Source organism: Melanotaenia boesemani, chromosome 11 (assembly GCF_017639745.1).
Source record: "Melanotaenia boesemani isolate fMelBoe1 chromosome 11, fMelBoe1.pri, whole genome shotgun sequence".
Taxonomy (NCBI): Eukaryota; Metazoa; Chordata; class Actinopteri; order Atheriniformes; family Melanotaeniidae; genus Melanotaenia; species Melanotaenia boesemani.
The window spans coordinates 11,222,081-11,294,169 of NC_055692.1; the positions used below are offsets into that span (position 1 = coordinate 11,222,081).

A 72,089-nucleotide genomic window follows, 5' to 3' on the forward strand; every position below is an offset into this window, starting at 1 on the left:
CCATAATATAGAATAGAATAGAATAGAATAGAAGTACTTTATTCATCCCAAGCTGGGAAATTTAGGTGTTGCAGCGGTACAGTCATTTAGCAGTTGTGCTTCTTAAGGTAGCAAAAAAAAATGAAAAACAGTATAAAAATTTCAATATTTACAAGACTTATACAATTAGGTATTTAGCTATACACAGTAATATAAAGTATCTTCACAACTACAAGGGCTATATGTATAATCTTGGTATCAAATGGAAACAGAGACGAGAGATTGCTACAGAAGTATTAGAATTAAGATATGTTACTTCAGATTTAAATAGTTATCTCCTTCTAAAAGAAAACCACATTACTTTCAGTGAAAACCCACAGGATAGCAGACCAGTTCAAATCAAATCAAACTTTATTTATAAAGCACTTTTTATACAAAAAGAGCACAAAGTGCTTTACATAAAACAAAGTTCAATAACATACACCTAATCATACTCTATCAGACACACATCATCACATTCAGACCTACACGGCACACATATAGAACCCCCAACCCCTCCCCCCACCCCTCTTCGCATAAACATAAACTCGGACTTTTAGTTTCTGTCTCCTTAACGGACACATCAGTATGAAAACATACGATAAACATCTGGAAAGAAAAATCTACTCTGACACTGAGGTTAGGAAACAATATCTTGGGGATCTGCCCACACCAGAAGCCGCCTCACCAAGGACCACAGATGGCATCACCATAAGAAACAGCCAAGATCAGTGCAGATGGGGGCCTCACAGCACAGTCAGGGCTGCAGTGCAGGACCCCACTAACCACCCCGATCTCCACAGCAACGACCTGAAGACCAAGTAGGCATTGCCCCCGATTCAGAGGAAAACACTGTTAAAAAGTAAAAAAAGTAAAATGAACAAGATTACAATAAATCTAACAACAATAACAACAAATAGATGAAAATGGACAAAATAAAACATATAAATATATATATATATATATATATATATATATGTGTGTGTGTGTGTGTGTGTGTGTGTGTGTGTGTGTGGTGCATGTGCATCACTATCTGCCCCACATTAGATGGGTTTAAGGCCTCTTTACCAAAATGACCCAGATAGCTCAGCAAAACTGTTTCTTGATGGGGGCTGCCGGTGTAAAAATTAAACAGCTTTCCTGCACTGACCACACTCCAGGTTGAAACACTGTCATGTTTTACTGTATCAGCTTGAAAAGGGAATATGCAAAATAGATGTTCACTTGCAATCAAGAAACACAGAGTTCATGTAAATAGACTGCGCTACATGTGGCAGCCAGTAATGGCAGCAGGGAACTCATTTTCACTAGGTGTGAGAATAGATGAGATTAGTTTTTGTGTGAGTGACAGAAGAGGGAGAGGAAAGGGGACAACAGCATAATAGCTGGAAGGATTAGAGAAAACGTTGTGTACTTTTATGCGAGACTGAGTTAAGAGGGAAACATTGGAATAGGTGAGGTGTTGCCTGTGTGTGTGTGCATGTGGTTGCTTGTCAAATAGAAGGGGGAGAAGGCCCTTTGCTGAGCTGGACAGGCAAACAGCTTTCTATATCTTCCTATAACACAACCTCAAGGTCAGCAGTGCTTTGGGCTGCTGAGACTGGAATCTGTGTCAACTGCTGCCCAACTAATATCTCTTGCTTTGTTATTATTGTCTACCAGCACTGTGTCCCACAATCCTCTGCAGTGATTAAACAGCTGAAAGGGAGCGTGAATTGGGTTGATAGGATTGAGAATGACATGAATTTATATGTGAGCCTGCGTGTCGGAGAATATTTTGGGGCTATATGAGTGGAAAAAGACAGCAAAGCAGATTTGCAAACAAAGACGGATGAGACTCAATGGTCGTGAGTGCCTCTGTTTACTTTTAGAAATAGTCGGGTACACCTCAACCACACCTCATTGCATCTTCCTACTTAGACTGCACCAGTGTCAGGAGAAATTTTCAGCTCAAGTTCTTTGTCAAGGAGAGCTAAAAAAAGGGGGATGGGGAGGGCAATCAGAAAGGTGTTTAAGCTTATTCCATCAAGGGTTGTTTCTATATGTCATTGTCAAGTGAACTGAGATACCACTGCTGCTTTATTTGCTCTGCCCTTACCACAGCACGGCAGTTCAGCACTAAAAAAAAACCTAAGAATGCTTTTGTTTTACATTATTTTGTTTTCCTGTATTGAATTTGAGAGCAGGAACAGCGCCAAGAAAGTATCCCCTGGAGTGTGTGCCTCTATGCTGATGTTACCAAACGGCTGATTGAAGTTCATCCATCAGATTCAGAGCAGTGGAGCATAAGGGAAGTCTAAAAGTTTCATCGGCTGTGGGCCAAGCTATAAAATGTGCATGTTAAACAGCTCAAATTCTCACTGAACTATCATGAAAGCACATGAGAATAATTTGCAGGGTTTTCTTGACTTGCTTATGTGAACTGATGAGCATTTTCTTGGAAAGCTGTAAAATAATCTGAACATCGTTGGATGAAATTCTCCACAGCCCAACACTTTTCCTAAGTCAACGATAAAGTGTAGGCGAAATGTGATTGATGTCAGTTGTGAATAATAATACAGTTGTACTTTTAAAGACCATATTTCAGCTTGCAATGAGCAGTGGATGACATCTTTCAGCTTTTCAAGATTACTTTTTGATGGATAGTCAAAAAGAGAAGGAAAAGGAATTTTCACTTTGGTTAGACAAAAATCTTACTTTGCTACTCTGTGGCATTCACAATTTCATGATAGTCTTTCTCTACTATATTTCACCTGCAACTTATCAATCTCAAACTGAAGACTGCAGCTTTATTATACTTAAAATTAACTCTTTTTGGATTGGTGTCTTCACTGTAACACACTACAGAAAGGCAAATACTAACACAGTAGAAGAATTAATAACACTAAGTGCATTTGGACAATTCTTCTGTTTACTATTGGTGATTCAATTAATTTGAAATCAAGAGAACCTATTTAAATTAATTGTTTCCATTCGTAACATAATTGAATCGAGTTCATCCAAGTTAATTTATTATGTTAGTTCAACTCAAGCATCAGACTTACTCAAATAATTGAATACCAATTGTGCAAAGACCGTAAAGATTCAATTCATGGGAAATGCATATTCAGTTGGAATTTAACTGTTTGTGATGGCCACTCTGTAAAACCGAGTTATGACATATGCTTTACTGCCATTTAAACTATGTTGTTGGAATGTTTTGTTGCGTTTGAACATTAAGTTGGGACCACGAGTGTTAAGGAATCACAGCAAGAGACACTAATTACTATCTAGCACTTGTGTTTGAGGAATTCCAGCAGCAGAATTAAAGCTGTTGTCTGACATCTGATGTTGTTAATCTCAATATTTTTTGCTGCGGTAAAACTTTCACTTTAGAAACTAAATTATGATGTGAAACTATACCATTATAATTACCTCTTATCATGCTTCATTATTAAGTGTAATGTTCATATCAAGTTACTTTGGGATAACCAAAAATATATTTTATAACAGCTTAAGTCTTTTAAGTTGACTTTTGTTTTGGATTATTAATTGAAAAAACTAAATGGTTTGAGTGTATCTTGACTTTAAAATGTCAAGTTGAACAAACTTCACTGAACGTGGATAAACATAATTCAATCCTTTGTTAAAAATTGAAACAATTAATTTAAGTTGCTACAACTGTGCCTTTTTTAGAGTGTACAATTAAGAGCTGAGCAGTTTCAAAGAGTGAAAAATAGAAAACACTCACAGTCTCCTTGACTCTAGAGTCTGGAATACAGAATAACCAAAGAGCTCTTATGCAAAGACCTCAGAAACCCACTGGTGGCATGAGGTTACTGTGGTCTCTAATATAAAAAGGTGCATGACTAGAAAGGAATTGCTTAACTGAATTCTGAATTCAATAGGGAGAAGTGTATAATGGGATGGTGGGTGGGTTAGTAAGGTGACCTTTGAACTAAATCTGGAATTAGTGATCGGCTTCTTGCAGGTAAACTACTATGAGAATGTATGCCGCACACTCACTGTTCCTGGAATCCCACCACATTAGTCTGTGTATAGAGATTAAAGGCAGATAGATTTGGCTGTACTGGCTGTCATTTATTATCAAATAATGTGGAAAATTTGTCTAATCCACATATGAGGAAAGGGGCCACAGCTGGTGATGCAAGAATAATCGTATGTTATATCATAGCACAGAATCTAATCTATTACAGCAGAATGTGTCATAACTACGATGGTGCAAAGCAAAAAATGTAGATTCACATGCAAAAAATTAAATTTTCTACACTCTGTTGGAGACTAAATATTAATATGGCAACATTTACCCTTTGCATTATGTGAAACTGTTACTAATGGGATGCTATACAATTATTAGATGATCAAAAACACTTAAAAGAAGACAGCAGAAGGTGAACGGTGGTGTCATATTACTAGGTGTTTGACTATTTTCTGCTTTGCTGGCATTTACAAGGTTAAACCTAAACAAAGACCTAGTTAGAATATTATTAAAAATGTGGCTAGTTTTGGGGGATAAAGAAACATAGTTATGATTTAATATGAATAAATATAAGCTTGCACATTTGCAGCACATCACCTAAATCACTAAACAAAACAATAGAAAATGAAAAATGTTACCATCTCACAGTTTCTTAGAATTTATTATGATGCTGCTACCTTTGGACCGTTGGATGTGAACAAACAAAGCTATTACCCATTTTCTTGTGAGACCGGGCTGAATATTTCTGCCACTAGAAAGACTGACAGTGATGTGACACTCAGAGGTTCTCAGGAGCCTGATGATAAAACCACAGCAGGGTCACTCAACGACTAAAAATCCTTAGGAAGTCCTCATGTAAATCTCCAACCACAAACCAGTTCAATCTTGGGTTTTAGATTTATCAGATGCTTTTGATAAGGTATCAAGAGCCAGAAGGAAAATACTGAGAAGGTGAATGATAGAGCATTATGCTTGGTGTGATAAAATAAAAAAAAATGGGATGTCTAACCATTAGATAATTCTATAATTTTGGTGTTTAAAGAAGTATAAGTTTTTGCTTTGTAACCATGAGCTATGAGCTCTAAATAGATACAACAGAGAGACATTCCTACAGCACAACAAATTTATCCCCCCTTCCTGAGTTTTGTAATCATTGCTTCTGTTCTGTGGCAAAGAAACTGGCCGTACACAGCGGTGCAATGAACCGGGTAAATCTAGGGATTTCTCAGCTGAACAGGTTTTCCTCCCATGGAAAGACTCCAGTCTTGCCAAAATGACTGGGGATGAGACGACACTGTGCTAGCTTGACATGGAGGCTTATGAGCTGCTTCAGGACACAGAGTGAGGCTTTGATTTCAGTTTTGATTCAATTTGTCTTCTTCTGGGATTGTTGGTGCTTTAGCAGAAGCAGCATCTGGTGTTACATAAGCAATTGCATCTTCAAATAAAGATAATCTTAAAACATTTTTCAGATTAGAGCAGTGGGAGGCAATGTTGCCTGTGAGCAAGAATATCCCTGTATTAAATCTTCAGCATACATGTTCCCCCCTACACCTGCGTGGGTTTTCCCCAGGTACTCTGGCTTCCTCACAGTCTATAAAGAGTCATCCAGAAAGATTGTGTGCACCAGCTCTCCTCACCTGATGTTGCTTGGATGGGCTCCAGCAACCCTGCACAGGATGAAGTAGCTATAGAAAATGCATGGATGGATTATCAGATTTAGACACTTAATACACCGACATTAAGCAAAACAAAATTGGCGTCTTTCTGAGTCAAATGGAAAAGCAAGCATTTTTTCATACACAATGTGCAATTCAAACTGCATAAAGTAAGAGAGAATATAAAATTAACTAAACAATATAATAAACCAAGACCTAATGCACTGAAGAGTATAAAATGTTATCAGTGGAGCAGAAATGTGGCTTAGGATGGTAAAGCTCAGTTCATACAAGCAAAGTAAAGAATCCAGAATAAAGATACTGGTTTAAAAAAAAACAACAAACAACAACAACCTTTACAATAATGATAATTCATATCATAACATCTGTGTAATGCAGCATCGTGATCACTGAATTGATGCAACATTGCATTTGTGGTGCTGCAACACACATAATGTCCTCTGCCTCTCAACCTTTTAGGAGCAGATGGAATATTTTCATCACAATCTTTGCTTAGAGTGGGATAAAACAACAATAATATTGATAATAATAATAATACAGCTGAGCTGTTGTTGCAATTATTAATATACACAGGGCAGTGAATCTAGTATCCAGCTTCAATCAAGTAGCAATGAATCTGATGCAGAGTTTAAGGATCAAGGGGTGAGCTGGCTGTAATGCCCTCTTGGGACACAGAAGACTGAGAACAATGGGTGTGAGAGAGATCTGTGAAAAAGAAATTTGTTTTCCAGAGACAGATTTGTAAACCACTGGAGCAGCTTGTAAGCAGCTTTCACTCAGATAAAAACAACACCGACAAGACCAACAGTGGCGCACATCTGCCGGCTTCTGGGCGCTTTGAGAGGAAGAATTTCTTGAATTTACAAGTAGTATTTAATGTTATCTTAACCATTTTTTCCTGATAGAAGCAAAGCAGTCCCTCTAGACAGACTCATTTTATATACAGTATGTGCCCTTTGCGGCTCACCGGAGCTTACGTTGTGTCTCAGAGCACCGCGGGTATTAGCAGTGAGTTACTAGAGGGGAAGGGGAGCCATGTGGTGCAGGCAAGTCTGTAATGATGATCTTCACCATGAGTGATAATGAGTGCTAAGGTAATCCCTGCCTGGGACAACAAGCAAACACACAAACTAACAAACATATGGCTTTGGTGCACAGAAAAAGAGCAAAATGCCACCAAGATACCTCACAAACACATATCTGGAAGCCTCGTGCACTTTGCCTGTGTCTTATCAGTCTGGCTGCTGAGCATGCAGGGAAATCAGAGGTGCACAATCTTGCCGCCAGAGGCCAAACTTATGGTGCTCTAAAGGCTGTTATGATGATACTCCCCTTTTTCCTCCTCCTTTTCCTCTTCTAGCAGCTTTATTCTTTTATCACGCAGGCAATCGGATAGATAGCAGTGTTCTGAAAACCTTCCTCCAGCTCAGTAATGGGAACCGCAGACCGTGGGCCTCGCTAATGCAACCCCCGAGCCCCGGCCTTGTTAGCCGGAAACATCTCTGAAAGGAAAGAGTGGGGGACATAGCAGAAAAGTAGGGAAGTGAGGAAAGATGAGCACCGAAGGTTTGTGTGTACACAGTGAGAGGAGACAGTGGAGGTGGATGTGTTTTTACAATCATCTGAATGCATGTGCATGCGTGTGTTTCATGTGTAAAAGAGATGCCGTAGTACTTCCGTAGATAAAAGGAAGGAAAAGCAAATCACTTTCCCATGTGTCATAAGTCTGTCTCTTTGAATGAGAGTTAAATCCATCAAGTCAAAGGAGAAGAGCTCTTGCTCTCACACTCCTCCCCACATCCACCCCCCCTTTGCTCATTCCCTCACTCTAACTTCCTCTCGCTCTTTCATCTGATTGTTTCTCTCTCTCGTTGGACCAAATCAATCTGCCACCCACACACACATCATGCCATCACAGAGGGAAGACAAGGACACGTGTGTCTGAGCCGGCTTGCATGACACTTAATGGCTATTTGCACTTGTCCATGTGTGGATATGTGTGTAGCCTTAGCGCCCCTTTACAAGTGCAACAGCAGTCTTCCTGCTATGCTTATGAATAAAGATGATATTAATCCTAAAAACATGGAGGAGGGGATTACTGTGTTTACTATGGTGAATGTCTGCAGAAACGGAGAGCTCTCACCCAGAGATGATGGGATGTTTGGACATTCGAGAAGCTTTTTAAAAAGGCATTTAAAAAAAAGAAGAAAATAACAAGGTAGAATAAAGCCCCCTTTTTTTCTCTGTGGATGCATGCTGGCAGTGTCTGTGCATAGTGGCCATATGTCCTTTAGATTATTTTAATAAAATAAGAGACATGCTGGGTATTAGTGTTCTATTTTTAGCACAGGCTGTGTTCAGTCATTGCCAGTGCTTCCATGTATTTAAAACTGCCTCAGCAACTTGCCAAAACTGTATCCATCTCCTCAAAATCCTCACCACGATAAGAGAGAATATGGGAGAGAAAAAATAAGGAAGAAAATTTCAGAAAAGCAACCAATGTCCCAAAATAGGTCAGTTTGAAAGCGCAATGAATTTTCATACAGCCATTTAAAAAGCCTTTTTAGGACTAGGGATTGTGGAGAAGAAGATGCTGCTGAGGGTCTTTTTCCTCACACAAATACTCAGCTGGGTCGAGGTTCATGGGAGGGCCTTGAAGACTGCTACTGCCCCCTGCTGTTTGCCTCTGGGACATTTTTTTTTCTTCCTTTCAACATCAAGAGGCTCACCTCTACAGAGCATTTCGAGAGGCAAAAACGTGGGCTCAGCCGCCTCACATAGGCACCCTGATCACGGCTTCAAGGAAGATGTGGGTGTCAAATGCTGAACGAGAACGGATGAGATGTCCTTTTTTTTTTTTTTTTTTTTTTTCCCCTTCACGAGCCATCCTCTGTGGTGTAGCCTACACAAACACAAGAGGGAGGGAGAAATCAATGAGGATGTGCCAGACTTGGCTCTCTTATACACAAAAATCAGAGCTCTCACAGGCTGCCACCTCACGTTCAGTCCGAGGTTGTATAACAATACAGAGGCAATCTCTGACTCATCGCCCTGAAATAAAAAGAGCAATCATATCCTGTTTGGAGAAGAAGTGAATAAGTTAATACTGCTGATGAGACTCCTTGGATTTTCTTTCCACTTTTTTAATTTCCATATAATGCTTCTACTGTAAATTCTATATTGCATATGCTGAAGCATATTCACTGTGTAATACTGGACAGTTCTGTGTCAGAATTCTATACATTTCTGACATTATGTTGAACTGCTGAGTTAAAGTTTATGGGCTCTATTAGCAGAAATATAACTAGGTTATTACAGGTTTGAGACAGTTGACCCCAGGAAACAGCTACAGGGGTCTGTGTTTCTGAAGGAGAAGAAAGGTAAATTAAGTTAGGTTGGTTGATCTTCAAAAAATGCAAGATATTTGTCCAAAAGTATATTTGGTGAGATGATGTGGTTCCCGTGGAATGGTTGATGATGAGACAGAGGTTAGTATTCTGTAGGAGAACAAGTTACTCAAGGAAAAACCATACCATAAGAGGAAAAACCTGATGGAGAATGGATTCATAACTTGATAGCAACTTGAAGATGAAGCTGACAAGGAACAGTTGTGACAGCAGGAGAGCCAGAGCCCATATTCCAACCCCGGAGGAGGATCCACAGCCTGCCCCTCCCACCGAGGGATATGGGCGTATCAATACTCTGGAGTCGATATCTTCCAGTCAAAATATTGGATTTTATACTTTTTAAAATATCACAATCCCTCTGAGCTAAAACAAAACATGGAATTTGTTTTCACTTCCTAGAGTTTTAGGCAATAAAATTACCTGCAAAAACCAGCCCTGGTGTCTTCCCTCCACATCTCCCATCTCACATGGTTTTGGTAGTCTATCAGATGGCATGATTAAAAAATGACGATGCTGCTGATGATGATGTTGTTTTTTAATAATTTAATCGGTTGATGCCAGTTCTTGAGCACTATGTTCTTTCTATTTAAATGTTGGTTAATTTAATATCAATTTTATATTTTTTATCATTTTAAAAATATTTATTTTCATTTTATTGTTTACTTAATTTATTGTCACACACACACACACACACACACACACACACACACACACACACATATATATATATATATAGATATATATATTTATATATATATCTATATATATCATTATTTCGATAACTAAGTATTTATTTTCAAGTATTTTTATTCATGACTCTAATTCATATTAATCTTGCCTTTGTAATAGAGATACACTGTACAATCCTTTGTGTTTCCTTTAATGGGCAAAAATAATTGATAATAGTGTTAAAATTTACAGAGAAGCACCATAAATTCATGATAATGCATCAAAAGGAAAAACTTTGGTATTGCCCATCTGTACTCCCAACCTAGATGAGCCTAGGGAGGAAAAGCACCAACAAATAGACCTTCAGTTCAGGACTCCAGATTTTGTACTTGGCTTATGTGGAAACAACTCTGCAGACATACTGGACTCTCTTCACTCCAAATCAGACCCATTGTGTTCTATATAAGGTAGGACCTGCGTCTGAACAGAAGCAGCATCATAAACAATGTTAAAAGAGCATTATTTGAGGTGTTGTTTAGTTCGACTGGTAGAGCAGTTGTTATATGGAGACTACAGCTCCTTGACACAGCTGGCCCACGTTCAAATCTCAGACTGGGACCTTTATCTGCATGTCATTCCAAACTCTCTCAGACCCTCTTTGCTGTCCAGCTATTGTGAAATAAAGGTCACAAAAGCCCCCCAATTTTTTTTTCTATTTTTTTTTTGTTTTGTTTTTTTATGAGCATTATATGGAATGTCATAAGTTACCTTTGCTACTACAATGAAGCACTTTCAAAAGTTACTAGTTTCTTCACCATTAATTTGTCTCCCCAAGAGTCACAAAATCACTGCTTTTGTTAGAAAATAAAAGCTCCTCTCAACCAGAAGCGAATGGGCATCTTATTGTCCTGCTGCTGTTTTCAGGTAACATTGAGCCTCCTCAACCACATTTTGTTGCATATGCCAAGAAGTGACTGGCATGCACTGAGGAAAATATGCTGCATGGATGCAATATACAGTATGTCCAGACTGACTTTCAGTTTTAAAGCTGTTGGGCAATCGAAGCCGACAAGATTTTGACATAATATTGTTTTGTCCATTGTTTACATTCCATCTTGCCACATTCTGTCTCCCCCGAGTCAAGTAATTTATTTATTGTCCCTAATGGGTAACCGGGTTTATAGACAGGTCCTCCAGGAAAACATTACACATCAGGCACTGACATTTCCACTTACATATCCCAAGCATGACTATCCAATAATGTTGCCTAATAAAAAATAAATAAATAAATAAAATAAAGTAGAAATAGAAATAGAAATTAAATAAAAACAGTGCTCAAAATAACATAAACTAAAATGGACAAAAAATAGCAATGATCAATAAAATCACACACAAAAAAACCCAATTCTGCACCTAACTGTTTAAAAACAATGGGGAACAAAAGAGTTTTATTATTATTATTATTATTATTATTATTATTATTATTATTTTACGCTTCACTTATATGGTTCTGTATCTCCGGCCTGAGACCAGCGGTTCAAAACCTTTATGTAGAGGAGGTTCTGGTTTCCCGTAACTACTTTGGCTTTCTGGTTGGCTCAGAATCGTGACGTCTGTCTCACTTGAATGGTGTAAAAGTTGGTTGAAATGCAACACAACGGTTCAGATTGAGGTTGCTTTTAAAAAGATAGAATATGTATGAAAGTGGCATGGGTTGGATTTGAAGAAAGTTGTTTTTTTAAGAAAGTTATAAAAAGATCAGATTCAGGTCACAGATGGGCAAAAAAGTTAGATTTCTGCCTACAGCAAGAATGTAGCTAAAGAAGACAAGAGTAACAACTACGTGCTAAAAAGCCAGAGAATAAAACAGCACCGTAAAATATGAGATAAAAGAGATATACAGTATCACAATATCTCTGGGAATATATAGAAAAAGCTTTTTTCAAATATTTTTATTACATTGGTTGATTCCACATGTGTTGTTTGAAGGCAGTGTCTAAACAACTAAAAACTATTATCATATAAATTTCTGTTAAATATGTTGTGAGCAGTGAAAGAATCCTGCCAGTAACAAACTGATATGTCACCAATTTTACAATTTATTGCAGTGTGACCTTGTGATCACTGTGTGATAGTGACCTTATAATAATTTAATAATAACAAATCTAGCTCCTTTCATAATGTTACCTAAGTAGTTGTGTCCTTTCCCTGGCCATGATGTATAAAATCCACCCTTTCTTCCAACAGAGTGGGTAAAATTCACCCAAATTTGCTATGATTCATCTCACACTGATAGAAAACAGCATAGCCAATCCCGTTGTCAGTTCACTGATGAAGCAACTGTCTCATGGGAGACTCAAAGGTGAAACAAAGAGAAAAACAACTTGTCCTTAAAATGAAAGCATTAACTTATGACATCTCCATATTGTTACTATTGAGTTGTTGATGATGGATAAGGATCACATCTTGAAAAATAGCAACATGAGAAGATAGGTCGACACACACAGGTCGAGCCGTGATTTTTACAAACATAAAAGGGCAAGATTTTACTCTTGCAGCTTGCTTGCCCAGACAAAACTGAAGCATGGATCAGAAAATGTTGTTATGGTTGACTCATCCAGACAAGAACTTTGATGTTTTCCCATTAATCGATTTTTTCAGAGGACAAAGTGTCAAAAGCTGACTTGCAGTATTTTGCTAGGGCTCACAAAGTGATTTCACATGCAGCTCCATGAGTATGTCTTTAAAAAGCTGAAAATGCTGAATATAGAGGATTAGAAATCCTTTTAACGATGAAGTTGACAGGAATTCCAAATGAACTGGACAAGTCATTGACTGATATAGTAGGGCAGGTAAAAAGAAAGAACACCATATTAAAGCATCATTTCACCCATATTGATAGACTGTCTATGATCCTTACAATTTTAAGATGAAGCTATTGCAGGATATCCTTGATAAACCATTACAAAATATAACCAGCTATGTGGATAAATATATCCTGAAGCTGAGGAAAGAATATCTGTGCTTTAAGATATGACAAAAACCAAACTTTTGAAGGCACTGAAAAGCATAATAATACCATTTTGAAGCAAAATTAAACACCAATAAAATTTAAAAGGACATTCAAATTTGCACAATCTGGAAATTAGTCAGATCCATCAGGTTTTGTTAATGTTGTATGTTTTGGGATACCTGTGGTGCCTCAACAAAAGGGACAACCTCAGTATTATTTTCAACAAATCCAAACACCATCCTGGTCGATCGTTGTTTTTTTGCTCACAGCTGCACAGCACGGAAAACCAGCCCAGCTGCTCCCCTCTTCTGCTTTTATCTCAGCTTCTTTGGCTGTATAAATGATCCCCCTACTGGTCTAGCATGACAATTGGATCCCCAAACCAAAGCACACCACGCTGCGTTTACCTGGTAATATGTGACTTTCTACAGTCCTTCACAAGCATAGCTAATAAAACACATGCAAAGAAGCAAACAAAAAGCCACAGACACACCTGCAGTTTACAAATAGAACAAATCTGTTATTCAAGAAAGATATAATTGAAAAAACATTAAAATCTTTATGCCTCCATGACTTGTCATCTCTGTTGTTAGCCATGCAGGAAATCAATAAACATCAAAATGCATTTGCCCTCACACTGCAAAAAGGTCATGTTTCACAAACCACATGACATCTCTTGTCAGGAAAACATAAACATCTGAAAAAAACCAAAGGATTTTGTTTTTCTGCAAAGGACAGTCTAAACAAAGCAATTTTCCAATTTCATAGATAATTTATTTATAGAAGTTGTGTAGTAATTTAACCAAGAGCAAAGCTTGCAGCTCTTGCCCCAATTCACTCCATCAAACAGCAAACTAACACACTTAATTGACACAGTTATATCCAAACTGTCTTTAATGTTACAGCTTATAATCAACACTGAGCAGGGATGCAAAATTAAAGGAAAGCAAGCCTAATTACAAAAAATAAATAAATAAGCTACCTCAGCTGTAATTGAGAAATGAAAGCCGGGAAGATACATGGGGAAAATCTTCCACATTGTTAACTAATGCAGAGACACCAAGCTGCTGTCAACCCAGACCCTGCATGGTTTTATTAGCTACCATAATCGTGGTATCCATCTACACATAGCCTTACTTTTTTATGTTGTATCATGTGCACTGTGGCAGTTCTCAGTCATGTTTCATGCAGGAAAAATCAAGTTTACCAGAATAGACATGAACTGCTCCACTACCATAGCACCACTAGCTCACTTACCTTACTGAACCACACAGTACATGAACTGGATGCACAAATCACTGAGGTGTAGCCTACCAAGAAGCTGTTTTTATTTTTGTCAAAGGCCATGTCTTTTATATTATTGTATAGCAGATTTTGATGACAGATTTTGGGACCCCGGTTTAACGATTTTAGGATTCCAAAATGCCAGCTCCATGTAAATGAAACTTCCATATACTGATGCTTACCTTCTACAAATAAAGATACGTCTTAAATAAGGATGCAAAGATAAGGCAACAATCACACAGACTCTGTAAAGGTACAGCCTTGTGGACCCCATGTGGTCTTTGGGAAACCCCTTGGGGGGTTAGGGACACTAGGTTGGGGTCCACTGGTCTAGAAAACCATGGATAATTACATTGTTTCTCATGTGCCATTTTTCATGTTGTGAAACAAAAGCATAAAATCCAAATGCTCTGGCTGTATGTACACAACTGCTCCGGTCTCCTGTGTTCTGGCCAGGAAAAGATTGTGGTTTGGCATAAAAGAGCCTTTTTAGAAGCCTGAGGGATATTTGCAAAGGATCATAACTTTGGTGATTCACCAAGCTCGTAGGGATAAGATTATACAGAAAAAAATTCAGGCTACTAGCTGATAAATGTTGGCATTATACATCTCTGTTGCTACTAAAAAGTCAAAATAGCAATATTAAATACTACTGTGACTAATCTTTGTACCCTGCAACCATTTGCTCTGTTGTTGATATTGTATACTATATAGGCAAAACTAAATTCAGATGAATCCAGGCAGAAATAAACACCCCAACCACAGGCACAAAAAACCATGTTTGTCTCCCCAGGTATCAGGTCCAATCCATCCTGTGATTAGAAATTGTTCTTTTTCCTATTAAAAGAACAGGTGGCCAGGAGACAGTGGTCTCATCTCTCACTGCTGCTGCACACCATGGGTCCAAACTAATGATCAAAACACTGAGCTGCTCAAAATCATCTCTCACCCCTCACCAATAGATATAGGAACTAATAGGAGAAGAAAAAGGTGTGTGCGTGTGTGCCAGCAGGTGTATTTGTGTGAACTCACTGTCAGTAAATGGCAGTATAGTGCTGTGAAAAGGAAAGTACATCCTCTTTCAGTTCATAGCTTTAATGCATTTGTTTGTAATAAATATCTAGCACTGATCAGTTCTTAAAATGAGGTAAACACAACTTCATATGAACAACGTGACAGTCAACACTGTCGTTATTTAACAAAAACTAAGACACATAATGCAGAAAAACTTCTGCAAACGTAACTCCTTCCAGGGAATTTAAAAGCTGCTGATCAACTGCACTTAATTCGTTTATGATCTACTCAATAAAGCAAAACATATTCTGGACCATAAATCACTCTAAATTCTTAAAGAATAATTCACAGCACTGGTTATAGGGATCACACAAATCCACTATTCTTAAATTTAAAATATTGAAATACAATGATCTAGTTAACTTTAAAACAGCACAAATCATGTGTAAAGCATTTCTGTTGTACAGCGCTATAAACTGCTAGAAAAGAACGGAACTTGCCGTTCTTCAGTAACTAACTAACTTTGCTAAATCTACAGGTTCAGTTCGTTGATCATTCATTCGTAAATGATAAAACAGCCAAGCTGAGCAACTATGCTGAGATGGTAAAGTTAAATTAAACAAAACTGTTGCAATGACACATTTATTTTTATCATTAGCCTATATTACTATCGCATTTCCAAAACACATTACAAACCAACGCAAAGGATCAAACTGATTTCGCATAGCCTACATAGTTTCATAAGTTATCTATTTCCACAACTGACTTCAGATTAATCTGTGCAAACATATGCATTTTTTGTTGTAAACCTGGGTGGTTGGTACAAAATTTGCACAGGCATTAGGAGATGGACCGCTGAGGAAACGACTACTGTACCTATGAATTCCAGATCCACCGGCTTAATGTGGTCTTTAACAATTAAAATTTACTACAACTGTGACTTTTTATTACAATAATTACTTTTATTAAGAAATCAAGGTTATTTCCTGGTTAATAACACCAATCAGACTCACCTGGAAGATTCATCAGCTACACCACTCGCTTCGTAGGTGAACTGTATCTTAAAATGATGCCACAGCAGGTGAAAATTAGCTTTACAAACTCTATAAGGTACAGTAGGATATGTAATAAAATTTTATTTTAGTGTACAGCTTTTCTCTTTAGCCACGACACTGCAAGTATGTGCATCTTCACACGCTCATGGGACCAAACTGCAGGCTGCTGTCCAAGTTTAGGAGTAATTAATAATCTGTTTTTATATTATTTGTAGCTCACCATGTGATTATTGTTTATGATCAAGTAAACACTTTAAAACTGAGGAAAATCAGACTTCATTGCACATATTCATTTTTTTTTTTTTGTTTTCATTCATCATTTTGTCATTCTGTTTATTTTTCCTCACCTGTTCCTCCTCTGTGTCTGTTTGTGCCTGCAAGTCATGACTTTTTATGGGCATTTTCTGGGTGTTTAAAGTATGTCCATCCTTTCAGCTGAGGAGAGATTGGTATTCACCAATCTAAGAGAAAAGATATGAACAATTCTGCAGTCTACGAACGTGTTCATGAATATGATAGAGGGTTTTAACAAAAAACTTCCCAAGTGCAACTTAAGAACAAATTTAAGAAGATTTGTAAGAAGATATTGGTGAATGAGGCCCACTGTCCTTAAATTCAGACCAAACTGTTGGAACCAAGTGGTCAAAAAACAGGCAGGGAGAGGTTTCCACAGTGATATTCTGCCCGAGTCCTTCTGCTCAAGTCTGCACTTTTGACTCTGAACTTGTTTGGTGTGTTTTGATAGATTGCTTCAGCATGCAAAAAGAATTACTTTTTAAAGTTACACCATCATCTTATAATGTTTCCTAAATCAAAGTAACCTAAAAGCCTCTTTTCATCGTTTATATTAAACAGTTATTTTAACAACAGTGCATGTTTTTATTAAACACTGATTCAAAGATGAGATCCATGAAGCCCTATAGCGCTTTCTCTCAAATGCATCACACATGCACAGTCAACAGATGTCATTCTTTCACTGGATCTAATGCTTCAAAACAGTAAACTGATTTAATGGCAGATGTGTCAAAATCATGCCATGCTGCACAAGTCTTCGGTTTCACCATCTCTAGGTATCCATAGGGCTAAAGCAGAGGGCAAATTACTGCAAGGCAAGTAGGGTCAAAACTATGAAGAAAAGGGAGCCAATAGTGGAACAACAGCCACTCACAAGGAACACAGGTGAACTGGCAGGTAAGGGGTGAAAGAAAAAGGAGTGTATATGACAGGAAGCCAATAGCTGCATTTCCATTACCCCCCCAAATTGTGCAAAACCTAAATATCGCAATAAAAAACTGGTAATGGAAACACCTACATTTAGAAAAAACTCTCTTACATCGCTAAGAAGTTTTTATGCTCTCATGAAGTTGTTTTTCAGACATGTCGACATATAAGTATATTGCATTTACACGTCACCGGATGGGAATTAGGGGTCATGTGACCAGTTCATTTCAAGTAAAGAAGGCACAGTATTATGGACGGAGGAGGAGACATAAATCTTTGGACAAATAATTAAACAGAAAAATATAACTTCGTCGTCCTCGATAGCAAACAACAGCAAAATGCAGAGTTTTACAAGGAATTAGAAATCCTCAAAGTGGAGTTTGAACCCTAATCTGTGCATATGCATTGGATCAATCATGCTACACTATGTTTAGCCCTTTTTGATGAAAACCAGCATGCATCCCATACAGAGAGAACCAAAGGAAGCAATGAAGACTGCAGTCATGGTCCCTGTTTCTTTTTTTTCTTTTAATTCAAACTGGGCTGCTTTACTCACCTCCAAGTAAGATTACTAAAAATACAAACCAGTCAATGGTGACAGACTGAGTGAAACAAACAAATTCAGGGATTGTATGAGGCATGTAATGTGTTTTCCCTTTTTTGAGCCTTTTTTGTCACAAAAACTGTGATAAATGTCAATACTTTGCCACAAAAATCCACTCAGGAGTTCCGGCCGTGTTCTCTGACACACAGCGATGACGCTGATGGAGATGCCACAATATGACGCTTTGGTGTGTGAAATAAAAGTGTTTCGCATCAGGCAAACTTGACACACAGCATGACAAAAAACAAACTTTCTTTCTCTATCTTCTCTCCTGCTCTTTTGATCATCTGTGCCTCTGCCACTCTATATAGGCCGATGAGATTAGTCATCACAGATCCCATCTGTTATCTGTATGGCTCATTTGTTTACTCACTGGTTCACATCAGGGCATTACAGAAGCCAGGGGGATTCCTTCAGCGTGGGACTGGGTCTGGGCTGTGAGGTTAACACAGCCCAATGACTCATCACATTTCCTCGCTGAATAACCGACGAAGAACACAGATTCCTGTCGTCACTGACTATAATAAAAAAGGCAAATTAATGGAGAAATGTCTCAAAAGAGCCAAAAGTACAGCTGCAGACAAAATATAGGAATCATATTTTATCAGGTCAAACAACAATTTCTCTGCCTGTGGATTTACTGTGCTTTTAAGCAAAATTGTGTTAATTTACTCAACACTGTTGACAAGAGAGCTTGCTTGTGTTTGCTTTCCATAGGGAGATGTAGGACTTTTGACTGTTACTGTATATAACCACGTCTTGAAAAGGCAGGGATGTGAGGCACACCAGAATTAGTTTTATATGATGAAGCTGAACAGTTCAGACCCAGTTGGAGTTATTCGCTGTAAATAAAACTCTGCATTCATTCATTCTCACCTACAGCAGTTCTGGTTCACAGGAAACCCTAACTTTAAATATATATATAAATGTTAGGAGAGTTCTTTTAAAATCTATTTTCTTGAATATCTACCGTGATCTGGATGATGATGTTGATAATAATGATAATGTTGATACTAATGATGTATTTCCTGTTGACATTGACATCTGTTTATAAGTAACTCACTGTATGTATTATCTTGTCATTTCTTTTGATTATGCACAGTACATTGCCTTACGTTTGAAAAAGTGCTATATAAATAAATTAGTCTTGCCTTGTGGATTATATATTGACCAATTAGGACAAACTCAAGCTGTTTCTGCTTTGTTTAGTTTTTCTTTAGTAATTTCTTTGTGTGCCTTCTTGTTAAGTAACACCTATTATTTTCTGGAAAATGTCAGTGTCCTGCAGAAAGTTAACAACCCTTCTTCCTTGTTTGACATTTAAGCTATGTTCGCCTCTGATGTTGTTATAAAATATTGACAGGATGTCATGTAGTATTTTCTCTGAATTCCACTGTGCTTGTCATTCTGGCTGACCATGTAGAAATGATTTTGTGATTATGATGCAATGTCAAGAAACACATTCTGTCAATTCATTAAAGTCCCCTGTCTTTACTTTGCTATCTATTTATATTTGCACAGATGAACTGAAGAATTAAACCTGTTGAATACTCCCTGTAACCAATGCTTTAAAATAACATCAAACCAGATTTTCTTGTTCTGGTTGCAGAACAAACAGCACGCAGCTTAAAGTGCTGAAGTGAGACAATAAAAACATTTAGGTGTGGCTAAATAAAAAACACTGGAGTAGAAATGGTGACACAAATGCAGCTGTTGAACTGAATATGGATGGGCACGGTTTTCTTACAATCTTTGTTTGCTGTCAACAGATAAAACACATGATTCTCTTGGGCGGCTCAAATCCGGCATATTCGTGACAGTCAGTTCTTGTGTTGGCACACAATCCCTGATTCAGGCTCAAGGGGAGACTGGAATGAAGCCGCTAGCAATCCATCGCTGCACAGAAAAACTAAATTTTTTTAAAAAAAATAATGCTTTGTATTTAGATCAGGGCTTGTCAGCATATCACATGCAGCCATGTGGAAAAAGGAAAAAGAAAAATAACCTTTGTGAATTTTAAGGTTTTAAGTTTCAGGGTAAAAGATGAGAATCTTCTGTATGTTATTAGATCTTATTAAGGTAAACAACCTCAGATGAGCAACATCAAATATTATACATACCTTTATTCATTTAGCAAAAACTAAGACAAAATGAGTTTAATTGGAAAACTAAGAACACCCCATGATTCAGGAGCTTCTAGAACAATTATTTAAGCAACAGTAATTTGAAGTATTTATTTTCCATAGGACATTATCAGTCTGTCAAATGGCTGTGGAAGAATGTTGACTTAATATAATCACTTTGCTTTAATCTATTGAGGTTTGCAAATAAATCAGGAGCTTTCTAAAGGTCCCACCACAGAATTTCAATCAGGATGAGGTCTGGACTTGTCCTGTAGCATAAGCTAATTTCTAATTGTGCCATCATGTCTAACATTTAACACAATACTAGCCTGTTGAGTCTAAGATGTGGCTTTTGGTTTTTATACAGCTTTTATGAGCAGTGCATGGGGTGATGCTTCTGGGACGGGAGATTTGCAATTGTTTTTAATGTTTGCCACTTGTGTATAATATTTCTCACTGTAGAATTATAGAATCCAATTTCCAATCCTAAGACTTTACAACACTTCCTAAATTGGTGGTACAGGAGTAAATCATAAGATTATTCATGATACAATATTGATTCAATGGATAATTATATTAATTTGATTCAGGAGCCATCAGTGGATTTTAGATGATTTAAATGAAAAACAATCTGTTCTTTTAACAATAATATAATGTGCCACATTCTGTTTATTAAACTTTAAAATGTACATTTCTATTTGTAGAAATTCAAGCAGAATATTGGGTTAACCTTACTCCTATTTAGGGTTTCAAACAAAGTATTTATCATAGTTATACATCACACGTTTGGATAATTGATGGGCAACAACCACTTTTCTAATATCATTGCAGAAATATTTCTTCCTTAGTACAGTCTTAACACATACCTAAATGCTTCAAACAAGCAAAACTGTAGAAACATCTGCTTTTAAAGAGGCACTCGCTGATAAAGATCAGTTAATGCAGTGCATCTGATTATCAGCACCTCAGTACTTACTTTTTAAATGTATCTGCATTCAATAGGGGGGCACAAACTATGCCATGTTTTTTAAACCATACCCTTCATAATAAATTGTAAAATGTCAAAGATGATGTTTTCTTTTTCACAACTATAGCTGTGCTTAAGCCCGACATTCATGCTAACATTGAAATAACAAGGACACACCCAAACAGCAAGAAGCACAGAACAATGAGCATACTTTCCCCATCTTTCACAGTGCAGCGTCGACATTCCTTATCCAAGTCACCTTATGCTGACTTTAACATAACCCAATGTGCTTTAATGTAGGGAGAAGTGTTGGTGATAATATGCTGAGCCCATGCTGGGTTTCGACTGACTTAGAACTTGTGCTGAATTTTTCCATCTATGTCTCCTCTAAATCAACTGAAGCCAACTAGAACAACTCCAGCTCCCTGCAAGAAGGGAGTTGTTAGTGAATGTATACCCAAAGGTACATCTTAAATCAAGTCGACTTGATTCTTAATTAAACCGATCGAATGGAGCAGCAGTGACAGCTCTGTGGTGCTTTGCCTCAGTAATACTCAACAGCCACTAAAGTTTCTTTTGAGTAATGATTAATGCATCCAATTTCTGTGATCTGTATTGAGTTTAGCATCACGGGTAATTAAATGATGGTCTACAGAGCGCTCACTTGCTCTCATAAAAATGACAGGGCTGTAATTATCATGAAACTTGGTTACCTCCCTGACTCAAATAGTAATTGTGTATCAATAACTGAGCAGAATGTGTTTCTCATTAAAACCAAAAATACCTCAAACTGTGCAAACTGTTCTCAGCTGCAATATTTCACACAATAACACTGTACTAAAATCTATTTATAAGATGTATGCTTCTGTTATTTGTTCAGAATAAAACCCAGAATTTTTACAAAAAGTGACAGATGTGAAACCAACAAATTCAATCACCTTCCTCGAGCACATTTACATCAGTGTTAATTTATCAAAGCATAATAAGAACAAAAGGCAGTCCTCTACCTTACTACTGCTTTGCAAAGTATTAATGTAATGAGGAAAAAAAAAACAACCTCTCCAGGCTTGCAGGGCCCTCAATTAAAAGGAGATTTGCTCACTGAATATTGAACACCATACTTTCAACTGTAACACCTCACTGACCAAGAATATAACTTTCTCCTGCAAGCACATTAACAAAACCCTTCCACTATTAGAAGACGGATGTGCAGTGAGGTTTGTACGTTCTCACTCATTCATAAACAGGCTTTGTTTTAAAACAAGGCAATACAACCCCAAACACACAAAAAAACAATATGGAGATATATTCAGGTAGCACATGGTTTACAAAGAGTAAAAAACAAACAACCCAGTCAAATATAGAATTTTTGCTTTGCCACAATTTCAATCAAACCTGTAACTTTTATTATTGTTCTGCCTCACCAAGATAAATAGGCTAATAAAGACAGATGCCCAGCCCAGTCTCGTTGACATTTTAGGCGGTCCTTCTGGAGCAGTAAAGATGTCCACTTGATGGATACCAGAGCTCTACAGACAACAGGATGACAAAAATGAAGAATGCTTATGGATGCAGTGGTGGATGAAGGAAGAAATACAGAGCGGTGAAGGGATGGTGTGAAAGTGGGTAACATCAGTATAGTGCAGAGCTGAGGAAAAACAAAAGTGGTCAGACAGAAAAAGGGAGTAACATGCAGTCCATTACGAAGAAAACTCCAGGACAGGGCAAAACAAGACAGAGGTGGAACAGACAACTGCAGGAGCCATCAAGCTGAGAGAAGAAAAAAATATATATATATCAACACATGGACACACTTCTCTGAGTCTCTTCCTCTGTGTTTTCAGTATGCTGGTCTGTAGAGAATCTCCCCAGAGAGAAGCCTGCGTTTCAGCTCCTTCCACAGCAGCTCTCTCTCCTTCTGGACACCCTTCATGAAGCCCCGGTTCTCCTGCGCTCGCCGAGACAGGTAGGGCATCACCTCGCTCACCGGCCCGTAGGGAACGTACTTATAGACAGGGAAACCTGCCTGGCCTGGGGATGCAGAAGATGGGAGACAAATATAAGTAAGAGCTTAAGATAAAGACCATTTTTGGATCTTTTTGTTGTTTTGTTGTTATTTTTTTTCTTTTGTTAATGTAATCAGAAACGTGGGATTTTAAGTTTGAAAAAGTCAGTCACATACATCTAATCCACAATAAAACAAAGACATGGCAAGAGCATCCTGGGTCTATCTAAAAAACTATATCATTCAAACTAGATAGGGCACACTCTGTGTACTAAAAGACTGACAAATAATATAGATCTCAAGTCAGCTTTGTTGTTTTGGGATTCAAAGACTCTACTCTGACCGTTGTATCCCTTGAGACATCCAACAGAGAAACATGTGTGTGTGTCCGCTTGCATCAATGCCGCTCAAGGCCATTTCAGCTTGAGCTCTGCACTGACAGACAACTGCCAGCCACCACCGCGTCTGTCTTTGACTGACAAATAAAGCGGTGAGAGGCAACAGCAACGCTTTGTTAAGGCGGCTGGTCAATAATGAGGTGTCTCGGTTCATATGTCACATCGCAGGCTGCAGACGGGTGCCTACGTGTGTGCTGCTTGCAGTCTGAGTTATCTGTGAGGGTACATGTTTGTAATTCAACGGTCTCATAAGACACAGCTCAGTGTTACAGGGAGGACAGAGAATATACATCCTGCAGAGGCTGGATTGCAACTGTCAAATCATCCTTATATAGGACAGGAAAGATGGAAAGAATGGTGCCTTATCATAGTGTGATTGAGTTACAGAGTGTGTTTTTGTGTTTTTCTCACCCAGTGGGAAACTGATCTGATCGCACATGCCAAGTAGTTGACCAAAGAACACCTTGTTCTCTGTTGGTAAGAGACCCAGCGCATTCATTCTGAAGACAGACACACATTATTTACTTTAGTTTTTTTGGTCTTTTTAACAGCATTTTTCTAAAGAATTAAAATCTTACCTTCTCAAGGTGTGTTTTACTGTGTCCTCATTATGGGAAGCAACCATTACATTGGCCTTTCTGTTGAGTGCAATCTCATCCAGCACATAGTCCAAGCACCTTACACATATATGCAACACACACAAAGGAGAGGATTGAAGTGGAAATGATAAATTACATATTACAAATATTCTGATAAATACATTTCCTTGGAAAATGGAATTAGCTGTGAGTTGCAGGGATAGCTCTATATTTACCATACAGTAAAAATATGTCACTGGTCATATTTACCAAAAAACAACATCTAAATACTGTCTTCATGGAGGGCCTCTGCATCCTGCTTTTTGTTAGTTATTGCATATGCCAGATTTATTTCCTGCTGTGCTGTGACTCATCATATGAACTTTCCTCATGCTTTGTTGATGTTTAGCTCCAAATATTGCTGTCTATAATTTGAGATGGCCTTTCATCTTTTAGTGAAAAACATATTCATCTCCATGGAATGGTTTCTTAGAGCTTGCTTTAATCTTACCTGACAGGCCAGATGGTTTGAAACACAGGATTGCCTGGGAGGCTGTCATTAGAAAGTATTTGGAAAAGATGTGGCATTTCAAAAATTACTTAGCATATGATCGGTTGAACTGTATTTCTGTCACAGTTTTTTATCACAGTCCAGCCTCTACAAATCAGATAAACCGAGTGGAGCCAGTTGACAGAGAAGCATCTACATCTTTTTCATTATTGACTGATGCTGCTGCACCCAAAACCATCATAGCTGCCAATATAGGATGCTCTAACCGAAATGATGATTGGTCTGGCCCCATGTGCTTTGGCCACACACAGATATCTGACCAGATGGATTCTCTTCGGGTTTTGATCGTGAAAATCTCAAAAATAAAACCCGCTGCTATCAAAGGCTGCTGAAATTATTACCACACATCCCAGAAGCAGACTGGAGTTTCTAACTTGCAGACATTCAGCTCAAGACGATGGAACAAAATGTTGAACCTGGAAATTTTAGATGAAAGAGCATTTCCCTGAAAATCGAATCCCTACTCCGCCTATTGCAGCACATTTGTGCCCTGAGGACAGCCGGTTAAATTGAGTGACCCTTTTAAAAAACCTGTTTATCTCAGGTGTCTAGAGTGCAAGACAACCAACTCTAATCTGGTGTCTAACCAATGGCAAAATGCTGTGGTAAAAGCAGAAAGCTTTTCTAAAAATAAGAAAAAAAAGAGAGCTTGTTTTGGGTAAAATAAATTAATCTCTGCAGGTCCAGATTTAGCCTGTGGATAATAACACATAATAACATAATGCTTGGCTCCTACCTGTGGTACATTCTGTTGGTCGACTCATAGTCAGGGTTAATAGGGTCCTCATATCCAATCTCTTTGGCCCTTTCTCGCTCCTGATACATGTACGCCCCACGCACCAGCTTGGCGGCAAAATGCCAGCCCTCACGTTTAGACAACTCTACATCCATCGTTACATTATCAAAGGCTTGCTGAAGGACAAAAATTAAAAAAAAAAAAAAAAAGAAGTAGAAGAAGCACGTATTTGTTAAAATCAAGTTGGAATATACAGTTTTTTTCATGATTAATGAGCCAGTAAGTTAACAATTACCAATCTTTCTGGCATAACCAGGACTGCCTGCAAGCAAAAATGATGAGTTTGATATGACATTAGTATGTATGGCCCCCTGTTTCTACATAAATCCTAGTTGCAGGGAGAAAAAGTAACATTATGATGAGAAACTGCCTCATTATGTTTTTAACAACATCAGTTACGTGTAAAAACTAACTGTGATGAAAAAGGACCGGCTGTAATATATGTAGCTTTATTTTATCCAACAGGCATTATGTCCATTATATATTAATTTAAGCCTATGTACTTTTGATATGATAATACTTGTTGAAACAAGATGTCAATCATATCAAGTAATACCTACTTCTCACTTGACATTTAGAAAATTAAAGCACCACATCTGATATTTGGACAGTGTGAGAACATTCTACAAAAAAAAAAAAAAAAACATGACAGCTGTAGCAACTCTCTCCATTTTCATCAACTGGTGTCTTTGCCAGCTGTAGGTTCTGACCTTCAGGTAGCACTGGTAGGTGTTGAAAATAACAGGTTTCTCTCGGTTGTAGATCCTCTGCATCTCCAGTGTCAGTCTGCTGATAGCTGGCTGGAAGTAGGTCTGCTCTGCATCCACCATCAAGCAGACATTGTTTTCCAAGGCATGCTGGAATATGAAAGTTCTCATTATGCGCGTAATATGTAGTTTCACTAAAGATGGTCCTAATAATAGAATTACTAAAACTCTATTTAACTATATACACTAAATCAGATAGCCCATTATTTGAACCCTATAATGAATCACATCATATTTGATTCATACAGTTTTTGGGACCTTTTGCATCACTTTATGGTAAAAACTTGGTTCCAAACCCTGTTGTACATAATCTGATACTTTTCTTCTGTCTTCTTGTCTTCTGGATACCAGGAGCCAGAAGAATATACTACAATAATTTTGACATATCACATGGTAATAAATGGTAAATATACCAAAAATATTTTTTGTTAAATATTTTTTTTTTATGTTTTGTTAAAGAGACAAATAAAGACTTCAGATTAAAAAAAAATTAGACCTTTTTTCCCATTTTTTCTTGGGCTGGGCTTCAAAGTATTATAAAGTATTTATTTTATTTAACAAATAATACCCTAGTTGCAGTGGTTGCCACTATAAGAAGCTGTAGTCATTTAAAAGATAATGTTAGACATTGAACATTTTTTAGATTAAAACACCTATAAAAGCATTTATTAAGGTCGAAAATGTGTATTTATGTTAAACTATTTGTAGTGCAAAAATATTACAAATATGAAAACTTCAAAGATAAGTGTTACAAATTAGCACCACACTGCTATTGATCAAAAATGCCACGTTTGGTTGAGCTTCAAGTGATGGTTAATTGCAGATCAATGACAAATAACTGTAACAAAGTGTGTGTGTGTTTGCGTTCAGTGATGAGTCTGCTGCTGCTGATTTGAAATTACCTTTGCCAAGATGTCTAAACGCTGTAATATCCTTTGCAGTTGTTTCTCCTCTTCTATTGTGAACCTCTGCATCAGAGGCTCCAGTTTACCTAGCTGAAGTAACAAGGAGAGACTGAAAACAAATACTAAAAATCAAAAGAACATCACCTCAGACCCACCCAGAAGAAGAACTACATCTTGTAGATTGGCAAAAAAAATTAAAATGACCTGCCAAAAATGAGCTACAGAAACAGCTTTGACTGTTTGAGGAACAGACACACAACACCTTAGCGTTGTCCCATCATATCTGTTATTTGGATGCTAGGATGGGATCCTATTAAGTGCTGTGGAGTGGAGCCCCCACAGGTATTGCCTCAATCATGAAAATGGTAAACATTCTTCGTCTCAGCATCTTTAGCTATGTTTCTAAGCTGTTATTGGTCAATTGTACTCAACTTATTATCCATATTAATGCCAGGGTTAAAGGTTTTCCAGCAGAGTGGGCAAACAACATTTAAGTCATCTTTAATTAGAGTTGAGCAATTCACATAAAATCCCAGGCATCCCACTTTCAAAAAAGATGATCTGATTCAAATGTACAAAAGATTTGTTGCAACCTTAAATATTTAAAGTCAGTAGCTGATTTATTACAGTTAAAATAGAGTTTTTCTCCCCTTTTGTAGCAAAGTACTTGTTATTCAAATGGATTTTTTTTTCATTGCTGAGATTCTTTCATAAACCTTGAGCTGAATTTTTTTGCTGTAAACTGGCACTAAAAGAGGAAAGCTGAATTTAACTGAATTTTCTATAGAGCTCTGATATTACTTTCTTTTTTGCATTTAATTCTGAAATGTCCTTGAAATGGCTGTATCAGAAACGTGCCTGTTCATAGCAGCAGCACATTTTAGTCAATGTTTTCAGGTGCAGGAGATACTACAAATATCCTTCCTGATGTAAACAGTATACTTGGCCATTTTGGAATAACAAATAGCAAATTATTCTCTCCACTGAGTTAACAGTTGATGTATTTCCAATCAATCTTATTAAGCAATGTTCTACTGACCTCTACATTTGGAACAACAAGCAGATCCGATATCTTTGCTCTGTCATCTATGAGGCTGTTCCAGTCAAGCATGTCAATGTACCTGTCAAACAGGAGGAAATGTATTATAGGAACATCATATATGTTGGGCTAAAATATTGTTTTTTGATTTGAATTGTGCTGCCAGTGAGTATGCAAAAAAAGTAAAAAAAAAAACAAAACAATTAAGTCTTCCTGAAAACAAAAACTGTCTTTAAACAGGATATAATCCAATATAATGTCAAATAAGAATATTCTAAAAATGTGTGCATGAATATGATAGTAGTTCTTTTTTACTTCATGTGATGAAATTATTCTGTCATTACAAAGTAGATTACTGATGCCATTTTTCTTTACTTTCTATTTAGTAAATTTCCCAAAAGCGTACCCTATGGCAGTAGTTCCCAACGTTTTTTACTCGCGGACTCCCTTCATGCATATTCTATAATGCCATGGACCCCCTGCTCCACCCTGTGCTGAAACCATGCTTGGTTTTATGGTTTCAAAAGTGAGATTCTCCCCATAAATAAAGTGTTCTGGTTGAGTCCAGTCCTTTGATAAAGCCAAAGTTAAATGAACAACAAACAGTTTTACTTTTATTCATTAAAATAGGGACAATTTGTGGACATTAATCACAATGGCTTTAATGTTCAAAGCTTTAGGGACCCCTTGTGCTCTTTGGGGGACCCCCTTGGGGGGTATCAGACCCCAGGTTGGGAACCACTGCCCTATGGAATTAAATGTCCTACCCTTGCTGTATATTTACACAGATTTTTTCTGTGTTCTTGCTTACCCTGTAGATTCTGCTTTTTTTGCAGCAAACCAGCCGTAAAAGTCCCCTTTTGTGCCGAGTTTGGTCAAGAATTCCTGTAATTATATGAAGATCTAAAATCAAAGTGCATTAACTGTAAAACATAAGTAGGGATTTACACAAAAAATATACATTTGCACAAATGTTGAGAAACAGATTTCTGAACATGTGCACATATTCATCTTCAATTAAATTTCCTCTACAAATCCCAATCCAGGTGGAAATGCATGCATGTGGATTAGGCTCTTATTCTGAACTCTGCATGCCTACATTTAACCATTAATGATCACTGTAAATCACCTCATGAATGTTCATGGAGAGGAATGTGCCTGCTGATTGGGGGTTTCTGTAAGTGAACTATGTAGATGAAGGCCAGGAAAACAAGCACAATGACAGGGAGGCCAAGAAAAAGAAATTTTCTGTGACACAAACATCAAAATGCTTACGGGTCAGTAAACAATTGCGGCTCGTCCCTTCCCAATTAAGTTATTCATGTTGTGTTCTAGCAGTACCAGTGCATCCCTTACACAGCATTTCACTGCATAACAGATACACTGGTGTTGTGCAATATTTATATGTTTATAAGCCAATTTACACAGTTGGTACAGGTGTGACATGTAAGATAAACATATAATGTAGTGTTTAGCAGTGCCTCCAGTGTACTCTGAGTGAGTCTTGGTGCACAGAGTGCTTCTCTGTTCAACTTATGAAACATAAAAACTAAAACCATCCTTGCTAACTTGTGCACAGTATTGGGAGATATTATTACAAACTATTTAATGTCTATTGTGTTCAGTAGTTCTTTAATGTTATTTCATGTTTTGTTTAATTTTTCAACATTTAGCATCACAACATGGGAGGAGCAATGATGAGACTAGTGACACATTATGTAAGCCTTATATGAGCCTTATATTATTTTATATATGAGCACTGATTAAGTAATGAGAAGAATTTGTTTTGTGATTTAAGTCAGCATCTATATTTTACAACTGAAAGTTGTTATATGACTTGAGTGCAAACACATACAACATCCATGAAGTGGATCAGTAATTTGTCACATGAAAAAAAATAAATCTATAAAAGGCTTAAAGTGTCAGGTGCAGACATTCTCCCATCAACTTTGTTTCTAGAGATCCCAACTTTTGCAGCAGATGACACGTGTCCTTTTTCAGTCCCCATTTTGTTGGTACACATCAGTTATAAATGAGGCCCCTGAACTGCACATACAAGTGTAGCAAAATACTCTTGCTGTGCATGCAATATTTACTACAGATTTGGGCACACATGCTATACAATTAAGCATCATTACAACAAAAGTGGAAGAGGAGAAAATCACTACCTGCAGCTGTGCCAGCTCCAGTCTCTGCTCTAAGGCCTCCATGCCATCTTTCCCCTGCTGTGATGCCAGGAATGTGAAAAATCGCTGCCATTTCATCAGGACTTCTGAGAATTGGAGCTTTCAGAGAAAAAAAAGAAAAAAATAGAGGTAGGATCTTAGTCTACACCATCCCTGCTGCTTAAGAATGAGATTAATTGTCACACTGAGGTTTTAATCACTGTTTAGAGCCTACCAGAAACTGTGGTCGTCCCAGTGCAGTCATTTTGATGGCAGAAAAACCATCCGTTGAACTCCCACCTATAAGCAGAACTTTACTTGATTATGATGCAAATCACAATATTAAGACTACTAATATTAAGTATTAAGAGATTAAGTATTACTAACAATGACAGCAAGTTGGGGTCAAATAATGTCAACATGTGGTATCATAACATCTAACATACAGTTATGGCTTCAATAACAAGACTAAAAATAAAGTCAAGTCATATTGCAGATTTGGCTAAGGTTCTGTTTACCCACCAGATGCTTTGATGCATTTTATAAACGTTTCCATATGCTGGTCACATTTGACCTCGTCGGCATAGGAATACGTGCGGGCTCCGTTCAGTCCCCCCTGACTGTCACTGAATACTTTCTGCGCTTCATGTTTTGTCTCCTCTCTGTGGTCCCCGCCTGGGGATGAAAACAAATTTGCATGCCTATTACTTCTAATTGCATCATAAGCTGTGTCCACAAATGAGAACAAAACAAGGCAGCTTACCTATGCTTTCATTCCCTGCAGCGGTCGCACATGAGCTAAAACAGAGGCAGTACAAGAGGATACCGTTAATTTGCTCTGTACTGGGGCAACATTTGCAAAGTTAGTTGCGTCAGAGTTCAGTTTAGGAACAGGCACTTTTCCTGTGAATACATTTGGCTTTGTGCCGACAGCATGTCAGAAACTGACATTGTGTTTAGTGACCCTAGATGGAGCATGCTGAACTGCCCTGCTGTCTGCTGCTGACCCTCTGGAGAGACTTGAAGCATCACTCTACACTTGACCTATTCCCCCTCTCATCATAAGGCACCAGAGAGCTCATGTAACCAAACAGATGACTCACAGTTAGACATTCGATGTTCAGTAGAACTGATGGGACATGTTCTTTCAATACTCCATCCTTTTGACTTGGCGTTAACCTCCAAAGTTTTGGATCTTTCTGCAATGCAGTCCTTTAGTGCTTTTTTGTGTGTCATTCAGATGATCCGCTTCATACTGTATTATTTATTTGCCAGCAGCTTTTAATTTAAAGATTATGTTTCACGGTTTTGTGGCACAGTTTGGGTTAAATAATTGAAAAAAAAATCTAAATAATTCTTATTTATGCAGTTAAATTAAAAACCAAAAGATAAACAACTGAAAAGCTATTTTACAAAAATTACATAAAACCACAAACAATAACACAACTTATGGGTTATTGTAGGCATCATGCACATCACGTCAATACTGGATTCATCTAGGTTTCTTATATTTTCTTTTGCAGATGTAAACTGACAAATGCTGCTGATGCTATTTCGACAAATCACTCAGCTAAAGTAGGATTAATATGTTTTGTCCTCCAGACTTACAATTTTGAGGGTCTGTCCAGGGTAAACAATAATTTTCTGATGCCTTGTTTGATGTTTCCAAGCAGGCATTCTCAAGACAAATCTTGTCTGCCATGATAATCTTGTCACTCGTGAGAGTTTATCAAAAAAAAAACACAAAGTTAAAATACATCAGGGATCATAGAAAAAAGCTTGCCTGGAAGCCTTGTCAGCTTGCAGAAAGTGATAACACAATAAAAAAAGACATTCTGCCTACCAAAAGATGACAGTGTAGTCTGTCTTCACGCTACATCAACTTTAAATAATACTGCCTAAATATGTGATTGCTTATTCACCACTTATTCACCTTCAAAATCGACAGAAGTGTGGATTCTAAAAGGTCAGGTTTTGGTTCAGTACACTTCTCTTAAACAAATCTGACAGTTTCTCTGCTTTACTCCTGAAAAATGCTTATCAAAAAAATTATTTTATTCATTCATTTCACTGCCAAAATATCTAAAATGAATGAGATGGTAAGATGTCCTAATTACTTTAAATGCATGAACACCCCGAGCTGCATGTCTAGTGACACCGCTGCTGCCTGGAGAGACTGTTTGCATAACGTTTGTACTGTCATCCAAGTTTACATCAGAGGGAGATCAGATTGCCACTGCCTTGCGCTGCCCATGTGACAGGATGCCTAACAAGTAAGACAAGCACTCCTTCCAGCTAATCCAGAGGGCAGCACCAGAAATGTGATGAAAAATCGTGTTCATCTTTTTAATATTTGCCATCTGCTGCAGATAATTAGAGATAATTAAATTTGATTTAACTTAACTTTGATAGTAATTATTGAAAAATACACCCAAACTACCAACCAAACAGAAATTTTGACATCTATTCCAAGATGTTTCAAGTAGTACTAAAATTTTCATACGCCATCTCGTTCTGCTCCGTTTCGTTCTGACTGATGTCTTCTTCAACACTGTAGTCCAGGACAGAGCCAACACCAAAAGCCTGGTTCTTTTGGATGAGAGGCTTGATGGCTCTGTGGTCTTCGCCAGCAACAAACTGCCCATAAAAAGTCATCTTCATAATCTGGTGAAAGGCTTTCTCACCAAGCACCTTCTTTCCAAGATCCATGATCTAAACAGAGAAGGAGAGGTCAGTATAACTAGTTAAAGAGGTTTTACAGGTAACTAATGAACCTATAATTTCTCATTAATAATCCTGTGTTATTTAAAGTCGGTTCTTCATGATTCATATGAAAGCAGGTAGTGTAACACCATGTTTGGGTTTACAAAAGACAAAGCAACAAGCTGATCTTGGATTAAGAAAAGGCATTTAAAACGTGCAATTCCTCCCAAACTGAATCTGACATACTAAGTCTTAAATAGGTAGAAAGAATTAACTATTGAGGCAACCGTGATGGTCAGAAATGCCAGATTAGGCAATCACTTAACATTTTGTGTTGACATCTGCTTTCATAACCACAGCCCTACCTTCTAATCTTTGAAATTAGTGGTGTTATAAGTGTGGAAAGAATAAAGAATAATCCTGTTATCCAGGAAGTCGACTCTGTATCCCTATGCACACAAAGCTTAAAGACATAATTTTTCATGAATGGAAAATGTGAACTGAACTGTCTCCATTTACTGTGTATTGTATCTATTAATATCACTGTATAAATATATAAACGACATCTGGCTTAGGTCACACAACACAGACTGTCTGGTGGTTGTACAAGGCTGAAAGATCTGGTTGTAATTTGAGATGTAGGCGTACTGCAAGCCATGGAGGGAAACTATATATTATTTTCAGGCTGTAGTTTACGCTTCAAACTTGAACTATGCAGTGGCAAACTGGCGTTTTGTTTACCTTAAAAATAACTGGCTGCCAAAGGTGGAATATCTATGAAAGCAGTGCAGTTATCAGCATCACTGGCTACGTTACAGACGTTATTTACTGTAGGCTAATTAATCGTCCCAGCATATTCCTCTGATGCAGTCAGCATAGATTCTGCTAAATCTATTTCATTCTAAATTCACAGAAACAGAGATGATGCTTAATTTCAATTCTACACGGTGAGAGTACACCTCATTACCTCTTGATTCTTATCAACCAGGAAGTCATATGAACAAAGTTTGAAAACCACCAAACTTCTGAGAAGCTCTAATGAGTCTTTGCTCTTATAAGCCTCCCGTGTCTGCTCAAAGTCTACGGACATATTATTAGCGGCAGAGACGGTCCCGTCTGTCCTTGCTCCCCCGGGGATCTGTGACGGTCTCGGGGCACGGTGAGCACCACCACGGCTTCCGTCATGGTCCGCGCGCTCCGACTGGGTCGTCGTCGAGGTGGAGGTGACTGTGGACCGGAGTCTTCGGTTGGAGAGTAGCCGTTTCAGGTGAATGTCCGCACTTGCCCAGGTCAGGGCTGACACGGTTTTGGTGCAAAACATTAAGGTGCAGGGATGAGGCAGATGTAAACACTACAGCACAGTTAGCAAACCCCTTTCTTAGCTCATAGTGCGCGCGACGGTGTAGCACTGAACAGCAGGTCAAGCTGTCAGAATGGCGTCATCTGGTTGGCGAAAAGCTCGTGACGCAGGGCATCACACCGCAACTTATTTACGCCAAGCGCAGCCTCAACTGGAGCGTGTTTTACTGAGCAGTCTGCGCTGGTACAATTACGAGCCCAAAAGGCCTAAATAAGAACAGTTCGTTTGTTTGACCCACTTTTTTGAATAACATTTTGTTGGCAGACAAAACTGTAGAGGTAATCAAATATCAGCAGGCAAATGTTTAAGCTACCCAGATGAACTCTTGAGAGGCTTTTTGTCTGTATGTGACCTTATGACGCCTCCTTTAAAATGTGTTTTGGTAAACCTTTGTTCTGATGATTAATCAGATAATCCCTTTTACACCACTGATAGTTTAGATAATCATTAAAAAAATAAATAAATAAAAAAAAAAAAACACTTCTCCACAGGAGCACATCAACTTTGAAAATAATTAAACATTTTTGTGACTGAATGCCAGAATCTATTTATAACTTGATATTTTTTAAACTATTATTTAAAGGAGCTTGCTTTAAAATAGTTAATCCTGTTTGTTATTTCTTATGGATTTTACATATATATATATATATCTGAAAATGGTAAAATATCAGGATTTGATCTTTCACCTCTGGTGAAAAATCTATTTGTCTATCTGTGTTTGATAGCGGGTCATGTACTTGCATTTATGGCATAGCTCCTTATGTGAGGATCAATTCATCCCTGATAACAGAGGGGGGAGCTGTTGTCTTATATGTTTTACACTGCTGCCCCCTCCAGAGCTTCAAATTAGTGCACACACATTTCCCACCCATCAATTATAACGTATAGGCTTATTAGAAATTGAGTTGGAAAACATTTTACACATATGATACTATTCTACAAATCATATCCAAAGTAAATAAACTTTTTTTGTTTTTATATTATATATCTTTTGTCAGCTATAATAGCTGGGCCTATGTGAACTCAAATATAAGAAAAATAATAATAATGGCAATTATCAGACAGTTATTAAAGTTATTATTTTCTGTAATTTGGTCTTTGTTGTATTATAGCGGAAACTGTTCTTTTTTTTTTTTTTTTTTTTTTTTTTTTGAGGCCATTAAGGCAGACCATGTTGCACACACACAGGCCTATGTAAATTTGGTGGCGGAGCCATGGCGCACAAAGCCAAAGATAGAGTAACAAATCAGGAATTTCCCTCCTGCCACTCCTGAGAGCGCAAGACAGGACCAAAGTTTCAGGATTAAGCTCTTCTCTTCAGGAAGGAAGAAGACTATCGTTGATCATCTGCACGAGTTTTTCCGTCAAGATCATCAAAAGAGAAATTTGCACCTTTCCAGACGTATGGAGGAAACTACGAATGTTTTGTTTGCGTTATGGCTTCTTACAGAACTCTTAATGGATTAAACAAGGCGATTGCATCAGCATCAAGAAAACTGATTAATTTGGAAGTTTGGGCTTTATAACTCTTTTTAACTGTGGTTGGGAGTCCTGTCGCTGGTCCGTTTTCCCCCTTTTCCCCCTCTGAGTTTCTCTCTGGCTTTACTTTAAGTGGTGACAAGACTTGCAAAAAAAAAAAAAAAAACATCCCAAAGAACAAGGATTTAATAGCTTATTCCCAGTTAAAGTAGCATCCATCTGGATTATGCACGAAAGGAACTGGAGTGTAAAAAGTACAGCGAACTCCCACCAGCGTTAACTTTTGGGGAAGGGAAATGCGGAGTAAAAACGGCGTCTAGAAGGATGCTGCTGCTTGTATAATGGAAGTAAAGAACTCTTTTGCTTTTGCTGCGGTGGTTTGCCTTTTCTTTTGCTCCGTTTTTAGCCAAGAACTAAACCCAAAAGGCAGGAATGTGTGCAGAGCACCTGGGTAAGAACAAATAAAAATGAAAACTTTTTGCCCCCTTGTGCGAAGCTCGTGCACGTGAGATTTCGAATTGCTGTTTAAGTTCATTTCCTTCCAACTTTTTATTAAAAGTTAGGGCAAGACGCCTTCTAAAAGTAGTATTTTTATACACCGTTTCCGCAAAAGTGCGTTTTAAAACAAAAAAACTAATCAAAACGGTTCTTTATCGCATTGCCGGTGGTTCTCACTCAAGTGAAAAAGTCGCCATTGACGACTTTTGAAACCATCCATTGAATTCAGTCAACTTTATTTGTCTTTAAGCGACTTCGTCTGATCAGCAGACTTTTTCCATTCTATCCATATTGACCTATTTTTCATAACGTCTCTGTCCCGTGTAGCTAACGCAGGAGGAGGAGTCCATTGAAAAGAGCAGCTGTTACAGATGTGCAGCCTGCATCTGGCGCAGTGTTTTTGTTGTCCTGTAGGGGGATCTGTGATGATTGCTGACAGTATTTGTGGCATTTTTGTAAAGTTTTAGATGATGAACTTTTTAAAGAGCTGGGGTTATATTTAAACTGCTTGGGTTTAGTTAAACAAAAGGATTAATTAACAGATTTTCATCAAATATACTGCAAACTAATGAGCCATGCTAAAAGAATTATATTAAAACAAATCAGACAGATTCTTATCAGTGTTTAAAACATCAAAAAGGAGAAAAAAAAATTCTTAAAGATCTCTTGTTGAGTCTGTGTGTCTTTTCTGTTACTCGTGTAGAAGAAAACCACAATTACCGACTGCCGGTTCCAAGCTTCTTGAGCTTGTATGAATTCTGAAACTGTGGTTGACCAGAGAAAGAAAACACAATCCAGGGCTCGTTGATTATTCTAAAAATATGCCACATGTGTTTATATTTTGGTCATTATTTTTTAAAATGCTTCTTTTTTTAAAATCGTATAGCCTTCTTTGCAGACTGTCACCTAAATAGAAAAGTGAATATTTGCTCTGCTGTAAATCTGCCTAACTGAAAACAGCTTATCTAAAAGGCCACATAAAGCTTTTCCCTGAATGCATTTGGGAGCTCCTCTGGCAAAAAGTTTATATTGTAACATCTTATTGACTTTTCTTTGCTTCAGCAATAAATAGTAATTGAATTTATGTATACTTTACAGTATTTTTATGCTTTGTGCCACTTACATTGTGATATATTTATTGTAATTCACTGCTCTAAAAGTTTGACATTTTGCCCTCCTTTTTTGTATCAACATTCATTCCAATGACCTCTCCACTCACCACTCCTTTGTTTTTTTTATTTTTTATTTATTTATTTTTTTCTCTTTTGTTATGCCCATAATGGTTGTATTTTTTTCTTTTTTTCTTTAGTGAATCAGATGAATAGCCGGAAGTAGTTCATTATTTATCATTTCTGGTCAGCATTTCCAATGTGTCCTCACATCACAAAATCAGTTGCTGAATCTTGCAGGAATATAATATAGTTCAACTGGATTGTGATGATACCTTCTAACACTTGTCCTGTTTTTTTTACCCGTGAGTGTTTTAAATAATGTTTTGGAACTAAAAACAAAACTGAAAGATATGATGGTTTCAGAAAACAAGCGCCTTTGAATCAGAGAAAGAACAGTCAGAAAATTACTTAAGTGTAGCTGCTGCACTCTTTATGTAATACAGAAAGAGGGGTTTTATTCATTAGGCAAGGCAAGGCAGTTTATTTTTATAGCACATTTCATGTACAGGACAATTCAAAGTGCTTTACATAAAACAAAGACATTACAGATATTTAGAATAGTAAAAGGCATCAACACATAATCACAATAAAATAATAAATTACATTAAAATGATTAAAAGCAAGATAAGTTAAAAAAGTTAACATGCAGATTTCATGCAAAGGCGCATGAGAAAATAAATGTTTTTAACCTGGATTTAAAAATGTCTACATTTGGGGAAAGTTTAATCTCCACTGGCAGTTTGTTCCATTTGTTTGCAGCATAACAGCTAAATGCTGCTTCTCCATGTTTAGTCTGGACTCTGGTCTGGACTAGTTGACCAGAGTCTTTGGACCTAAGAGCTCTGCTAGGTTTATATTCTCTGAACATATCACAGATGTATTCTGGGCCTAAACCAATTACTTTGATTGCAGAAAACAGTGAATTTAGCTTCTCATCATTAATGTATCTTTATGGTAAAGGTCAACACAGATTATTAGGCAAATAATCCAAAACCTCTGTCATATCACGTCAATTAAATTATAAAGTTCTCTTTAAAATCATTGTACTTCCGTAAAATAGTCTAAGAATACAGATGATAGATGCAAGATCCTAAACACGTGCCTATTTTGGCATGATAAAACACACTGGTTCTCCCAGCTGAAAGCAAACCACCATCTTCAAAGACTTTAGGGGGAAGCTAATGTGTCGAGGGGGCCTAAAGAGGTCACAGACGTGGGAGGAAGAGAAGACACATCCGTCCTTTCCTGTCAGGCTGAACACTGTCTGCAAAAAATTACCCTTGAATATTCATTCTCTTTCCCAACTGGCTGAGGGGGACTTTAGAAAATGATAAACTGTACAGATTCAGAGGTTAAGAGCTTTGGAGTGCACTGTACACACTGGATTTACCCATGCTGAGATAATTATACAACAATGTGCAAAGCATTTGCACCGTGCACAATGCTCAGCATGCGTTTGCAGAATTTGGTCTTGGCCACATCAGTAAGAACTGAGAGATCAAAGACGCTAGCTGGGTGTGGATATCCCCTCTCTGATATTTGTTTGTTTTACTTCATTTTAGTGTGGTGCTCCATCTTCCCCACCTCTAATTCTGTGTCTCATAACTTCTTTTCCAGGTCATCGGGATTGGTGTGCTGCAGTGGATGGGGGCAGCTAGGGGATGAATGCCTGACACGTACGTACATGAGTGCTAACATTAATCAGAACAGGTCTGATGGCTCGTGATGAAAGCCAGTTGACTAACACAATCTGACGGTTTTCACCCTAGCTCTCTGCCAAGGCAACTTCACCTGCAAGGAAAATGAGGTGTGTGTCAGGCCAAATGAATGTCGCTGTCGTCATGGATACTTTGGAGCCAGCTGTGATACGAGTAAGGCATTTGTTTTGCTTCACTTTTTATTTAGATACAGCTTTCCTATGTTTTGTTTCTCTATAAAAGTTCCAATAAATAAAAACTGTTTCATGTAACAGGACAGTTAGTTGCTACTTTTTGGCCACCAAAGACTCAGGGATGGTTGTGTTTTACAGCTAGTTGGCTCAACTGAAGTATTGTACAATTAAACAGTTATTGAAACATGCTCTGACATTCATGCTGCTCAAAAATTTAGTCGTATTTCACTCGTAGGTAGTTTTAAGTTCAATTTTTCATCAAAGTTTTGAAATAAAATTTGATTCATGTTCCTTTGTGTCAAAATATTTCTTAAAACCATCAGATTAGCATTATCAAAGTAAAGATAAATCCAGCAAAGCCTGTAATCTAATGAAAATACACTACCCGTCCAAAAGAAAACAAAGTCACCACCTGGATTTAACTAAGCAAATAGGATTGGACAATTACTGCATGGATGATGATGTTTCGGCTGGCAACAGGTTTTTTTTAACCCTAAATAATGCAGTGAGCAACTTCTCATTTCTTAAACAAACATGTTGGAAGACATCCTGCAATCATGGAAAAGATGTTTATCTGTTTTAGAAAGGTCAATTTATTGGCATTAAGTTAAGAAAACATCTAATTGGATGCATAAACTATTAAGATTTATGAACTATCCAACACATTAACAAAAAGCTGGAAGGATAGTGGGGAACCATGGAGGAAATATGGTCTTGAGTGATCATGATTGGTGATCATTTAAATAAATATTGGTGAAATAAAATCATTAGAAAACAGTAGAACTTACGACTATGTTTATAGTAAAAATAAGAACATTTCTACATGCATTATGCTAAGAGAACTCAAGGGATTGGTACCAAACAGCTGTGTAGCCCTGAGAAAACTACATATCGGTGAGGTTAATGGGGAAAAAGGCTTCAATTTGCAAGAGATAAACATAAAGATTGGACTCTGGAGCAATGAAGAAAGTCATGTGGGCTGATGAGTCCAGATTTACCCTGTACCAGAGTGATGGGAGCATCGGGGTAAGAACAAAGGCAGATGAAGTGATGCAGCCATCATGCCTGGTGTCTACTGTACAAGCCTTTGGGGGCAGTTAATGATTTGGGGTTGCTGCAGGTGGTCAGGTTGAGGTTCATCAACATTATGTGCCCAATGAATGAGGTCAGCTGATACCTGAATATACTGAATAAGCTGGTTATTGCACTAGTGGATTTTTTCTCCCTGATGGAACAGCCATATTCCAAGATGACAATACCAGGATTCATCAGGCTCAAACTGTGGTTCTAGGAGCATGAGACATCATGATTGGCCACCACAGAGTCCAGACTTGAACCTCATTGAGAATCTTTGGCATGTGTTGGAGAAGACTCTCCCATCCTTCAAGACCTTGGCGAAAAATAAATGCAGCTCTGGACAGAAATAAATGTAAAAGCTTATCTAAACGATGCTACAGCAAAAATGTGCTGTAATGAAAGCACAAGGCGAGCCAATAAAATATTAGTGCGTGACATTTTAGGATGGGCAGTTTATGCAAAGTTTTGCCTCTTTAGCATGGCATATAGTCAGTTTGTTGTGGTGAACATCTTTCTATGTAGAGCACATAAGGATTCTTTATCTCTAGTTTGGAAGTTTGAAAATCAATAAAATCTGAGTTTGAGGCAATTTTGTGTTTGGTAAGATTTAAGCACCAAAACTACTTGGTTACGTGAAGGAAAACATACTATTTAGGCAGCCCACTATTACCTGGTAGAAGAACTTAAATGTTGCTTTCTACTGCATGAATGAATACCCAGGGTGGTAACCTAGTGGGGGGATTTATCATTTATGTGCCACCATGCAATGTCATGTTAAGAAGTCATGCTAATGTCACATATTTCTGAGACAAGCCTGTGAAAATCACTGTGTTAGCATTGACATTGTTAGTGCAACTGTGCCTGAGTTCAGTCTGACTGAATCTGCTAGCGTGATTTATGCTTCTTAGTCTTCTTTAATGATATTTAACAAGAATTTTCTCCTTCCCTGATTACACTGTCTTTTAACAGAGTGCCCTACCCAGTTCTGGGGTCCTGACTGCAAGGGGAAATGTAATTGTTACCCCAATGGCCAGTGCGATGACTTGACAGGCGAGTGTACCTGCAACCATAACCGTTGGGGTCCTAACTGCAAGAATGCATGTCTATGCCAAAACGGCAAATGTGACCAAAACACAGGAAAATGCACGTGTCACCATGGCTACTGGGGTCATCAGTGCAACAACGCCTGTTACTGCAGCATCAACTCCATCTGCGATACGGTGACAGGGCGATGTCTGTGCAACCCTGGCTGGACTGGGAGGAACTGTGCTATCCAGTGTAACTGTAACAACTCACCATGCGACCAGTTTACGGGACGCTGCCAGTGTCGGGAGAGGCTGTGGGGTCCACGGTGTGAGCGACAGTGCCAGTGCATCCACGGCAAGTGCAACCAGGCCGATGGCTCGTGTACCTGCACACCAGGATACCGTGGGAAATTGTGCAGGGAACCATGTCCTGCTGGATTCTATGGTCAAAACTGCAGAAACAGGTGGGGAATAAAAGCTTAGCAGAGCAAATGCACCATTTCAAAAACTCAGGAAACATGCAGTCATTCATTTCCCTCATCTAATATATATTATAGTGTGGTGTTGTGGGTGTTACAGGAAATGAGATTTGCTATACTCTGCAGTTGATAACCGTTAACATTTTTGAACATGTTACTTAATGAAATGAAATAAAGGGAGATTTGGGAGCTGGTCTTCACATTATCCCATCATCATCAGACAGCATGTAAAAGCCATTCAGGTTAAATCCTTTACCTTTCACAGGCTGCACCGTATAATACAGTCCCCAAAAAGACAACAGCATGAATTTAATGGTGTTCATCACATTCTTTTAATGGCCCTGAGCATTTTTTTTATCACCAAAACATCTGTGAATAAGCTGAATGGCATTTCTGTTTTCTGTGTGTGGTGCCAGGTGTGGACACTGTAAAGGCCAGCAGCCCTGTAAGGTGACAGAGGGGCGCTGCATCACCTGCGACAGAGGTTGGAATGGAACACGGTGTGATCAGCTCTGCTCCAAAGGCTTCTTTGGGGAAAACTGCCAAGAAGTGTGCCCCACCTGTAAAGATGGCCACCACTGTGACCCCATTCATGGCAAGTGCTCTCACTGTAACCCCGGCTGGATTGGGGACAGGTAAGCAAAGAAAAACAAGCAGAAGTAAAGCACCTTTGAAATGTGCAAACAAATTTGCATATTTTTTTTCTACTAGAGCTTTATTGTTTGAAATATAGTAGCAGTGTGTTCAGCTAATGGACCCTGTAAAACCTAATGTCCAAGTCTCGTGTCTTTTAATTTTAAAAATAACTATAATCATGGCATTCCTTCTGTGTGTGATAGGTGTGAGGTACGCTGCCCCAACGGCACCTACGGCGAGAACTGCGAGAACAACTGCAGTCACTGTTTTAATGGCATCTGTCATGTTGTCACTGGAGAGTGCCTGTGTGATCCAGGCTTTTATGGCACCTTGTAAGTCAAAAGTCACACAAAAACACATTTATGTCCTTGATGGCTTTGCAGTATGAAAGGAAAAGGTTTGATAGTTTTCATATCGCGTTCGTCACACACATCTTGGAAACTTGAAGCATTCAGGTCACCCTTTAAGGTAGAAAACTTAAATTCTTACACAAAAACTGCATTTATTTACTTTTTATTAAATCTTTATTTAACCAAATAAAATCCCATTAAGATCAAGATTTCTTTTGCAATGATGACCTGGCCAAGCAGCTCATGTCATGAACAACAATTGCTGCTATAATGTCATGCAAGTTTTAATGAACAAAAGTTCATTTTAACTATAAAAAGCTACAAATAATTCAGTGGTTTCGTACATTTCAAGTGGTTTTAAAGTGTGATAGTTGAAATTAATATTTTGATAGATTATTAAGGTGTAAGTAATTGAATTCAGCAACGATTAAAAACACAGACCCCACTCAAAAGATTCTCACTCTAATGCAGTAAATGTTGGTTTACAAACACTACACCAGGGGTCTGCAACCTATGGCTCTGGAGCTGCAAGTGGCTCTCTGGACCTTCCACAATGGCTCCTAATACATTAATAAAATGCTAAAGAACTAACTAATGTTTTTAAATATACATATAATAACAAATGCAGGTTTTTAGCATTTTTTTCATTGAATAATTGCATTGAATTGGATATTGTTTTGTAGCTAATTTTCTTGTCATTAGGTTGGAAAAGAGGGATGAAAATTTCAGGATTTACTAACTAAAAGGTAAAAAGTCAGCAGGTTGAATTTAAAGTGTGAAGCTCCTTCCTTCTAAACAGAGAAGGAACAATATCTGATAAATATAAGCCATCAGGTGAACAGACAGAAAGTAGGATTAGAATCTCACAGCTTCTAGATTGTGAGGAAAGATAAATGTTCACAATATGGACATTAACTTCCATCCATGCACCTTTAGTGGTACATTATCCTTCTTGCCTATAAATTCTCTAACATTTTTAGCTTGACTGTTTAGCTAAACCTCGTGCACCCGCACCCTCCAGTGCCGGGAGATAAGGGGTTAACATCCGGTTTTACTGGTGTAATGTCAGGTCTGTATATGAACATATAAACATTTGTGGCATCCACAGAAAGTCCAGAATCTCAGCTAACAGCTCATGACCACCGAACACAGTTAAGACCACAAACAATTGAAAGACCAGGTACACAAAGTTAAAAAAAACACGTGTAAACACAAATTATGGTTTCTCGTGTCCAGAAAATGTCTTACCTTTGCTGTCTTGCCTCAAAACTTATATCCACCAGGATAAAACCACATTTAGTTTAAAAAAAAATACTACGTTGTCTTTTGGGAGCACTTTGCCATCCAAAAATTTGCATGGGTTTTGACAACGAAAAATGTTAGTTCTTTTTCTTATGCCAGACAGAAAACATCTATTCGTTTTAATAAACCTGCTATCTCCTGATTACATCAGACGCACCTCTGCAGCAGGACAAGACATGGAGGAAGAGATACGGAGTACAAGCTTCTGCATGCAGCCAGTGAGCAAGAAGTTTGATAAAACAAAACTGCTTCAATGCTCGATAAAAAAATTAACGGTGTTAATTAATTAATGCATTAACGCAATAATAATGCGTCCCCAGCCCTAATATCAGAATCAGAATCAGAAATACTTTATTAATCCCTTTGGAATTCCTCAGGGAAATTTGTGTTTCCAGTACAACCCGTCCAAGACAGGATCAGGCATACTGAGGCAGCAGCAGCCTACATATATATATATATATATATATATATATATATATATATATATATATATATACATGTGTGTGTGTGTGTGTGTGTGTGTGTGTGTGTGTGTGTGTGTGTGTGTGTGTGTGTGTGTATAATCATTAACCTGTCCATTTTCTTTCTTTGTCCCATTTTACATGTCTGTCACTTGGACTGAGCTTTAAACAGATGTTTTTGTCTCTACTCTCTACCCAAGCTGCAATATGACCTGTCCACCTGGCCAATATGGAGTCAACTGCAACCAAACCTGCCCCTGCCATGACAAAAACTGTGATCCTGTGTCTGGGGCCTGCCATCTCTGTAAGAAAAACTTCTCATTTTTTTTTTTTTTTTAAGCCCAACCTTGTCTTTTTTGGTTACAGTTGGATATTAGAGTTCTTCCTTTTCCTTTTCTGAGAAAAAATAAAAGACTTTACATATCATCCATATTCTAGGATGACAGTAAAGCTGGTTTTGTATTAATTGTCTAACATTTGGCTGTACACACTGAGTAAAAACAAACACACTCTATTCAGGTCAGTGTGTGTAGTGGGAGATTCAGAGGCCTTGATAGTGTTTCCAGACTAAGACCAGTGTCCTTTTTCTGGCTGTGTTTGTTGGCTCTGTTCCTGTCCAGCCAGAGTAGAGCCAGAGGAAGAAAGAAGGAAATAAAAAGGGGGATGGATAAATAGAAAGACAAAGAATTTGGAAAGGCAACAGAGAGGAAAGTGGAAAAAAAGAAAAGGAAAGGAAAGGAAATTATTAGAGGTAGGCATGAAGCTTATGAGTGTAGAGCACACAAAGATGGCATGGAAAGTTGGTCAGTGATATCATAAGATCATGTCACTCTTCCATCACCTAGATCCAAAATCAGCCAAGACGAGATGCCACACCCAGACTACACAATAATCCATCTTAGATTTATATGACAGTATGAAAAACTATGGGTCACAGCCAGTTATCCCTTAACTGGAAAGTTAAATTCTCCTCTGGTTCTCATCCGTCCCTGCAAGTGCAAAATGCTGCCCATACTTATGCAATCCAGTATGCAATCTACTTATTATCTTTGGGGTGTATCCCATTTAAAGAGGGAGGGGTGCTAATAAATCATCAGTAACTTATGATGACGGGCATTTAGTAAAGAGGGAGTGAGAAGAGGAAGCCGATTGCAGGAAATCTATAATAAAATCAGAAGTGGTTTCATGTCTTTTGGGAGGATTTACGTAACCTCAGCCTCAATCTTTGCTATGAAAACTGTCACATTAACAAAAATCATACACAGTATATACAGAACATAAACCAAGATATTAAACAGATTTCAGTTAACTATAGCAACAATGCTATTTTTTGAAACACATTCTCTCACCGATGTGGCACACCCAGTATTCCCTGTATTTTATCTTTCAGACCCCAACCAGCGGATGGGTGTGATCGCAGCTGGTTCCCTGGTCTCCTTTTTATTGATTGTCCTCCTCTCTCTACTGTGCTGCTGCTGCCTCTGTCGGCACAAAGAAAACCATAAGTAAGTGCTGGATCAAACTTCCAATCAAAATTCTAATTCAACAATAAATATTGTTGTTTTTCTTTTCTTTTTCAGATGCCAAATTGTTAAATAAATAATTGCATATAAACATATTTTACAAACTCTTCTATATGCTGACTTTGCTGTATGGATAGAAAGTGAGGAGCCCTCAAAAGAGGCAGAGGGCCAGGTTTTAAATGCCTCTTTTCAATGATTCATTTGGATTTCCGTGGCATCATCCCTTTTCAGTGCTAACCAACACAACTCTACCAACAGCAAAAAAGCCAAGCGGATCTTGTGTGGACGATTCAGCAGAATCAGCACTAAGCTTCCCCGTATTCCACTGAGGCGACAGAAACTGCCTAAAGTAGTCGGTAAGCCCCAAAACCATTTCTCCTCTTCCACCACAGTACTGCCAGAAGCTGTGTTTTATGTAACATTTGTCTTTGGGGATTGTACAACATATAAGTTGGATATTCTGTAGCTTTATTAAATACAAAAACAGCTAAATTAAGACTTAATAGTTTCTAGCAGTCAGTGTCAGCATTTTTCTTTCTTTGCTGCTTTAGTTTGCTGTATAGATGATGAATAGAGTTGAAAAGTGTATGGTGGCTGCCAGGCAAGTATGGGGTTTCATTTGAAGGGAATGCACTGGTTTTAGAGCCCATTATTGTTCTTGGCACTCTGAAATGCCATGTGTTCATATTATTACAACCCTAAACTTCGGCCTTTTTGTTCCCATTTTCTTTACCCCTTTTCCATCGTCCTCTTTCCTAAGAACATTTTTTCTTGTGCTGAGAAGCAGTTATTAAAAGAAGGCAAGTGGTTGTTGGGGGGCCCGTCTGGTGGTGAGTGACGCGCTATCAAAGGTTGCACTGTTTGGGTGGACGCTGCAGCCCTGCTGCTCCATGCGGAGGTCTCGTGGTGTGTGTGACAGATCTGTCTGTGACCGCAGTCTCTCTTATTTTATTTCTTTCTTTTTTATCGTTGACAGAGGAGATATGCTGATCTTTTAAACCCTATCACAAACAGTTTATTGTGGCTGTTTTTTGTTCATAGTTCAAAGAGTGTTTGTATACACAAAGTTAATTATGTCTTATACGGACATTTAAGTGATAGTTGTGACAACACATGAGGTTGCAGAATAAATGTGTTGCCATGCGCTGCATATCAGATCACAATGCAAGTGTTATGTGCACTTTTATGTGAGTTTTCTCCTCTTTTTAAAACCCCTGACCTGAATCTCTTTAATTCACAGATCACAGTCAAACTCTTGATGGTAAAAATGTTTTTGTTCACCAAGTGAAGTCAGAAATACATCTTATCTTGCTCATTAGCAGAGTAATGAAGATGCAACTTTCCGACCTTTAAACTCTGCCTTCCTGACTTGTTTGATGGCACAGTGCCGTTTATTGTTTACACTTCTGGAGCCATCCCTGCTGAGAAACTGGACCTCACAAGTTTTGTCATTGCAGCCGAGTTTCGTGTTACACACCTTGTCACATGCTGGCAAACGGATATCAACACACCAGACGTTGTGCAAAAGTTCCGCAATGGACCTTTAAGATCTTTGCTGTAATCCTAACATGATCATCAGTTACACCTAAACTATTTTCATTCATTTAGTGACCTTAAAAGTCAAACATTTCCTGTTTACAGATTCTCAAACGTGAGGATATTTTATGATTTTGAGACTATGGGAACATTTCACCTTTTTTCCTGACATTTTAAAGGCCAAACAAACATTTGACTTTTCAGTGAGCATAATAAATTTTGTTTTGGCATAATCTCTGCAAAAATTCATGAGAGGTTTTCCGTGTCACTGCAGTATGAAAGGAATTAAAACATTTCTTTTCAATGTTTGAGAGGCATGGGCCTCCTCGTTTTTCTAGATGATTATTTAAGCAAAATTCTGTCTACATTACGTCTTTGCACAAATACGGCACCTTAACAGAGTCGTCTTTGTCACCCTTACGTGGGAAGCTAATGTAAATTTATAGATCCAGCTGTCAGTAAAAAAAAATTGAACTTAAATCTAACTTAAAAGCAGTCCTCTATAACCACATGTAACCTACTGAAAGTGGGCATTGTCTCTTCTCTTTTTCCTGGGTTGTCCTATCCAAATTTTATCTGCTCTCCTTTCTGTTGGGCTGCCCACAGACGCAGGACCTGCCAACATTTAGAAACTTACAGTCTGTCTGGAGCTACGTAGTTCTGCACACACACATTCCAGAGGGGCCCAATGGGGCTGGAAACAGGAAGTGGTCAAATTTACCCCTGCTCGTGTCAGAGCTGTGATTTATCCACACCAGGGTCAGTGGCAACAGATGTGGCAAGACAAAACTGATGAAGGAATAAGGAGTTATGGGGTTAGGGGACAGAGAACAACATTTCATCCAAGCATGGTTAGACTCAGTGAAACAGCTACATACACTTTTTGTCACCTATTCCTCCTATTCCACCTATTTTTGGATAAACTAAGGTTGTTTGCTTGTAGTTTAGCATTCTGCCCTAAGCATATTTACTTCACGCCTTGCATATTCACGTCTCTCTGGCATTCTTTACATCCTCTGTGTTCAAATGTTTCCTCATGAAATCAGCTCTAAGAGCGGCACCATCTGCTTTTTTCATCTTTATTTATCCAGGGAAAGTTGGCTCATGATTGCAAATGTGTTTGCAGCTACACTCAGAGTGCAGTGTTGAGATGAATAATACAATGGAAAAGAAAACTTTCTCACACTCTGAAGTCACATGTAAATGCTTTATTTTAGAGAGGAAAAAACAGGCTTTTTTTTCTTCTTTTTTTTAAACAATCCATAGGACTATCTTATCTCTTGAATGTTGCTCTGTATACTGTATTTGTTTCTGACTTTGCACCATTGAAATCCAAACATGATCATGAGCATGAGCTATTTCAAACTGAGAGATGTTGATCATTATAATTTCTAGTAAATTTAATCACCATTCTAAACCCAGATTTCTAGAGTTGGATTAGGTAATAGAACTGCCTCTACAGCTTTTTTGTTTCTACTATCTCTGCCTCACTGAGCAACTGTGGCATTGGAGTTCTGCAGCTGGGATGGGTTAATAATGTCCTGTTGTGTGTACTCCTTTATGCAGGGAGGGATCACAGTGGCGTCCAGTCTGCAATATAAGCTGTCCCACTAGAGCCAGAGTCTCGAGGTAGCAACTTTCAAGGGCACTTGTTGTTCATTGCAGACAAGTAATCTTCCAAAATGCCCATGTGTTGGCTTGTTGACTACCATGACTGAAATCTTTGCATAGGCTAGCTGCTCTGCATTCCTCAGTCCCTCAGAGTCTGCCTATCTACTGGCTGCTGCACAGTAAGGACTCTGCACAAGGGCAGAATTGCACAGAACAGGACACATGCTGGGTCTTATTCACTGTTTCTTATTATATCCCTCTTTAAAGTTAATTAAATATATATTTGTCGTCCTCAACTTTAGTGCAGTCTTGTTCTGGACTCCACAGTTGCTTCTTATCTATAAACTGCAACCATAACAACTTTATTTTTAACAGTTAATAGAATCAAAATGTCATAAAGGCTTAGTTTATAGACCCTTTTAAGTTTGATATTGACTACACATGCAATCTAAAGATCATAGTAGCATTTATTCAGTTAAAGTTAAAGTCTTTGGATGCAAATTGCCTCTGCATATTAAAGTGGTTCTATTATACTTGTTCATTCATTCATTTTTTGTACCGCTTAGTCCAATAAAAAGTTGCAGGGAAGCTGGAGCCGATCCCAGCAATTAGCAGGCAAGAGGCAGGTTCACCCTGGACAGGTCGCCAGACCATCGCTGGGCCAACACAAAGAGACAAACAACCACATGTTCTATTATACTCATTTCAGGCTAATTTATTTTAATATGTGAGTCCACAACAGCAGGAATCAATCCAGCATTTTTCACGAACCCCTTTATTTATTTTATATCTATCCAGAATGAGACTCTTCCGCCTTGAGCCCCGCCTCCCTCTGATGCTGCCTTTGGTTGGTCAACTGCCATGAGTTGTTGGGAACGCACGCTGTTTTTGTCATAGAAACACCAACAGAACTCGTAAACAAACTGAGCTAATACAAATATGACTTTTTATATTAGCTCAGTTTGTGTATGAGTTCTATAAACAATGTCAACACAAAACATACAGCCAGTACACATTCGAGCCTGAATCATCACTTAAAACAAAAGTGAACAACTCAGCAACCCGCAGCAAGGAATGCAGCGGGACGTATCTGTTTTGTACTCTGCTTACCAGCTATAGTCTGATATGACGTTGTTTGTCACTCGCCTTATATATTGGTACATGGACCTGTTAATAGGTGTACATGTGGCAAATGTACCACAATGCCAACAGAGGTAGAAAATGTCTGCTGCCAAGAAATAGATAAGGTATTGATGCTATTAGCTAACACTTTAATGCACTGTTACACTATAGTTAGCTGTACTTCTAGCCATTCCATGATTGTACATATTGTTTCACGTGGCTAATCAGCTGGGTGTTTTTAGCCTGGTTGTTACGTTTGTAGCATTTCCATCTACAGTGTTGATCGCTAACTTTCAGGTCATCATTACATCTGTGTTACCTGTTGGTAGTGTAAAGTAAGTGTGAGTTAATTCCCTTAGTTTGACCGTTGCTCACACACTATCAAAACAAAACAGACATTTTATTCGGCTTTACTTACAGCTTGTGGCTCAGGATCAGAAGTGTGGTCATTGATTGTAGGAACAGACCTTCCTTTCAGCTAAAGGCTGGTCGCAGATCCCTCGTTGTACCGGCCCTTATACATCCAGCAGTCTTCGATGAAGTGCTGGTCACAAATACAAACTTTAGCGCGACTCTGTATGTAATTAAAAAAATGGTGCCGCTCACTTGTCTGATGAATATGTAGAAAGCTCAAAAAAGTTGAAATAACATTGTAGGGCCCCTTTAAAGTACCACTTTGGACCCTTATTCACACGTCTACTCTTGTTTATTTGGGCCATGATTGTTAGCGTTATTCACTATCCATCATTGTCTTTACCTGCTTATTCCAATTCAAGGTCATTGGGGGGCTGGATCCCATCTCAGCAGCTACTAGGCAACAGGCAGGGTACATCATGGACAGGTCACCAGACCATCACAGGGCTGGTGTTCTAAGAGCAAGATATAAATATTGATTTGAAGTAACCTGAGTCGCTTTAAAAGAAAGAATAACTCAACTACCTAAAGGGAAAGAAGGGTTTGGGGACATAACAAAATCTAGTGTTTTGTAGAAAAAAAGCTAAAATTAGAACTTGATCATGGTGTGATCCATACAGATGATCACAGAAAGCAACAGCATAACCATCCAACAAACAAACCAGACGTGTTTGGTTCATTTTTTATAGTGAGAGAAGCATCATATGGACCAAATGTAAATCTAAGTGAGTCACTGTTATTAAGATTTTGTTGTTTTGTAGGATTTTTTTAAAGTGTAGGAAAATTAAAGAGCAATGCTCCTGCCAATACTAAGACATTATGTCACAATTACAAAAAAAATTTGATCTGGATCTACCATTTCAGTTACTTTTTTTTTTTCTTCCACCTAGTCTACATAAATTTCACCCAAGCTTATTGACATGTTGATTGCTGAAACCTGTATGATGCATATGGGTATTTTTTGTTCAAGTTTTCCAAATGCACTTTTTAATGTTATTCTCTTTCTGAAAATCACGAGCCTGCAAAAATCCAGCTGTAGGCCATTTCTATTAAATTATAACTATGGAGCTCCAATTTGTTCCTGGACAGGGTTCTGGTAAAGTCAGGGGATTCCTTCCACGCAGGGTTTATCTAAGGTTTAAACAAACGGACGGACCCATGTGTCATCAGGCATGCAAACAGGAGCATCAGATGTGATCGTTCATGTTGAGTTATCACCCAGTGCAGTTTCCAGAAATACAGCCCTCACACCAAATGAGAAGATTAACCCCGAGTATGCTTCGGAAACCACAGCTGTCCTGAGAATGGAGGGTCAGCAGAATGCTGCACTGTCTGATGGAGGGGGGGAGGGAGGACAGAGAGATCACGAGGAAGACAGTGAGGACAACCAGCATTTGATCCACATATAGTTGAAGGATGGGATTCAGTGGAGGAAGGCTCGTGCTCTGAACACTAAAATGCGAGAGATTGCATAACATCACAATATATCAGATCTGAATTAGCATGTCAAATATTACACCGTACTCTTCATGGCTGCTGTAATTACATATTTATAGTTTTATATATATATATATAAAAACAATATAATTAAATTTAGTTAAATATGCTTATTTTGTACAGACTGCAGTTTTCTCCTTGTATCTTGTTTTTGTAATGGTTATTATGTAAGGTGCTTTCCTTTCATAACTAGAAAGTTATTATACTTTTGATCTGTTTATAGTTGTGGACAGCAGAGCTGCCAGCCCACCAAAAGCAAGATTGTTAATTAGAATTTCTTGAATATATTTTGTCTTGCCAATCATCTTTAACCACCAAAAAGTGAAAAACACTAGGAAGTTATATAAAAATATCAGATTTCGCTTTTTAAAACCAATAGTGTTGAAGCCTAAGTTTGTTGACATATAAAACCAATAAAAATCCATTTTTTTTCCACAGAAGTTACTTAAATCAGTGCTTTCCACAAGTCTGCTTTGAGACTGAGCAAAAACAGACTGTTGTTCTTGTAACACAGTACAAAACCCTTTAAATTACCTTTCTGGCTTCTGCATTTGTTTTCTGTTCTCAGTAGCCCACCACGACCCGGAGAACACCTTCAACTGCAGCTTCATCGAGCCCCCTTCTGTGGCCGACCAGCCGTCCCCCTCCTCCTGGTCCTCTCAGGAGTCCTTTTCTTCTTTTGAGAGCGAGGACGAGGGCCCAGTTTACTATGTTCCACATGAAGGTTAGTCATCGCACGAATAAACAAGCTCTATCATTATCTGGAATGACACACATAAATACAAACACACATGGGTACATTTTTCTAAAGAGGTCAAGCTTGGGAGTGTGACCGCGCAGGGACTCATGATTTGTGTAAATGCCATTATGGAAATAATTGGCTTTTAATCATGCCATCAAGGCCCAGGTTTTCCTGGGCGAATGGCGAAAGTATAAACAGGAAATGGAACGGCCCACTCAGCATATGGCACATAGCCATACTATGACTAACTCCTTTAAATGTGGTGGAAATGATCCGTTCCTTCAGTTTCTATTCTGGAAGTATGACATTGTGAGTCAGGCTTTATGTATGTGTGTGTGTGTGTGTGTGTGTGTGTGTGTGTGTGTGTGTGTGTGTGTGTGTGTGTGTGTGTGTGTGTGTGTGTGTGTGTCACTTTTGAGGGCCACATATTTCACATTTACTGTTTGTGTTTTGACTATTATACACAGGCTAGTGGCCATACTGGATTATCTAAGGATGTATTAGTGAAATACAGAAGAATATTAAACTAACATCATCCTTTACCGTTCACCAACAGAATCTGTGAGTGAAAGCAAGGAGAAGCAGAGCCTCAGCCTTCCTGCAGAAAAGTTAGAGGAAGACCTTAATGATGATGATGCTGGGGAGTACACCTCCCTGAAAGACACAAGTGTCACCAAACCAGATGGCAGCGAGCAGCCCTTCCTCAAGTCCTCTGATAGCGAAGCTTCCAATAGCAGCTCTGAATCTACCACTGTACGACTTTATGCTTGCATCACCCGCCCATCCAAGCACTCAAAGGAGGATGAGGGCAGTGGCAAAGATGGGGATGGCACTCCTACACCGGAGGCCAAACGCAATGGAAAGCCACCACCTTCACCTGGCAAGCCCAAACCTCGCCCACCTGATCCATCTACGAAGCCCAAACTGTCATGGATACACGGAAATTCAACAGGGTCTCCACAGCCAGAGCAGCAGGGGGGAGTTAAGGCACTTGCAGCACCAAAAGAAAAAAAGAGAAGCTCCAGTGATGGCTCATCTAAGAGTGATGAGTGGGAGAAAATTAAGGAAAAATGTCAAGACCATCAAAAGAAACAAGACGGGAAGGAGACAGATGCCAAGGGCTCCCCAAGCAAACTTAAACCTCTGCGACGTAAAAAGTCTGGGGATGAGCACAGCAGTCCGAGTCATATGGAGCACATCAGTGGTGTTGTTCAGAATGCTCTTAAGATGATAAGTGGCTTCCATAGCGCCTCACCTGAGAAGAAGAGTGCTGACAATCCAAAGCAGACCACTAAGGAGCCACCCAAGAGCCCGAAGGTCATGCATCCTCATATGAACTCTGAGGCAGCCACCTTACTGGCTGCTCAGCTCAAGGAAAAAACCCAAAGCATCAACAGGAATGAGGGGACGGGGCTTTCAAAGACCAATGGCCTCTCCCCACCCAAAGGAAACCGGGAGAAGCCAACACCTCCACAAAAAGCCAAGAGGACCGTTTTAGGTGGACTTAGCCAGCAGGGCTCCACCAAGCCGCTCCTCCCCACCACAAGCAGCCTCCAGAAGATGGTGATGCCGGTCACTAACAACTTTGGGACCCCTGAAGCCAAGAGCCCAGAGAAGCAGGACTTGAACGGCTCCAAGAGAGGGAACCTGTTGGATGTTACACCAAAGAAGACTCCCATAAAAAAGCCACCCAGGAAGAAAGGCAAGGAGGGTACCCTGGATACACCTGAAAGTAAAACACCCCAGCAAAAGACAGCCATTATGCCGCCACAGGTAGTGAAGTAAGTGGTTTTTTTACAACAAATTGCACAAAGACTGTGATGGATTTTACAGAAGACTGAAATCTATTTGTTAGAAGGTGAAGTTTTTCAATTGAGGATTAACGTGTGCTGTGATTCCAGGACCAGTCAAGAGTTATAAATTCTTTCAAACCAGGGGTGCAATTGTGTGACATTTGTGAAGTGTATTATAATAAGCTCTATACAGGATTGCATTACACTTCAAGAATCTTTTTTTGTGTGTGTGTTTGTGTGTAACCAGTATGTATCAGCCTCACAACACAACCTGTGACTAAGCCGGACACAGCTGTGTGATCAGCAGCTCAAAGACATTGTCCAAAGTTAATTCATCTCCATTCTCCATCAATGTTCCACTATATTTATATAAAAAATGCATATCTGTACTTTATGAAACAGGTTCCAAAAACAGTTATTTTCATGGATGCTTTCCACAGGTACTAAAAATTAGTATGAATTTGGTGCTGTTGTGATTGCAAGCTATTTCTGTATTTATTTTCTAATTAGTATGGATCAACATGCAGGAATACATTTCTACACCAAAGCAATTTAGCACATCATCTTCAGTCTTAGTGTCAAGACAAGTGCTGCAAAGCACTGATGGCTATGAATTAAACTTGTACAGTTTAGTAAAATAGCTTTAAAGATCTTTGTTATCAACAGCAGTGCCCTTAAACCACCAAATAATTAGAAATATTCTTCCATAATAAAGTAAATTGAATGCCTTTTATACTTATAAGATTTCTTTCAAGCTTTACTCAAACTGTTATTAAACCCTAAAAGCTAATCTACAAAAACGTCTCAAGGCCTTGTATATTGGATATTCCACACTCTTTTTCCCTTTTTCAGTAAATGGGGATCTATGAATATGCAAATAAGTCACATGATCATCTCCACCCACCAGAAGACCCTGTCTGCAATAACCAGTTCTAATACTGGGGTAATTAAGTCATGCATTTGAACCAGGGTCACTTTTTTAAACAAAAAGCTAATCTATACATGGCCGCAGCCACTCGATGGGCTTTACTTTACTGTTACCTCCACCTAGCTTGTGCTAACTCATCCTCATAGCTTGTGCTAGCTTATCTGTTCCTCACAGATCATGCAAATTAGCTGTAAAGCACCACCCACCTAGTAATCAGGATTACTTCTTACAATATTTGATTTACTAACATGATTGTGCCGTCTGACTTTGCATTTCGAAGAAAAATCTCCATGCAACCATAGCATTTATGGCCAATGTTGCTCATGATATCTCTTGTAACTCAAAAAAAAAAAAAAAAAAGTTATGGACATACTAACAAGTTTAAAAACTTGATATTCATCACTGTTGGTTTCATGGCTTTCCCATACACAAATATAGCATTTTTGGATTTTATCTCTCATCTTGCAGTTGTCCAACTCTGTCAGTCATGTTTTGCTGAATTACAAATCTTTGATCTTTTCGCAATAAAAGAGCTGTTTTGTAACCTCTTTTGTTCACACCAAACCACCAGAATGTGCTCGTACTGTATGTTTTATTCAGTCAGTTGAACCACTAAACCAAAACTGAAACTCCAAGCAGTCCAGTGTCCACACTTTATGTCATGCTTGTAAATCTCTGAATCCATTTGCATTCTCTGTAATTGAGGAACGTTTGCAGTTTTGGACTCTGTGCTTAAAGTATTCTGCAGGACTATACCCTTTCTGAGGTCAATATCATTATTTCTCATAGATGCAATCAAGAAACTATACAGAGAATAAAACAATACTTTGTTCCTGAAGGATCGTATTATCTGAACCTAGCAGATTCATGATGATTTTTTTATTTTTATTTTTTTTAAGAAAGAAAAAAGGATGTTTTGATACCCTTGCTTTAGGGTAAGACTGAGACTAAATGGTACTTTGCCTTGTGTATAAAATGTGCCTCAACTGTGGATCAGTTTAAGCAACTAAAGCTGCCTAATCTAATTGCGAATGTTTATTTGAAGTGTTGATCCTAAAATAAGTAAGCCAAAAACAGTATTGCAGTACTGGTATCATTCATTGTGTGAAAAGTAAACAAAAACAAAAAAAAACTTTAAAACTTTTAAATTTTTTTTTTCATTATATCTTTTGTTTATTGCTGTTTTGAATGCAGCTTATACATAATATGAGCTATGAATAATGGATGACAAAAAGAGGTAAGCATGAAATTATGTTAATCTGCCATGTTTTGAACTGAAGAATGTCACATTCACAAAATCTCTTGGTAGTGTGTGTTTTTTTTCTCGAGGTACAACGCATTTCTTTGGTTATTATTTCAATGTTTTTACTTATACGTATACATTGTGTACTTGTTATTATCTTTGTAAGCTGTGCTTATATGACCTTTTAGGTTCATGTGTTTTTTCTTAGTGTCAATGAACTGGCTTTCATGTTGTATTTGTTTGTTGCTGTATTTTCTCTTTTTTTGAGTGTGTCTTTGTTATTTTTATGTTGCTTATTTTGGGCTCTTGAGCAAACCTGCAGTAAGTGTACTTTCTTTCTGTAAAGTTTACATTGGCTTTGTAATTGTTCTCTGTTGATGTTATTGTTTGTTTAACACTTAACTGCATGACGCAGAGTGTAATTATACGGCATTATAGCTGCAGAGGAAATCTGTAACCTTCTTGTTCCCTCAATTTGTTATTACTGCCTTGCATAAAAAAACTCATACAGAAAGGATAGTACAAAACTACCATAATACCACTGTTAAAACAACTGCATATTATCTAAGACTAATATTTTGTAATTATGAGGTTGCGATTTTTGATTGACTGGTCCTTGCCTGTTTTTATAGGCATAAAGTGCATTTTTGTAAAGAAGGGCCTGAAAGCTGCAAAAGAGTCACCAACTGTAATTTTGTTTGTTGTAGTTTGTTTATAGCAACTTTGATTGCCATTTGTGTATGGTTGTTAAACTGGTGTTTCCTCATTTACTTCTTTGGAATAAAAAACCAATACATATAGCCACTGTCAAATCAGAACTTAAAAAAAAAACCCAAAACATCCTCATTCAGTTTACAGTCACAGTCAGCATATAATCATTTACTTCTCGTGTTCTCATGGGGTCATGAACTCCTTTTGGCTTCTGTTCCCAGTGTCTGAGTCCAGTGAACAGTCAGTAAAAACATACTGCACCACCACACACATCTTCTGACATCTCAAAAGAGATTCATTAGCATGCTGATTGATATTTGACCCTTTCCTGCCACTCTGGGCAACAGGACTGTTGAATCCCTGGGACGTGGTAGGACTCCTGAGACACTCTGTCACAGCGGCTCTTCAAAGAGCCCAAGGGAAGCAGGGGACTGTTGATTTGGCTCCTTCAGGATGGGGGAGACAAGAGCTCTTTTCATTGGGATCAAAACAGTGGAAACTTTGTGCAAAGAAGTTAATCACGCGCTGCATATGTGTCTTCTTTTGGAGGGAAGAGGGATATAGCAAAAACTGGGCCACAAGGCAATGAAGGAGGATGAATGGATGCACAGGTTTTGTGAAAGTAAATTGGCCCAGAAAGGGAAGTGGCTTTGTTTCTGTTTCCATTTTTTTTACCACATACTTACCACATGTGTTTAATTTATACAAAAGTTTTACGTTTTAAAGATTGACACCTAATGCGATTAACAAACTTTTGGACACTTGATGAAATTAAAAAAGAACATTTTTTTAATGCTCTTGTAATATCTGTAAAACAATGGGATGGATGACCTCAAAATTCTGTTAGGACAACTTTCATGGGCTAATGAGGGTCATTTTAGAGGATATAATTTGTTATCTGAATACGTTCATGGGAATGCTTATATGTTTTGTAAGAGGGATTGTTGTTGTATGCCCACCTATGGTAGTTCTGTTGATTTTTAAAAGTTTTACTCCACAAAGGGTTGGACTGAAGACTTAGCTAACTAATGGAAAAAACAAACAAAAAAAAGAATTTCATGAAATTTAGTGTGAAGTTTGAGTGTGTGCAAAGAAATTACCGATTACAGTTTGGATTGGTATTGCATTTGGAAGAGGAAGTGCCTTTCACTTGGTAATTGAGTGCCAAATTTAATTTGTTCAAGAGCTCACTGTGATAGCTGCTAAGCTAATTTTATACCACTTAAAAGATGTTAGAATTCGAACATGCTAAAATTCGATGATAACCATTATACCTGCTAAACATCAGTTCACATGCTGTAATTGTGAATATGTTTATCTTAATATTAGCATTTAGGTCAAAATTCCATTGTAGATATCCTCACAAAGATTCATGATTTGCTATTTATTCTATGAATAACAATATAATCTGTTTAGGTCCTGCTTGGACCTCATCTGTACCTGGTCTTAAGTCTGTTTCAGTTTAACTTAAATTCTCCAAATCACTTTTAACGTAGTTTACAACTTGTCAGCTAAATCCCCCCCTGGAATCTGCACACCCCCAAACCGTTCCATTTTTGCATGTGACAACAGCTTGAAGTCAGATTTATTGCCAGAACAGAGCGGAATGTTGACACAACTGCCTCCATCTGCCCTTCTTCAACTCACAGATGGAGAAGATTCTCAGCTGAGCGTACCAACACATGTTCTTTAGCTTCTCATCCTTGACATGTTGCGGGAAAGTTACAGATTAGAAATGTTCTTTGCGTGTCACCGCTGCACAGCATTTCAGTATAAACTGTTGCTTAGCAATTGTCAGGCTTTTGATGGATTTCTGTTCCTGCTGTTTGTAAACTGACTTGAAGAGAAAAGGCTTATGAAAATGCCTAACTGGTTTTTCATTCTTCTTCTGCAGTGAGAGTTTTATTCCTTTTGTGCTCATCACTGACTTGGTTTTGAATATTTGCAGGACAAAAGAACACAAAGGAGCAACTGTACAGGATATTTCAAAAAGTCAGTGTAAAGATGTGTGGGGAAAGGAATCGGTGACATCTTTGGCTAAACATGACTCTGAGCTGGGACCTCAGTGTGCCATGTCTGTAGGAACAGCGAGGCTTTAAAACTCAGTCCCAATGAGTCAGCCAAAAGCCCTGGACTTTAAAAACCTATTCCAGTCCCTGTGTTTCCATGGTAACAGGAACAGATTGGAACCACATCTGGTAGCCATTTCAGCCCCTGCAAAGAGAGGAAGAAAGAATTTATGAGAGAGGGGGAAAAGACAAATATTTTCTGCAATGCAAAGCAGAAAGAAATTGGAGTCAAGTTACACTTGAAAGTGACTGAAAATATTAATTTGACTGTGGACTGAGTTAGGAGCAGTTTTACAGTATTTATGTAGGATAGAGAAGAAGAATTTAGTGGAAGGCAACGTATATGTTCCAGAAAGAAAAACAAGACTTAATGTCGAAAAAAAAAAGATGTAGTAAATGGTCCACAGAGATGTAGGTCTCACTGATCCATTCCCACACACTCAGTGGGGTTCAAAATCTTCCCTTAGCAGACTTTCACGCGTGAAGGGATAGTGCATCAAACCACCGACCATCCATTTGTCCTAACGTGTGCCATGCTTGCACAAAATCAATCTCTTTAAGCAAGAGAGTTTGAGATTTTGATGTTTTGAAAAGTATATCCCTTCAGTGTTCAAACAACACACTCCTTCCCTATGTGACATTGTGTCTGCTGCAGTACAATTTTCTAAAAATGCTGTCAGCTCATTGCATCAGACACAACCAGCGGAGATTTAAAAAAACACTTTTTTCATCTTTTATCCCTGTCGACGCTCTGTCTGCGAGAAACACCGTCTAATTGCAGTTCTTCTTACACGATAAATGTTGTTTCTCAGTCCTGTGGAAATGCAGAAACTATGAAATGACATTTACTGGAAATGGAGCTGGTGCCTTTCTTGAGCCAAAACCACTGAGAACTGAGGTCAGTGTGCAACCAGAATGACGGGGGAGAAGCGCCGGCATCGGTTGTCTGTTCATAGATTTCCAGTGGCATCTACACGCACTGTGATTTAAGGCTGTCATTATCACAGACATGAAACTACCTTGTGTTGGCACGCAGCTAAAATAAGCAGCTCTTAATGCACAAATTGAAAGCAACCACACAACAAGCCGACCTCCCAAACAGATGAGCATACAAACTGGTGAAGTGCTGAAACTAGGTCAGTAAAGTGGAGGAGTTTGCTAGAATGGATAAATGCATCAATATTGTGTTTAATGTTATATACAAGGTTGGAAACTACTTTTTTAATTTTATTTCAACCACTTTGCATCTGTGACTTCTTTGAACTGAGCTGATGCATCATTTTTATAGCATAGGGGTATGTAGGACCTTTCTTAAAAACACCTACATTTATATAATTTTTGCCATAAATTTGTCTATAAATGAATATGAATAGTGAGAAGTATAATTAAGCCTCAGCCTTTGTCATCCAGGCCGACTTTTTTCTCTGCTTTTTTTTTTTTGTCTCACATGGAGGGGGTGTGCAAACAGTTCTCTGGAACTTCAAATTGCCCTGGATTTTCCCCCTTTGTCAGCATAATTCCAAAGAGTGCATTAGGGGAGAAGATTTGGATGGCTAATGGAAAGCAGATCAGTCAGATGCCTTTTCTCAGTATTACTTTCTTTCTCTTTCTTCTGTTAATCCCTCCATCCTTCTCTTGTGTCTTTCTCTGTAGCCTTTTTTCCTTCTCTCTCATTCACTTTCCCCCTTCTCCCCCTCCCCCTGTCCATTCATTTCCCTACACACCCATCCATCCGCTATCTGTGCAGTAAAGTGGGACTTCAGACATCATAATGTGGCCTGAGGTTTTAGCTTTCATATAATTCCACAGGCTGACCCAAAGTGTTTTTTTTCTTCTTTTCTTTTTCCTCCCTTCTTTTCACTCACTCCATGCTGGAGCAGCAGAAAGAGAGATATTGGGACGGAAAATGATCACAAGACCCAATGTGTCTGCCCAAACTCAAGGAAAATAAGCAGATGGCTTATGTTTTTTATGCAGTGAACCCCAGCTGTCCCGACAATCACGACGAACTGTAGCATACAACAGCTTTGTTATTTGAGATGCAAACATTTGCGCCAATGTTTTTTGGAAACTAGTCACTGAAACGTGTCGATGCTGTTAAACCTGTAGGAACATTTCCTAATTTTGCTTTATTATGTCTGTTACTGACTCTCTCCACAACCTGTGTGGACTGATGCTTGGGAAACCACCTGAAAAAGGCAGAAACATTTCTTTATTTGTGCATGGATGCCGGGATATTGTTTGTGTTTGCAGTGCACGGGCATGTGAAGAGAGCTATACAGTATTTTCATTCCATTCCTTTGTGCTAGTGCGTATACACACTAGTAGTGTACATATATATGACCCTAACAGCCTTGTTCTGCTTCACAGTACAACACTGGAGTCATTATGGGGAGCCATGTGTTTCTGATTACCCAGGCGCAGATTAGAGGGAGGGGAGCACTGCTTGCTGTCTGTTTGCCCCCTGGCTTCTCTGATGTGGCCAGTAACTGGACAACCATCAATGCAAATCCCTCTACTGCCCTCACCCCCTTCCCACCTCCACAACAAACCTTTTCCCACAACTTGTCTCTGGCGTCTATCGCCTTATCCCATTCCTCACTGAAGTATATATATTCTGGGATCGTCATCGGTTGTCGACAACCCACATGCCATGCCAAGAATCTGTCACTGCTGTATTCTTGAAAATGTGCTCTCACCACTAAACGCAGCTGTGGCTCTGCCGTGTTATGACAGAGGACAAGAGTGTGGTGGTTGTTGTTGCTTTAGCAATCTGATATGTAGGTGACCTCCTTAGGGAAGTTCTTTTTTTCATTCACACCCCCCTCAAAGGAGGTCAGAAGTCAGGGTCAGACACTAAGCAGTGTGCAAAGGATCACAATGATCACAATGATTTGCTGAAGAACAGGCAACTTCGACAGGATGAGTTTGAGGCCTTTTCTACCTGCAAAGTTGGCTTTCTTTTTGCCTTCAAAATGAAAAATATACCAAAATATATTTTCCTGAAAAGAAGGCTTAAATCTTTGTAACATCACTCAGTAAGCTTATCTATCCTGAAAGTGACAGGATCAGAACTTTAAAAAATACTATGAAAGGTAAAGTTTTGGGTTCAAAAACAAAAAATGTTGAATGTAAGCTGAGCCAATATTGTTTAGTATCACTGAAGGAGTACAATTTACTAACAGAAAGAAAAGGACTTAGTAATCATGTTGTTTTTCTTTCTTTAAAGCAACACCACATTAGTTTCCAACCTTAAAATTCTGTGCTTATGACTTGTTTTGATGTTGCACTGACATTCATTTCACATATCTGTAGCTATCATTGCATTTTTTTCCAGCCCACTGCATAACTAAAGACTTGGGTTTTGCTTTATGGCACCACATCACATGCTAGCAACTGGATATCAACATATTGGTTGTTTTGAACACATACCATGGCTGATTCAGCAAAGAAAATAAATAGGACATTGTCAGAGGAAGTGAAGAAAAGAAAAGAAATAGAGAGAGTAAGAGAAAGAGATAAGTCAAGAGTCAACATTGGACTGACTTTTACTGGCTGGAGAAGACTCAGAGAAGAGACAGGATGCCAGATGGAACTCTGTTAAGAGGTACCCAAGTGTGACAATCTGCCAAAGTTCAGCAATGCCCTGAGGTTTTTATGAAGTGTCATGTGATCTTACATACAGAAACAACTTCTATGTGCCACTGGCTCATCCAACATTAAAGGCATTCTAATGACAATTTCAGCACTGTAAGTTCATGGATAATGATTAAAAACAGCCTCATCCTGAAATCGGGGGCATATGCTAATCTTTGTGTGCAGTGAAAATCTGTTGTGAATTCAGAATTTAGCTGAGATTATGTGGAATAGTGCCTAATCGGGCACCCTCCATGCACCAGTCACAGCACCATAGACTTTTGTTTTTATACAAAAATAAACAAAACAAAATAAAATAAAAAATAAAAAGCCCTCTGCTTGCTGTTTTTGAGGACCTTGACATTTTGAGCCAATAAAATCGATAGATTTTTATTAGAAAATGAATAATTTAATTCAAACTCTATTATGTGTTACAGAGAAAGTCCAAATTGCTGCATCCAAACCTTAACTGATGCAAAGCAAGCAAAGTTTTTACACTATTCCTTTACCAAAATGTAAACGTTGTTAATCGTGCACTCAAGCTTTTGCTTTTGGACATCAAACCCGATTACTGTTTAGATATGTCCCTTTTAATATAATTAATTTCTAAACTGTTTCTTAGCAGAACTTTAGAATTATAATATTTTAACTTATTCTTTGGCTAAAAACTCAATATGCAAAGTATTTTTTGTGTGCATTTGGAGTAAATAGAGCATATAGTAGACATATAACGTAAAAATAAAGATGTACATGTCCTTCAAAACATTTATAATCGAAAAGCTGAAACTCGAATGCAACTGGACCTTTACTCTTGTTGAACATGTTTCACCTTTAATTCGAAAGCCTCCTTCAGTTCTGACTCACTGGTGAGGAGTTTCCGTTGTTGGGACCTGTGGAGTCGTTGAGTTCACAGATGTGTCTCTTACGCAAACGCTGGTCCTTGTCATCTGTGAGTTGTTTACCTGCCTCACCAACACATTTCTAGTTGCAAAGCTCAAGGTACAAATTGTGAAACTGCCAGGGGAAGCATTTGGAGGTTGCCTCGTAAGTGTTAGGGAGATGATACCTGTCTCCACAGCTTCCAGTTAAAGTTGTTTTTTCCTGTTTAAAGCATGGTTGCATGATACTAAAGATTATACATGGTTAGTCCAACCAAAACAAAACTTTTAAAGTGCATGCAAACATGTCAGCCAAAATGTGCCCAGTTAATGTGGTTGTAGGTTGAACTATAGCATTTATGTGCCTTCATCTAGACTAATTTCCACATCTTTTTTTTAAACAAATTAATAAACTGCTTTCCAGTCACAATATCCGACATTAAGTTTTCTTATAAAAAGCAGTTTAATCAAGAGTATATACTATATACCATATTGTGACTGAAAAGCAGCTCATTAATGGCTTCATCCAAATGGAGATGGAACCTGTTAAGTTAAAAAAAAACAAAGATTTCTGTAAAGACAGAATCATTTCAAGAAATGTGTGCGTCTACACAAAATGACTAAAAACAGTATAGTCCATATGCTACTTTTGGAAGTGATACTGTAAAGCTGCCCCACATGAAAAAAATGGAGAATAAGACACGGAGCATACACATAAACTTGTGGGAGCTAATCTATCTAAAAAGGATTTTTTTTTTTTTTTACTGATTTAGCTATAAAAGCCATATTATAATCAGCTGCTTCTGCAACACAATTATCTGCTATTGTTTAAGCTGTTAGCAGGGTTTGCACATGCAGGTGAAGGAAGAGTGGTGCCATGGCTTTACCAGGAAAGATGCATATAAGTTGTAAACATAGAAATGAAATGGTGGCATTTTTCAATTTATTTACGTCAGATGGAAAATTAAAAGGAAGTGAAAAAAATATATATATATTTTTACTTTGGAGAAGGGGTGGGATTTAATAAGTTTTACTTCTTCCCACTCCTTTTCGAGCATGATCTTTGTTTCATTTTTCTTTTTTTTTATTTGGAATTTTCATGGCTGTACATTTGGTTTTGAATGTGCTCGAAATAAACTTATTTACTTACTTACTTATTTACACCCAGTTTAAAAAAACAAACATAAAAATGCTCTTTTTTTGCGCTTCCAAAGTGTTGGTTCTTTCTTGATAAAATGTTAGAACTTCCCGTTGTATAAAGTACATCTAAACTGTTACACAACCTCATAAATATCCTGATTTAATACCGGAAGTGCCATCTGATAAAATCATCGTTCAAGTGGCCTAGCTCAAAAATATCTGCAGTGATTTTAATTACACTTACATATGATCTCTCACAGAGGAAGCTTGTATGTTGAGATTCAACCTTAGCTTGAATAGATTTGAATGCAACCGTACGGACTAACAAATTCTGTTTATCTATTCTTTTTTATGTATATTTTCCCTAGAATGTATTGTTTAGTGTTGGATTAAGACATTTCAAGGAGGAGAAACTAATATTTAGCATCTTGAATTTAAACCTCTGCAAGGTTACTTCTTTTTTATTGCATAGTATACAACAACACTGTAATCGTACTGAAAATCCTCCATGTGGCTGCCACTTACTTTAGTGCTGCCTCTTTATGAGCAGGCTGGAGCACAGCAGGCAGACATGCAGCAGGCTTTCCTACCAGTTACCCTGAGGATCCAGACAGGCACACACACACACACACACACACACAAAGAAAACTATAACTGAAAGTATATTTTTATCATTTTTACTCTGCTGATGCTTGAACAGATAAACAGAAACCAACTCTAGGACACAAAGCAGTAGACATAAGGGAAATATATGTTTTACTAACACTCATAAATCACTGAGCACATCACAATAAAGAGCCACACAAACTAATGTCCTGCTGGCTGGTAGACAGCATCCGGTGCTTTGGAGAAACAGGAAGTGTGTGTCTCTTTATAACAAGCTCTCTAAAGTAAGCAGGATCTAACAGAGGTGTTTTGGTGTTTGATCTTTTTCCAGCTGCAAGTGTTGCAATTTACTAAACTACTGCTGGAAAAAGTTGCTCAGTACAAACTTTAAAATTGCTTTCCTCAGCTCCATAGCCGTCTGCTTATAAATGTCAACATTTTCCCTTTGTCAGCACATTAATAATAACAACTTCCCCCTATTTTGGCAGATGCCATGTGATGTAAGCCGAAACATGCTGATTGTGAACACATATGGTATGCATCCACACATCACCCCACCCCCACAACCCATTGTGTTCTCACCCCTCTCTTATGCCATCAACTGTTTTTGTTTTTCTAAATTACCTACTTGAATTCTTCTAGGCTGAACTAGAAAGACAAACTGGGAAAGACACCTGGAACTTTAAGACACAAAGATGCAAACGGGAAACACTTGAAAGGGAAAAGGACAAGCCTACAGATTTATGATGGCTGCCAAGGGGAGGAAACCTGATAAAAAAAGAGGGACTATTTTACAGCTTTTTGACACATAATCCCAAACAGTCCAGTGCAGGACTACAAGCTTTTAGAGTTCCATGTGTGGAAAGATAGAGATAGCGAGGTGGTTTTGCTTTAGCATTCCAGGCAAGGATGGTTTATTTTTGTTGGAGACATAACTGTCTGTGGCTAGAGATTGGACGTACATTTTACCCGCCAAACTGCCTGGGAGTATATGTGCGGATGTTACCACCCTCTTGTGGTGACCTAATGAATTAGCTTTTTCACAACAAACCGATGAATAAACTTGGAGGGCAGTGATGTTTTGTTCTTTTAGGGTGTTGACATTGAGCAAATGTGCTATGCTGTCACTGAGTTTGACTTCATAGAAAGAACACAGTGGAATTAAACATGAGTTCTCATGCAACTACAACACTGTGGCAAAGAAGAAGAGTTAGAAAGAAAGAAAGAAAGAAAGAAAGAAAGAAAGAAAGAAAGAAAGAAAGAAAGAAAGAAAGAAAGAAAGAAAGAAATAGTTTGAATTTCAAAAACACTTTTATTAAAATGACCACAACACCAACAACAAAGCAAAAGAAAAGAAACTTAAAACAAAAAAATAAACACAAAACACAAAATACAAATCATTAATAAACAAAATTTCAAACCATTCACACCTAACAGTACTTAGAAACTACAGAACCAGAACCAACAACCCTCAAAAATGCAAAAACAAACAGTCCTCTCTCACAGAACACAGCACATCCCGCAACCCCCAGATTCCCACAAATGCATCTATCCTTTCAGTAAGTCTATAAAACTCAAACTCCAGCCTGAGTTGAGCTGCCAGCATCCTGTCAACATCATCACCACATCCACTGTCCCCACACCCCTCACATGGTTCTTCCTGGTTTTCCAGAGAGCTAGTTTTGCCTGACCTGAAAGGAAGTTAACAAGTGTGTGCACCTCTTTGTTCCTCGTAGAATAGCGTGGACCATAAATAAACAAACAAAACGAAAACTGTACTCCTAGTCCCTGAAACCAAGTCCCCAAAAGCCTAAAGAGCCCAGCCAGTCTACCACACTGAGTAAACACATGATAGACCGTCTCAGGCAGCGAGCAGAAAGGACAACCCACCCCCGTGTCAGGACTGAGGTGCACCAGATACCCGTTTGTAGCTATGGCCCCATGTATAACCCTCCACCGGAGGTCTCCCATCCGTTTATTGATGGGGGGCTTGTACAGGGGCCACCAACAGCCCCCTGGGAACACACCCTTGCCAAAAACCTCTGTCTACCTCGATACCTTTACCCCCACCAAGGAGCGGATATTTGAGACCTTCACACTGAAATATTACAGCGCCGTCCTTCCCAAAGTTTCAAAGTCCCTTGACACCGGGGTCCGAAAAGCCACCAAGATGTCCTCATCATCCCGCCACTGACCAATGGCAGGAGAGACAGTCAGGGATGGAAAGAGGTAGTCCACACCAGCTGTCCACCAGTCCAGAACAGCCCTGTCCTCAGCAAACACTCTGAGTTGTCCTGGTAGCGACGCACAAACCTCCTCCACTAGCCTGGTCAACAGTCTGCTGGACTTGGGTTGAGCAGCCCGGACAATTGTGTACACAATTGTGTAGTAGAAGTCCTTAGCAGATCACCAAGCTTCACACAGCCCCCCCTGCCTTAGTCTGGATCTCAAACTTTGGGAGTCCAGAGCCTGAGAAGTGATGAGGCTATTACCAACCAGAGGCTCCTCCAGGACCCACATCCCTACCGTCAAAGATTCCTTCCAATGGAAGATAAAAACTTGCCATGCCTGCAGGACAGACCTGTAGAAAGGAGTCAGACCAGGCAAATCTATGGACCCCAGTTGAAGCAGAAAAAGATGTTTATCGCATCCCCAGCCTCCGGCCTGCCTCAGCAGTACACAGGCAGTATCAGTCCATGGCAGTCCAGAATGGTACAGCAACCGCTGAGCCGTTTTCAACATAAAGGCCTTGATACGAGATGCAATGTCCACCAGGCCCTGTCCTCCTTCCTGCACCGGCAGGTACACTACCGCTGCCCTCACCCAGCGCTTCCCAGACCAGAAAAAATCAACGACAGCCGTCTGAAGGTCCTCCACCAGGCCCCTCGGTGGGGTCAAAACCATCAGTTGATGCTACAGGGTCGAGGCCACAAGGTTATTGACAATAAGGGCTCGCCCCCTGTAGGAAAGCTGAGGTAGCAGCCATTTCCACTTGGACAGTCTAACACACATTCCGTCCACAACACCCTCCCAGTTCTGCTCCTAAAACTCCTCTGTACCCAAAAACACACCCAAGATCTTCAACCTCTGTTGTCCCCAACAAAGGTTCCCCAGTAAATTAGGAACACCCTGGTCCTCCCATGTCCCTACCTGTAAGGCCTCACTCTTCCCCCAAGAGACTACTTTCAGGAGACAAAATGCCTCTTTATATAGCAGCCTCACCTGAGAAATAAACCCAACCTCAAAACCAAAAGCATGTAACGTAGAGATAAGAAAACCATGATCCATTTTTTTCTGATCCAAGGAAATGATGCCAACATTAATACCATAAATCTTGCAAACATCCAATTAGTCTCTCATCAGAAACAAATTATCCATGATGGATCAATCAGGCACACAGTATGATTGATCTCTGTGAATGATGAACTCCAGCACACCACTTTCAGCCCGTTAACCAGCACCTTGGAAACAAGTTTGTAGTCTGCATAACAAGGCCACTGGCCTCCAGTTCTTGAGTAAAGCCAAGTCCCCCTTCTTTGGCAAGAGAGAGAGAACTGCATGTCTGCTGGACACCGGCAACAGACCCAAGGCTGAACATTCCTGCAACACCTCCCACAAGTCCATGCCAATACTCTTCCAGAAGTGCTTATAGAAATCCACCGGAAGCCCATCCAACCAGACACCATCTGACCAACAGCAGCAGTAAGCTCCTCCAAGGAGACGGCAGCGTCAAGCGTGTCTCTGTCCACGGGGTTCAGTCTAGGCAGCCCCTTCAGCAGCTCGGCCATACACTACTGGTCACAGGCCTCCTCCCTGAAGAGGTCGCTGTAAAACTCCACAGCATGTCGTCTCATCTCGGCCGGGTCAGTCGTCACAGTACCATCAGGAAGGCGGAGACACACCATCTGCTTGGCTTGAGAAACAGACTTCTCCAGATAAAAAAAAAAACACAGTGGGAGCATCCATGTCCTGCATGCTGACAAAACGGGCCCTTACTAAAGCACCCTTGACTCTTTCCCTTAAAAAAAGAATTCAATTCATTCTTTTTCTGCTGACTCCACTTCACACTTCACAGCTATCTCGTCGGGGACACCGGATAACCCGGTAGCACCCACCTGATCCTGCCGTTCTCCAACCTGACCACCCACCATTCAACTACACCCTTCTCCCCCATCAGAGACGGACCCCGCCCCCGCGACATCAGTCCCCCGTGGGCCGGCGTCAGCGGGTGTAGCAGCGGTACATCCCGACCCTTCCCCAGTCCCTGGCTATTGGCTCCCAGCTCAGCAACACCTTCAGCCTGCCTGTGAGGACAATCCATCCGCCTGTGTCCCACAACACCACAGTCAAAGCACTTCATGTTCTCAGTGCTGGCGTACACCATGTAATATCCCTCTTCATGCTTCACCTTGAAGGACACACCGAGCGTCTGCATCTGACAGCTCAGAAACATAAACACCTGCCTCCTGAAAGACTGCACGTGCTTCAGCTTCTCACTCTTACAGCCTAGCCCTACGGTCCTAAAATTGCGGTGGCGGTGCTGAAGTAATCCATTTTGATTGGTCAGTTTATGATTACAGAATACCAGATTATTAGATCTTCTCACTGAGCAACTGGCGAACTACATCTCCTTCTTCTCCTCAATTGTTTGTGCTGTAAAATGTTCAACAGGGATAATCCTCTTCATCTGCTTCCACGATCTCTCGAAGACATTGCACTATGTTGGCCTCCATTGTTGTTCTACAACAGGAAATACTTGCCTGAACTAAAGCCAACCATCAGAGAAACTCCGCCCTGTGGATTTATCCAGCCGATATCGGCCCTACTGCCACCTGCAGATCCAGAAAAGAAACACTCACGTATATAAGCACATTTCATCTGGGTCAGCTACACAAACCCGACCTGCCTCTGACGCATCGCGAGTATAACTGAGCCTTAAAGGAGTAGACCCAGTAACTTCAGTTGCCACTATGGTGTAACCTTTACTTTTGCCCACTTTGTGTGGTGTAAATTCTGAAAGAATAAAAAGAAAAGACTTCTGTTGCAGCTTTTGTGTTCTTGTTAATTTTGTAGTGTTATGGCTTGTATTCGTATTGTGGTATTTGTATTTGTCTTGCAGTTAGTTGTATTTGTGTTGTTGTTTTGTATTTGTGTTGTGGTTAATTTTGTAATGTCGTAGCCTGTATTTGTGTTGTGGCTTTTGAATTGCTGTGGCACTTCACCGTAAAGAGATAAAACAAGAGTCAACATTCTACTGACTTTCTCTCACAGGAGAGAGCTCAGAGTACAGGAAGGAAGCAAGATAGATGCTGAATTGGCTGTTGTTAGAGGGCGCGTTACTGTGAAATTCTGCAAAAGTTCTTTAGTGCCTCTTTCAAAGCATTTCAGTCAGGTTGAGGCCTAGACATTGACTGGGACTTTGGTATCCAGAGGAGTTCATGGTCCTCTGTGAGATGTTGTTTACAACAAGCCCAAATAATTATCCCTCCACTACAATGCTTAGTGTGTCTTGTGAGGTGCGAGGTATTTGACATGGTACTGCTCATTATGGCCAAACATTACCACTTTGGTGTTTTATGTCTATAAAACATTGATCCAAAAGTCTTGGCTAGTTTAAATGAAACTTATACAGTGATGGACTTTAGCATTCAACATGATAACTGTAGCATAGCTTTGGGATTTCTGTGGTGAGCTATATTTGGTCTGACTTCTGGTTGGATTTTCTGGGTTGTCCACACTAGAGAAAAAAAGCAACTGTTCTTAATGTTTTCCTTGAGAATAATCTTTCTTACAGCAGAAGAATGTGCTGCAAAATGTTTGAAAATGACCTTCCCAGATTTATGAGTAGTAACAATTCCTTCTCTAAGATAAATGCTGATGTCTTTCTTCCCTGGTTTAATATTAGCATGCACCCGAATGCTCTAAAACGTCAAACTGTCAAAACATTTGA

At 38.8% G+C, this 72,089-nt stretch overlaps 2 protein-coding genes across 4 annotated transcripts; one reads left to right on the forward strand and one right to left on the reverse strand.

Annotated features, from left to right (window-relative positions):
- Positions 1 to 20,048: 20,048 nt before the first annotated feature.
- Positions 20,049 to 34,394, reverse strand: prodhb (proline dehydrogenase (oxidase) 1b). Its single transcript, XM_042000647.1, has 15 exons — positions 33,928 to 34,394; positions 32,761 to 32,969; positions 31,021 to 31,055; positions 30,780 to 30,932; positions 30,493 to 30,557; positions 30,261 to 30,377; positions 28,904 to 28,977; positions 28,093 to 28,174; positions 27,051 to 27,143; positions 26,092 to 26,238; positions 25,322 to 25,497; positions 24,015 to 24,113; positions 23,848 to 23,936; positions 22,848 to 23,064; positions 20,049 to 22,562 (listed from the first exon to the last, which is right to left on the reverse strand). The coding sequence occupies exons 1-14, from the start codon at positions 34,279 to 34,281 to the stop codon at positions 22,874 to 22,876; spliced, it is 1,884 nt and encodes a 627-aa protein (XP_041856581.1). The 5' UTR covers positions 34,282 to 34,394; the 3' UTR covers positions 20,049 to 22,562; positions 22,848 to 22,873.
- A 1,136-nt stretch (positions 34,395 to 35,530) lies between these two features.
- scarf2 (scavenger receptor class F, member 2) lies at positions 35,531 to 56,253 on the forward strand. Of its 3 annotated transcripts, none has more exons than XM_042000639.1 (11): positions 35,531 to 36,250; positions 39,087 to 39,145; positions 39,239 to 39,340; positions 41,407 to 41,926; positions 42,358 to 42,576; positions 42,781 to 42,909; positions 44,891 to 44,994; positions 46,081 to 46,195; positions 46,472 to 46,569; positions 52,962 to 53,117; positions 53,692 to 56,253. In XM_042000639.1, exons 1-11 carry the CDS (start codon positions 36,141 to 36,143, stop codon positions 54,918 to 54,920), a joined length of 2,841 nt encoding a protein of 946 aa, XP_041856573.1. In that variant the 5' UTR covers positions 35,531 to 36,140; the 3' UTR covers positions 54,921 to 56,253. The 3 variants fall into 3 exon arrangements, with proteins under 3 accessions (XP_041856573.1, XP_041856574.1, XP_041856575.1); XM_042000640.1 differs by having other exon boundaries at positions 52,965 to 53,117; XM_042000641.1 differs by lacking the exon at positions 35,531 to 36,250 and adding an exon at positions 38,895 to 38,984.
- The last annotated feature ends 15,836 nt before the right edge of the window (positions 56,254 to 72,089 follow it).

What these genes read in the sequence shown, in the direction of transcription:
- prodhb (XM_042000647.1), bottom strand. Translation starts at nt 34,281, where the DNA reads ATGTTTTGCACCAAAACCGTGTCAGCCCTGACCTGGGCAAGTGCGGAC. An exon ending in TGCAGGGAATGAAAGCATAG is followed by an intron (nt 30,933 to 31,020) that starts GTAAGCTGCCTT and finishes TTTCATCCCCAG; the next exon opens with GCGGGGACCACAGAGAGGAG. An exon ending in TGGGACGACCACAGTTTCTG is followed by an intron (nt 30,378 to 30,492) that starts GTAGGCTCTAAA and finishes TTTCTCTGAAAG; the next exon opens with CTCCAATTCTCAGAAGTCCT.
- scarf2 (XM_042000639.1), top strand. Translation starts at nt 36,141, where the DNA reads ATGGAAGTAAAGAACTCTTTTGCTTTTGCTGCGGTGGTTTGCCTTTTC. An exon ending in AATGTGTGCAGAGCACCTGG is followed by an intron (nt 36,251 to 39,086) that starts GTAAGAACAAAT and finishes CTTCTTTTCCAG; the next exon opens with GTCATCGGGATTGGTGTGCT. An exon ending in CGGCACAAAGAAAACCATAA is followed by an intron (nt 46,196 to 46,471) that starts GTAAGTGCTGGA and finishes CTCTACCAACAG; the next exon opens with CAAAAAAGCCAAGCGGATCT.